At 41.7% G+C, this 71,709-nt stretch overlaps 5 protein-coding genes across 5 annotated transcripts in view; 1 reads left to right on the top strand and 4 right to left on the bottom strand.

Annotated features, from left to right (window-relative positions):
- The window catches only part of LOC306738702 (NAD-dependent protein deacylase sirtuin-5A, mitochondrial-like), a 6,598-nt gene extending 620 nt beyond the window's left edge, over positions 1–5,978 (bottom strand). The window contains exons 1-9 of the mRNA XM_079220592.1: positions 5,911–5,978; positions 5,137–5,240; positions 4,873–5,006; positions 3,784–4,013; positions 3,051–3,134; positions 1,940–1,993; positions 1,700–1,823; positions 889–1,004; positions 1–772 (exon numbers count right to left, since the gene is read on the bottom strand). The exon at positions 1–772 is cut by the window's left edge and continues 620 nt beyond it. Coding sequence (XP_079076718.1) covers positions 700–772; positions 889–1,004; positions 1,700–1,823; positions 1,940–1,993; positions 3,051–3,134; positions 3,784–4,013; positions 4,873–5,006; positions 5,137–5,227 — 906 coding nt within the window. The 5' untranslated portion in view covers positions 5,228–5,240; positions 5,911–5,978 and the 3' untranslated portion in view covers positions 1–699. The remainder of the gene's footprint in view (positions 773–888; positions 1,005–1,699; positions 1,824–1,939; positions 1,994–3,050; positions 3,135–3,783; positions 4,014–4,872; positions 5,007–5,136; positions 5,241–5,910) is intronic.
- Positions 5,979–23,775: 17,797 nt separating this feature from the next.
- phactr1 (phosphatase and actin regulator 1) lies at positions 23,776–30,713 on the top strand (the record flags this gene model as incomplete). Its single annotated transcript, XM_079220445.1, has 11 exons — positions 23,776–23,929; positions 26,149–26,229; positions 26,903–27,025; positions 27,122–27,295; positions 27,373–27,625; positions 28,214–28,416; positions 28,940–29,096; positions 29,529–29,584; positions 29,673–29,734; positions 30,404–30,544; positions 30,633–30,713. The coding sequence occupies exons 1-11, from the start codon at positions 23,791–23,793 to the stop codon at positions 30,711–30,713; spliced, it is 1,470 nt and encodes a 489-aa protein (XP_079076571.1). The 5' UTR covers positions 23,776–23,790.
- Positions 30,714–32,032: 1,319 nt separating this feature from the next.
- tbc1d7 (TBC1 domain family, member 7) lies at positions 32,033–38,247 on the bottom strand (the record flags this gene model as incomplete). The annotated part of the gene is made up of 7 exons (XM_079221105.1): positions 32,033–32,835; positions 32,925–33,054; positions 33,816–33,961; positions 34,467–34,604; positions 37,578–37,768; positions 37,908–37,988; positions 38,136–38,247. 7 exons carry the CDS (start codon positions 38,245–38,247, stop codon positions 32,749–32,751), a joined length of 885 nt encoding a protein of 294 aa, XP_079077231.1. The 3' UTR covers positions 32,033–32,748.
- A 6,049-nt stretch (positions 38,248–44,296) lies between these two features.
- On the bottom strand, positions 44,297–67,339 carry LOC306739002 (uncharacterized protein). The gene is made up of 24 exons (XM_079220939.1): positions 66,912–67,339; positions 65,818–65,902; positions 64,817–64,938; positions 64,576–64,732; positions 63,330–63,455; positions 62,855–62,914; positions 62,585–62,752; positions 62,135–62,239; positions 61,944–62,039; positions 61,651–61,776; positions 61,170–61,322; positions 60,505–60,659; positions 60,286–60,412; positions 59,987–60,173; positions 58,853–59,367; positions 58,579–58,757; positions 58,150–58,288; positions 57,637–57,830; positions 56,815–56,977; positions 56,627–56,710; positions 56,445–56,552; positions 56,149–56,247; positions 55,410–55,907; positions 44,297–52,746 (listed from the first exon to the last, which is right to left on the bottom strand). Exons 1-24 carry the CDS (start codon positions 67,328–67,330, stop codon positions 44,941–44,943), a joined length of 11,871 nt encoding a protein of 3,956 aa, XP_079077065.1. The 5' UTR covers positions 67,331–67,339; the 3' UTR covers positions 44,297–44,940.
- LOC306739432 (desmoplakin-B-like) lies at positions 53,746–55,268 on the bottom strand (the record flags this gene model as incomplete). Its single annotated transcript, XM_079221450.1, has 2 exons — positions 53,746–53,766; positions 54,081–55,268. 2 exons carry the CDS (start codon positions 55,266–55,268, stop codon positions 53,746–53,748), a joined length of 1,209 nt encoding a protein of 402 aa, XP_079077576.1.
- Positions 67,340–71,709: the final 4,370 nt, after the last annotated feature.

Raw genomic sequence — 71,709 nt, 5'->3', positions numbered from 1 at the left:
CCCGAGCCTTAATATAAACGTAACAAATCCCTCATCTCCTCCTGACTGGCTGGCTGGCTGCGGGAATGCACAGTCACTGGTTTCCCTGGTTTAACTATAGAGCTTACTCATGGCTACTGGAAGGCATCATACACAGTATTCATGACGGCCCATAAATTCCCATAACACTGAATTCAAACACACACTTACAGCACAGATCCCAGGCAGAGCCCAGAGATCCTTTGGAAGGAGTCTTTTTTCCTCTCCCATCTGGAGCAGTAGCTTCCACAGCAGTAGCTAAACACTGCCCCCTAGCGGCGGACAATCAGTTTTCACTCAATGCAAGAGGAGTGATAAAGTCGGCCTATATGTGATCGTACTTTATCCATAGTCAATGCTATGTAATTGTGGCCCTGTCTTTTTCAGCAATACATGTTATAAAGAGCACAGCTGATCATTTTGCAATGGCTTATGGACAAGTGTCACAACTTTAAAATGTGGTGTTCGCAGCAGTCAGTACACAGCACTGGTGGGATTTTGATTATAGCTGCTACATGCTACATAGTCAATGTTCTTCAGAGAAATTAAATCATTAAAATCTTAATTTTCATAAACCCCATTGCCAAACTGTTCATTACATTCAACCCATTATTTGGTGTATTCGCCCCAATGAAGTCCTCCAGCGTGAGAGTCTGGTCTGCGTGCGGCGGATGTCCGGCCTCATGCCGGTTCGGTCTCGTGGCGTCCCAGCGCGGGGGGCAACGTGGTCCCACAGGGGCCGTGGAAGTGGAACCTGAATCACAAAGAGAACAGAAATGTTGTCTGTGCTGTAAAATGCGACACACACACACTCGTGATGATGAAATGTCGCACACCGTACCGAGTGTGTGACAGTAAGATGACACGTACTTGAAGCGCATGGTGGCCGGTGTGTTTTCCATGTTGAATTCGGCCACGGGGACGCCTCTGGCTGCCACCTGAGGAGCAAACATGGCTGCTGGATACACGATGGATGAAGTGCCGACCTGCAGAGGGAGATTTTAATAGAAAATGTAAATAAATGAAAATTAACTTAATGCCAATCTTATTGCATATATTCGTGTTAAATATTAAGCAACCATTCATCTTTAAACAGCTATATTTGACATACTTGTTTTTTCAATTTTCCTTTTTTACATTTAAGACTCTGAACATACTGAATGTACATACTTTGTTCTTCTCTTTCTATGTTTAATGTGACTGTTGTGCACCCAAAAACCTGGCAAATATTTGTATTCTGATATTTAACAGCACAAAAAAAAAAAAGGATGACCAATGAGTGAAGGTAAAAGTACAGGTGATTATTTTAAAGATGCTTTACTTTTAGAAAGCTTTAAAAGAGAATATGTCTATCGTAATAGTACATGATTTATGTATTTGTTTAGTACGATAGTGATGCGGTGAATGCAACATTCTTTATTTTTATATGGTACTAAATTTAACATCCTCTAAATACCATGGAACCTTTCATGTTTTGTGAGAAATATCAGGATGGAAAAAAATGGCCACTTCATTAGTGAATTTGGCAGTAGTATTTTTGTACTTTATGATTTTGTTGTGAAACTGCGCGCACACACACACACACACACACACACACACACACACACACACACACACACACACACACACACACACACACACACACACACACACACACACGCACACGCACACACGCACGCACCACCAGGCAGAGGTCACAGCTGTCCAACACTTTCTCTGCGCGGGTGAGGATGTCTGAGTCCAGGTTCTCTCCAAACCAAACCACAGCTGGTCTCAGGAGACCATGACAACCTTTATGCTCACACCTGAAACACATACAGACAGACACACGTACAGACACACACACACACTTTGTCAAAACAAATAAGCTCAATTGAAAGGAGCAGTGCACTAAAAGAGAACATGAGCGTGCGTGACTCACCTGGGCAGCTGCTGATCAGGGATCTGGGCATCATCTGTGTCCGGGTCCGGAGCTCTGAGGAGGCAGTTTGGTCAAAGACGTTAGGCGACACTAAAGTGGACAATCACACCATAATACACCAAATACTAGTATATTTCTTATTAATCCATACATAATGGCACAGAGTACCTATCTGATGTATATGTTCCTTTAACATTGCACCCTTCAAATAGAATCTAAACCATTTTTAGTAATATGTGGCTGATAATTTAATAGCTTTTTTTTAACATTGCCAGCTTTACATCCGTCTTCAATATGATTAATTAATAATAAAAAGAGAAATAAATGAAGTACAAACATATGTTACAAAAACACTACAACCTCAAATATACTACCGAAAACATTATCGTTAAAAATAAACCGTAGTGATACTTTGGCTATGAATGTGCGTATTCCACTAAATGTTTTGATTTAGCTTTAAGGCAGTGAGACATTTATACAATTTATATCTTCATTCATTCATATATGACTGAAGATGTAATCAGAATTGCTGTTAACAGTCTGGTCAGATCAGTTTTAACATAAATGATTCTGATACTCGTGTTTAATTTTAGCACAGGATGTCCGTCATTTCGTCCACAGCGGAGACGAAATTGATTAGTGAAACATTTCAGCTATTCACAAAACAAATGTCAGATCAGTGACGGGGTGACATTTCAGTTTGGTCACACATTTTGCTCGTCACTGCGTCATCGGGTGTCATCTCGCTGCCGCCATCTGACACACTGAAACTGGCTTTTTTTTTTTTTTCTCTGGCATTTTGTGCCCAAACGAATATGATCAATATCTCTTCTCACACATTCCTATTGTATGTTGTGTTGTTGCTGTGTGTCGTTTGTGTGTACGCTTAAAACATCTTTTGTCGTCATTGCGGCACAGTTCATTTTTGCATTAGTTTACGCAGCATGTGTTCTTTGTGAGCTTCGGCATTTTTGTTACAGTTGTTCAAATTAACCTTTGTTGATTAAAATCCCTTTCTTTTAGTTAATTCCTCGCATGTGCTTCCATCATTTGGCCGTGACGACACATTGTCGAGGTGAAGCAGTCCGATCCACCCACATGAAGCTCTTACCCTTTGCCCTCCAGAGCGGCACAGATGGGGCTCTTGTAATTGTCCGCTTCATGACCACAGCTCATACAGCGTGTTTTAAACAGACTTCCTGGATGAACAGAACCAGAGATAATAGATTAGGGCTGAAACAAATACATTTTTTAAAGAACTATTCCAACACTTGATTCATTGTTTTATTGAACATAGCAAATAAAAATGCCAATTACTGCCAAAATGACATGTCCCAGTTTCTCCAGTCTGGAGATGTACATTATATATATATATTTATTTATTTATTTATTTATTAATCATAATTATATTTATTCCTATATATATTCTATATATAATATATATTATATATAACATGTCCTATATATTCCTTTATAGGACATGTTATAGACGAACCAATTAATCAACTATTTAAAATTGGATCAATCAGTAGTAAAAGTAATAAAGTGTGCAGATGGAAGGACATAATTCATATAATTACTCTCTTACCAATTATTAGGGCCTATAAAATGTCTAAATATAGTCATAAGTGCCCATCACAGTTTCCTGACGTCCAAGGTGACGCCATCAAATGTCCAGTTCTGTCTGACCAACAAGGAAGAGTAGCAACTTTTCAACATGTAGAAGCTGGAGAGAGTGAAAGTTTGGCATTTTTGCTTGAAAACGTACTTTATTTGTCTTTGTTGAGCCTTAGAATAGTTAAGAGTAGATTACTAGATCCATGCTGGTGTTCAGAGTGTTCTACTTGCCGTGGATTTCCAGGATGTTTTTGGATCCGGCGCGGCGGTGGAGCTCGTCGATATTTTGAGTGATGACTGTGACCGTCCGTCCCTGTTTGCTCAGTCGCTCCTCACACTCTGCGATGGCCTGGTGAGCCGGGTTGGGATCTTTTGTGAGCATAACCTCGCGGCGGTGATGGTAAAACTCCCAAACACGCGAGGGATTCCTGGAGAAGGCCTCTGGGGTGGCGAGTTTCTGAAAGATGAAAATGTGAGAAATGGCCATGAATACTGACAAAGAAAACCGTGCTGTTTGAAAAGTTCCCCATGACATTTTTCGCATGAAGCTCCTTTTTGTTGTCGTAAACTGAAGCTAAATAAACTCCAACATTGTTCATAGAAGAAGCGAACAAACTTGTCTGCACAGGACTGTTTCAAGCATCGCTATTTTTGGCCAAAGTAAAATTTTCATGGAAGTTCTTCGGAGTTACTGGGATGCATGAACAGACTCTTCCAGCTTCATGCCTCTTTTAATATGCTTTTTCACACAGTAAAGAGTGATAGATTGATTGACTGAAACTGTGTCATATGCTTACGTGTGCTGTCAGCTGCACTAAGAATGAAAGCATTGGTTTGTCACATATTTGTTTAAATTAAATTACCCCCCCCCAGGGTTTCCTAGTAGTAGGACTAGGATCGGAGACCCCACATTAAACCTAGAATAGGCTGGAGAGATCATATATCATTCATCTCATCTGGCTTAGGAACGAACGCCTTGGGATCCTCCAGGATTGCTGGAGCATGTTGCGTGGGAGAGGGACTTTGCTTAGCTTGCTGCCAGCATGACTCTGCCCCAGATAAGCGGCAGAAACTTAAAATGAAAACACTGTAGAATACACTCAGTTGCCAGTTTATTTGGTCCACTTAGCTTAAACTAATCAGTCTAAAACAACAGTCCAAGGTTAAAGTGTTCCAATCTTGTTGAAACCGTTTTAATTGCATTATACTGTCAGAGGTGTCAACCCTAATTAAATGAACGAGGGAGAGCTAAGTATCAGAAACACCTCTCAGTGTAATACATTACAGTTCAACAATATGACACGATGCCTGCATACCTGTGCTTGCCATTTCCTCCAGTAGCCTCCTGCTCCTCTGAAGGTGGGGACTCCGCTCTCGGCACTGACCCCCGCTCCGGTGACAATGGCTATATTCTTGGCCTTGGAGAAGATCTCCCGGAGTGCTGCCAGGTCTGCAAATAAACATTTACACACACAAAATGACAATAATGAAGACCCGGGAACTTGTGTATGACTAATATAATATGTGATCATCGGGATAAGGAAACTACGGCAGCAGTGACTGTAAAGCATGAAGACTACCTGAGCTGGGTCTGGCCATGTCGTGGCTGCTCTGCAGTCCTTTCAGGTGAGAGTGGATGAAGCCTCTACAGGGGAGCTGCCGCACAATCATTGGGTTTCAGCGACTTGGGAAGAAAAATATGACATTCATCACAATGGTAACAATTCAGTTGTATGCCTCTCATCACTGCTTCTTCTTTTTTTAACTTAAAATTGAGCCATTTGCACACAAAGCTATTTTGCTTCAATTAATTACAAGTCAGGTTCTACCAAAACGAGCGTGTATTTGCGAGTGACGCCTTTAATTTGAAAGGTCACTTCCGGCTGTCATCTTTATTTGGATGAACCCCCCCCAAAAAAAATGGAAAACTTGAGAAAATAAACGTGTTGGTTGTACAGCCTAATGTGAAAATGTGTCTTAATGGTCACGCGAGTAAACGTAAACAAGCTCGAGCTAGCCCGTGTTTCGGTTCGTTTAGCGACCGTGTTCACTGGCGACTTCATTGTAGTCGTTAATGACGACATAAGCAATGTAATACTGTGTGATTAATTTAGTAAAACAGTCATATTACGATGGTGTTCATGCTTCTATTGGTCGTCGTTGGCCCTGACTGAGTCTGTGGTTAGCTAGCTAGCTCATAACAAGTGAGCTAGCAAACAACAACAACAACAACGGCTTCACCAGCGTCCCATCACGTTGTGAGACCAAAACGCGCCCACGGACGTGTGTGTGTGTAGTTGTGGGGTATTTCTAGGTCTGTGGTTCTCTACCGGTCACTAAAGAGGTGACGTTACCTGAAGCCTGGACCTCTGAAGGAAGCAGGAAGTCAGCCGTGTTCATGTCTCACAGCTGCTGGTCGCTGTGGACAGTGAGCCAATGAGGAGGAACAGCGAGGTAAAAAACAACCGGCCAACATCTAGATGTGACCAGCAGGGGGCGCAGTTGTACTACAACGGTATTTGTGTTTACTTTATGCGTATTCATGGAGTGCTGTATTACTGTGGTTAGGAAAGCCAGATTATTGCTCTTTTTAACTTTTTTGTTCATAACAACAAACTACACAACCACACTTTGGATTTGTTTGATGGGCTGTTTTATTTGTTTATATCCATCGTCACAAGTGGTGGAAAAAGCACTCTTTTTTTTGTAAAAGCAGTGCAAGTAAAACATCTGCATTCCAAATGTCCAGAATATTGTTTATATTATTATTTATTAGAATGATTGATGCATTAATAAGTACATTAATGTTGTAGCTGCTAAAGGTGTGGCTTATTAGTAGTCAATATTTTGTATAATTAAACTGAATCAGCAAAAATAAATAAAGTTTATTAAATACATTTACTGGAGTAAAAGTACGATATTACCCTCTGCACCAGAAAAATAGAAATACTCAAAGTAAAGTTCCTAAAATGAAAATTGCAGTGAAGTACAGTAGGTTCACTTAGTACATGTATTTAGTTAATTCACCAATAGTTGCCAATAATTACATATTATTTAATTTACAGTCCCTCTGTTATGCTTTCTTACTGAAATAATAATGCACCATTGAACCCATTGACAATATTTTGTATTGTCCCTCCTCCACCAGAGGGAGCATTGGTTTATTAGAGTATGAAGCACAAAGTTAGCGCCATATATTGTGATGTGTTTACTATAGTAACTCTGTGTAGCCTGAGATAGATTATACTTTATTGTCCTAATGGGGATTTAGGACTATAAATCAAACAAACAATTGAGGCAGTTAAGAATGATATATGATTTAATTGACAAGATACTTTGCTAACACTATTTGCATTTAATTGTTGTAATACTTAACTCAATTTATTATTAGTAATGTATGTGTGGTTTGCTGTTTTTTTTTTATGAATCTGTTAAATCTTCTGTTGATACGTCAAATTGATAAAATGCTCTCACACGTTCAGACCACAAGGTGTCATTTTCAAATTGCTTATTTTGTTGAACAAAAATTCTGAAAACGAAACTAATTGCAATTAAAACAGAAAAAAAATCTTAAAATTTGAGAAGTTTGATTGTGTTTGCCTAATATATGCCATTATAATTCAGCATTGTTGATTAAGTTTCTCTCAGCTCATGAAGTAAATCATTGGCTAATTCTGCCAAAGCTCTCCTAAAACAACAGGAGAGTGTGAATGGTGATTGGTGTGAAATATTGCTTTTCATTGGCCACTTGTCAACGTGCAGTTAGAACTTGAGCAGGTGGAGCTGACTTAGAAAAAGAAAGGAACAGAAGGTAATTCTCTCTCTCTCTCTCTCTCCCTCTCTCTCTCTCTCCCTCCCCCTCCCTCCATCACCATTACAATATCCCCGCCCCCCTCCTACACCGTCTGCCCGGGCCGGTGCACGAGTGGCTGCTGCGGCGCCGAATCTCTCGCAGTCCCGCCGGTCGCCAGTGGACGCTGCCCGGCTGGCCGAACATGGCGGCGGCCCCGGAGGAGCAGGGAGACCGCAGACCGATCCGGAGGGTCCGGTCCAAGAGCGACACGCCTTACATCAACGAGGCGAGGATCTCTCTGCACCTGGAGACAGGTATGGCAGCCAGTGACACGGATGCTACCCACTGCGTGTCTGGGTGTGTTCGCAGCCTCCACGGGGCTCCATCGTTTTAGTTCGCAGTTCCCACGCATCAGCATGACTTTGGGCTTTCATTGTGCAGCTCTGACGGTACCCATGGTGCTCCGCTGCACCTGGGTGCACGGTCACTTCACAGTGACTCACGCGCATGCAGGGAGACAGGAGCGGCCTTTACTCCAAATATGCATGTGATGCACGGTCCGCACGGCACGGCGCGGTGCGGGCAGCTTAATTATCCCAATAAGGCGATTGACTGCCCTCGCTCAGGCCAGACTCCGCCTTGCTGGTCGGCTGCAGTGAAAACGCTCGTGCAAACTTGGCCGCCTCAGGCTAGTCATATAAAAATGCAGTTGTTATGTTGCGTTTGGAGAAGAGGGTGAGGGACACGGATGCTCCGGCTTCATCCCGGTTGTGTGCGCGCACCAAAACAGGGGAGATAAGTTATTGTTTCCTTTGTTGTCATGGTCACGAAGCCTGGATCATCGACAACCGTGGTGTGAATTTGCAGCTTCAACTATGTTGATTTTGTGTCTTCTTTATTTTGGAATGAGCTCGTTCTCCCTCAACATCCCCCTCCTCCTCCTCGCTGCTTTAGCGTCGCATCAGCGCGGAGCTGTCCACTCCCCCTCGGTGCTGAAATGCCACCGAGCAGAATAGGCGGTCAGAGTCCGGAGGATTTGCACAGAATCGGCATTCCTCTATTGGTGGTGATCATCCACGTTACATATATGAGAGGGCTTTCTTGCTTTCTTTTTAATTTGATTGTGTTTTACCATCCCCCAGAATATTTTCCGATGTGACAAATTCCAGTCACATGGTGTGCCTGGCAGTCTAGGCTCGACCCGAGCATATCTTCAATAGACAACTGTAGAAAATTCCCCTTTGTCTTTATTTCACCACTGTGTTCTTGAGCATGCTACCGTGGTCAGTAATTGTCACACATGAAGGCTCGATGCTGATTTAGCATGACTCTGTTATTCTGATGCAAAGGCTGGTGAGTAAAATAACATAGATCTGTTTCTAGTGCATACCCTAGTTTTACCACAAGTAAAGGTGAGAAATGTACGGTAAAAAAAAGAAAACAGCCTTACATAAATCTTAATAAGATAAGGAATGCCCCCCCACCCCCCCTCTCATTTTCTTTAGCCTGCTTAGACCTTTATGACTCATGATGCTCTGACCCACCTTCTCATAATCTCTCTCAGCTGCCCTCTCTGGCCCTCAACAGTCTTCCCTTCCATTTTGTTTCCTGTTAACCGCAGCACCTCTTATTAGCCGAGCCTCGATATGAGTGAGACTATTCTTTCTTGGAGCTTTGTGTCAGGCTTTCCACCAGGCATGGCTTGAATCTGAAGGAGGTGGGGGGTTGCTGCTGGCTATTAGCTGAGAGAACAGAGCGTGCATGACGCTAGTGTGGCATCATCAGGAATCCAGCAGGCATGCCAGCTACAGTGGGATATTTCTCTTCACACCGTCTTCTTGAACCAGCATGAAGCATTCCTGTTCTCTTTCCTGCCTCCCCCCAAAAAATGTTTTGGTCTAATCTCGTATTTTTCATCCATCTGCTCACCCACTCGCCTGCTTCCCATTTACTTCATGTTTGTGTGTTTAGCTGCTGTTAGTTTTGCTTAGATCCAGCCCACTCTTCTCTTTGATGTGTGCCACAATTCATGTGACAAATATACATTCCATCTTCAGTGTGCATGTCTTATGCAATCTCGCCCCGTGTGTGTGTGTGTGTGTGTGTGTGTGTGTGTGTGTGTGTGTGTGTGTGTGTGTGTTTGTGGCTGAATGGATATGAGTATTGGATATAGTAAACAAGAGTTAATCACCAAACGGCTTGCTGTACTCAATGATTTCACTGCAGTTCATTTCTGTGCTTAGTGCAAAATCATCGCTCTGCTTGCTCTTGTTGAACTCTTGGCCTTCATTGACCTGAATGTAGTCTTCACAGTTACCCTGAAGTGGCTTTGTAAAACTACTAGTTTCATTATCCCATTATTATTTGTCTACTTATTCCATCACTGTATTTTGAACATTTCGTTAAGTAAAACATGTATTATTAGTGCTAAAACAATTTCAGAAGGAGGAGGTGTTGATGAATGTATTTTCATGTAGATGATGCATGTAGTTTCCAGGTAAGGGATTGGACAATCCTTTACCCAGACATTTGTATCTGCGGGGATGTTGAGGTTGACGTTGAGGACAGACAGCTGATAGATAATGGCATTTGGACATTCTAGTCTCTAACCTGCTGGGCAGGTAGTGTGTAGCGGGTTTGTCAGAGGCTGTATGCTGAAAACTATGCTGAATGCTACTAAAGCTGCTAAAAACAAGGATGAGGTCTGCTGTAAAACTAAAACAATGAGCTAAAAAACTCTGAAGAGCTCAGAGTTGGGTGAACATATTCTGTAGGTTTGTCACTCCAAGCGACCCCTTTCATATTCTGATGGGTTATTTGACTAAATATTATTATAAAAATACTGATTGATGTAGTGATTGTAAGAATGTACCTTCCATTCAATCATGGTTGAGGAAGTTCATAAGAGTGATCGTTATTTCTATTTTTATTTTCATGCCAATTCATGAGACCAGATCCATTTCAAAGCCTGACATTCCTTCAGCGCTACATTGCTTTGAGCCGGTCCGGATCCCAGGCAGCACCGCTCTGCTCCAGCAATGTAAATCCAGGTCAGCTCAGTTCGAGCTTAGTCCTTCTCACAAAGACCAAGACACAGGCATTACCACGCTCTCATTCAAACGCAGAAATCTTGAATAAAGACCTGAATGAGCGACTGAGATAGAGAGCTCTTAAATGAGAGGAGTGGAGGAGCAGGAAGAGTCTGAGGAGGAGGACAGGGTGGCAGGATGGAGGCTTATGAATTACAACATAAAGACTGGCACAGTGAAAAAGGAACAGAGTTGGCTGTCCTCCATATAATGTGGTGGGAACGGTGCTCACACACACACACACACACACTGCCTCCCACTATTCTAAATGATACTCCTTTGTCTCGCTCTCATGCACTTACATCAACACTGCTATCTTCACACATGAGCCAGGCCTTGAGCAGCAGAATGTAGAACTACCTGGCCACACAGACTATAAAAGGGATACTGGGAGGACGCGTGAGAGCTTTAAATGCAGAGAAGTACTTCCTGCCTCGCTGCCTCCCACAACACCCCACACTCTTCCTCCACTGGCACGCAGGTTCCTCCATTCAGCTCAGACAAGCTAACCTTTGTGCTGAGAGAGAGAACCTCAGCCAGGGAAGGAGACTCAGACTTAAGTTGACAATCAAGATAGTGGGAAGGTCTCTGAGCTGCATGATGTCATAGTATAGGAGCATATATTGAAGCGTGGATTGTTTTTGGTCTGGGCATTAAGCTGATTTCTTGATTGATGTAGATATTTTCAATGAAATTAAATTAGAATTAAAAAGAGCAATGAGAGTATATTTTAGGTCAAGAGGAGATTCACTGGTTCTGTAACTTGTTTGGTTTATCTATAGTTTCTTATTTATGATTTGGTTGTCACCACTTCCCCTCTCCTTCTTCTTCTCTGAACTTGTTTCCACACCTGACACTGCTGCATTTAGTATGTCAATATATGTTAACAATGCACTGGATTTACAGCGGTTATGAAAGAAGTAAGGATACTTTACCGTTTTGTGCAAACAGGAAAGGATACAAAGCATCTGCTTGCAGACTGGTCATCAAATCAATCAAGTGTTCTTGCACACAAAGTTTCTGTTCACATTCAGTGCTACTTGAGCAATAGTGTAACCATTAAATGCACTACATCTGCCCTTGAGGTCTAAGTAAATGTGTTAAATACATTTCCTTCCTAAAACAATATTAGAAAAGCTGATGTGACCATTTAAAAATCTGCCTTGTTTACATACAAGGTTTGTATTTGTCACGGTATACACAATTTAGATAATGTAGTCCTAATTTGCTGCATAGGGAAAAAAACAAAAATATACTACATATGGAGGGTAGAGTATGAATTAAACAGCCTCACAGCCAGAGGACAGAAGCTGTTTTGAATTTGGTGGTTCGCCAGCTGATACTTCTGGATCTCTTTCCAGACGGCAGCAGGGCGAACAGGCCGTGCACATGCCATGCCAGTTTGTATTGGTTGCAGTCAGGATGCTTTCTATTGCTCCTCTGTGAAATATAGTTAACATCCATGTTAATTAGCCAGCAGTCTTCTTCTTCTTCTTCTTCTTCTTCTTCTTGTTCTTGTTCTTGTTCTTCTTCTTCTTCTTCTTCTTCTTCTTCTTCTTCTTCTTCTTCTACTTCTTCTTCTTCTTGGCTTCATCTTGGCTTGACTGCGTGTCACATCACACACACACACACACACTCACACACACACACACATACACACACATGTACACACACACACGTGCACGACCACATGCGTGTGCGTCCTTGTGCATAAGAAACAAAAACAAAATGGGGGTCCACACAGTTAAGATTTTACCAGAGGTGTCTTACCACCTTTTGTTATTTGTTTGAATGTTTTCTGCAGCTCCACTTGTGGGAAAATACCTAAATGATTACAACACTCATAATTCCAGCTCTTTGATATGTGTTGACCTTTTTGAGTATATATTAAATGTTGGAACCACTTAATAAATGGTTAACGTGTTGTATTCAATGGCTGTATTAGTGATTTATAAATCGATACAAATGCTTTATAGATTAGCAATAAGCTGGTGTGGTAATGCAAGAAGATCTTTTGGGCTGCCATTACTTTTGCCTTGACTTTGTTCTTCCCAGCGGTAGTATTTTGAATAGAACTGGGTCACTGTTTCAGTGATTCTTCTTTTCCTGAATGTGTTTTGACAGCCTTTAAACATCATGTCTGGATCTATTGCATTCATCACCCGCATGTCAGAGGGCAACAGTGTTGAGTAACACCAGTCGCATACCAAAAGAGGACATATTTCCAGTTGAGATACAGCAGAAGTTACTCAAAATGCTGTGTCTTCTGGGTGCATTGCATTATGGGTCTCACTGGGGGGAAATGTATCTCACTTCTGTATTCGCTCCCAGGATGAGTGTACGAAGATAGTGGTGTTTTATTATGACGTTTTATTGTTTTCTGTATTATTATTTGAGCTAACTTCTGTTATTTAACCACTGGAGATATATTTAAAAAAGTTAAAGTCAATAATGTAGCCCTGTAAAGGACTTTCTTAGTGGGAGTTTACTCTCCATCATACAAGAGATTCTTTGAAAAAAAGTAATCTGTACTTATGTACAAAACAGATACAAGCCAATATATCTTTTTAAGATAACTCTTTTTTCCAAAGTGTTTATCCTCACAAATGTAGGTCAGGCTCTATTTCTTGTGTAATTGTGCATTCCTGTCGTTTCTGGCTCTTAATCCTTTATTGGTTGCCAACTGTGTTGTGTTCTCTTTGTTTTGCAGCCAGTCTGCGAGCCTCTCTTTGATATGTGCCCCCTGTGGTAGTTTAAGCCTTTGTGGTCCATGGGCGCTTCAGCTGCAGGAGTTGTCCTCAGGCAGAGGAGAAAAACACAAGAACCAAACCGCAAAATGCAGACAGAGACAGAAGACACATCACGGCGTTACAGTGTTTTAGGTTTATTTATTTATTTCCTTAAGTAAGGTGTCTGTATTGGTGAAGGCCACCTATCAAGACAGCATAGCTGCATACAGGAGACAGACAGGGAGAAGAGAGGGGTGAATCATATCCCAGGGATATGCCAAGTTTCTCACACACACACACACACTCTGTCACTTTGTATTAATTCAGCACATAGAGGAGGGAGGGTGAGGCTTTTGAACAGTGAATAGTTTTGAGATAGAGAGGAGAGAACAAGAAACTGAAGAAGAGAAAACATTGAACTTTGTATCCTCTTTGAACTTGTAGACGTCCTTTGTCCTTCTTCCTCCCATCACACCTTATTTCATTCTGTTTCTGTGTGTTTGTGTTATATGTCGACAGTGTTTTAGACGGACAGAGAAAGAAAAGGAGACCAAACCAGACACATGAGATCAGTTTGTCATAAGAAAAGAGATTTTCACATTGAAATCAGACTAATATGTTTTATTCATATAGCGAATCCAAATCAGAAATGTGCCTCAAAAGGCTTTTCTTTTTGTACAATATATGACCCAACTGTCTTTTGAGCTCAATTTGAATCAAAATGTACTCAAGGAAGCGCTATAGAGGAGGGATCCCTCTTTCCATGGCTCTCCTGACTCGGGATAGGCAATTGTTTCCAGCGTGTACACATACAGTTCATGAATTACTCATGTGACTTTACAAAATAAATATGAAGTGCAATAAATTCAATAAATATACCTTTTCTTTTTTCTTTAAAAAGAATAAAAAGATACCTTCTGAACGACAACAGTGACAACACATTGTGTTGCTTAACAAACCACAAGCAAAGTAGCCTAAACTATGTCATGATATTGTGATATTGAATTACATGTACTGTGACAGAGGATATTGTGCATTATGGCGCACTCCCAGTTTAACTGCAAGAACAGCTAATCATTTAAAAAAACATGTGTTGTTCTCCAGTATTTAAAATGCAACAGTCTGAGAGTCAGTCAGCACCATAAGACCTGAAGCAAGCACGGTTTCTATCTTGGAAGCTCACTGGCTCATAATGGGCCAGTGTTGATTATAGCAACTACTTAAATTAACATCAACAAAACGTAATTAATAATTGGTTAACCCATCCATCAATGTTCTGTCACCTATCTGGAGCCAATGATATGTTAATTGATTACAGTATTTATATCACTATGAATTATTGTCATCTACAGCTGCTAACTGCTGACAAAAATGGAATATAGTTGTCAATAAATTCATACACTTAATCAATGATTACAGGCCTCACTGTCCTGACTGGGTTTCTGTCATTCTTTGGCCATGAAAAAGGTATTAAATTGCATTTTATTTGAATTCAATGAAAAAGTTCTTTAAAAGTCACTCAGTTTGGCGAACTCTGCAAATACCCTAATAACGATAACATATTGTATGACAGTTTGACTGTCCCGGAATGATCATGATGATAATTGTGTCGGTTTAGTCGGTTTATTCACTGGAAGCCAGAGGAAGAAACTTCTCTTTGCCCCATTTGACTTCCTGTTTGTCCCCTGAAGAGCGATACTGTGGCAGTGTCCCTGCTGCGCAGATGATCATCTACATAACACTGCACACTACATTAACTTCTGTCACCCAGGAACGCCCAGATCCTCAGTTTTGACAAGGCGTTTCCTCCGCGGCAATAAATCCAGCCAGCATCTTAATCAGAGATATTGTGGTGGACAGATTAACTGGTGGGAGAATGGAGGTAAAAGCAGCAGAGTGATAAAGATTAAACAGAAGCGGGAGTCTGTTTTAGACTCCAGACAGCAGGTTTCCACCTCTCATGTCTCAGCGGCGGAGCAGCACATTAACTTTGATAAATCTGTCAGGACTGTCGTCTCAGTTCGGGGCCTAAATTAGCAGCAGCATCGTCGAAGGCATGGTGGGATGATTCATATGTTTTGCCTGATGGGATGAAGAGGTGATGGTAATAGATAGTCATCAGAAATAGAGAAAAGGGAAGGGCATGTGGTCGTCCAGTATGACATCAATCATGAAGACGGTAATGGTCATGAAGTTTAACTTCTGATCATGAGAGGAGGATAGTTAGAGTTTTATTTGCTTGAGAATTCAGTTTCTGCAAAAATTCACTGCTGTGACTTTTTCATACTACTTCGCTGGTAGGAAGTTGTTTCAATAAACTGTGAAGTCTATGGCGTAACTGGGACGTTGCTTTGGGGAAGATACAAGTCACAGTTTTGTCACAATTTCTACAGAATACACAAAACGTGTTTGTTCCTTTTTACATTTTCATTTGAATTAGGAAAAGCTGAGGAAACCCTCAGAAAGAGAAACAGGAAAGGGAGTAAAAGGTGCTGCATGTACATAGCAGATCATATCTTCAGTGGTGGAATTATAATCAGTAGACACAGAGTTAAAATGGAGAGAATAATAACGCCCAAACAGTTAGTGAATTAATAAATCAGTGGATCAGGACAAAAGTAATCTGTAACAGTTTCGACATTTGATTTTCATTGAATTTCCATTGATACTCTCTGAATTCAACTTCTCACTTGTGAACACGTGTTGCTTATGTGCTTTGTTTTATTTGAAATAGAACGTAATACCAATTTGGACTGTTGTGACATCCGAAGCTACCAGTTGGGCTCTCGGACCTTGTGATGGGCCTTTTTCACACCATATTTAATAGATTTAAAAGATTAATGATGCTAAAATCCTAACAGCCGAATGAAACTGCAGTCTGGTAATAATTATCTGTGGCTTTTTCATGATGAGTAAAACCTTTTAAATTACACATTTGATCCATTGTTCATATTATATGAAACATATATACATTTCGAGCAGTAATATCAGCAGTATATCAAACGTCTTATGTACAGATATCGTGTAACGTCTTCCTGAAGTCGCTCTCCCTCTCTGTGTGTCGCCATGTGGAGGCAATAGATATGCTCAATACCGTTTTGAGCACCTTTAATTAGTGCAGCTAAGTGTAAATGTAAGTTAAAAAGATTCAAGGAAAGCGTCTCAAAACTTCTGCACATACAGTAATAGTGTCACTTTGGTGAACTTCTACCCATTAAAGACCAGAACAGCAGGCGTGATGTTTTTCCTCTCGGAGTGGAGCAGCAGTGCATTAATAACAGCTACGTGTTTGTTGAAGTCAGCAGCGTTTATCTTCAAGGTTTAGCTTAAAGGCACGCTTTAAAAGCAAGTTTGACCTGTGAATAGTGAGCCAACATCAGTCAGGGCCTCAGCGGTAGTGCTGCTATTGATCGTGGTATTTTCATTTGGTACTTAGAGACCACAGTTCCTTTTTTTTATTATTCACTTCACATTGCAAACTCTACTCGTATCAATTTTCCAAACACAAGTTAACAAGTGTTTTTAAAAGAAGAAGAAGAAAAGGGGCAAGAGGGCACTAAAAGCATCAAAAGACAACATATAAAATGAGGCACATTAAAGTGTGCAACCTACACAGCAAAAGGTATAAAATACAAAAGGGTCGAAACAGCGAAGACAAAGAGGTTTAGGATGGTTCACAGATTAAGCTTCTCTGAGACGTTGCAGCTGTTCGGAGCACAATCCCTTTTAGTTCTCAGCCTAAACATTCAAAAGGAAGGTAACAACAAAAACAGCAGTGAGAGGACAAACAGCCACATAGAAAGTGTCTATGCAGAGGAACCCTTTATTCTACCTGCAGGTCCCTAAGGTCGGTTGACTTGGGGCTCCTGGCTGTGCCTCGATCTGAATTTAAACTCAGGGATGAGCTGTTGCAGCCCCACTCAGGCCATCATCAGATATGCCACCACCTCCCCCCATTGACTCTCTTTCAGGCTCAAAACATACTTTGATTCTACTGTGTTTGAATCTTCCTGAAGTGGCAGATTTTTTAACTTGTGCCTGTCTATTGCTGTTTATTTGTGCCTGGTGTTTATTTGTGAGCTACATTATCTGGTGGACAGCACTTTATCAACATGGGTTGTTCTTTTAAATGTGATGTATAGTTACATTTGCTTGTTTGATTAATTGAACACCTATAGCCATCCTGAGCAACACTATGCATGTGCTGTGTGAAAGTTCATCTCTGTGATCTATTTTTACATCCTTCTAATACAAGAAGAGTCGGCTAACGAGCTCTGGAGACGGCTGGAAGCTCGTTAGAGTTGTCGGGCAGACTTGACTTGGCACCACAGAGATTTGTGGCTCACTGCTCAGGCAGGTCAGAGTAAGATTGATTCAGCCGAGGCTTCTCCATGCCAGTACAAAGGCACGGAGATAAGAAACCCTCCAGGCTCACTGTGTGCTGATGAGGCAACACGTCTGAGCTGAGCAGTGGACGGTTCACGAGAGAGACATGCTCAGACTGCTGGTGCCGGAATACAGACGCCGTTGGACAGGATGGTTTACCGTGAGACAGATGTGAAGAGCTGTGTCTCGCAGATCAGAAATAATCTGACAGCTGTGCACACCACAGGCAGAGGATGTGACAGGCACACCTGTGGTCTCATGTGTGTGCATGTGTGTGTGCGTGTGAGCGCGTAAGAGTGAGGTGGTATGATTCAGAGTCATATATCTGGAAGTGTGCTGCCTTGCCAGACACATGGAGTCCATTACTGTCAGCAACACATTGAGCTGTAACCTGCCAAACCTTTGAGCCCCTGGTCATGTGTGCAGGGAACAGGCCTTTCTGAGGAATGAAACTAAATGACTCTTCTGTTGCTTGTGGTTATGAGGGTTGAAATGCAGGTTAACAAGACAGAGGATGCAACAAAATGAGAAATAGCATTAAAACAATATGACAAAGAAAAATATCTTCCTACTAATTAGACTTCACTGTGAGCATTTGTATTTCAATTAAGGGAATACTGGTGTATTGATTTTCTCAGGATACAAGTGGGACTTTACCTCAGTGCAGCTGCAGCATTTAAATGAATCATATTGTGTGCTACTTTTATACCAACTATTTCAAAAGACATGCAGTAACACTTGTGTGCTTAAAAGTAAAGAAGCCCACTGTAGTTCTGAGTTGTCATTCGGGCCCTGGCTCCTCCTGTCCACGTGTCAAAATGACACTAAACCCCAAATCCTGATGGTTGTAGTTAAACCACCATCTGTGTGTGTGTGTGTGTGTGTGTGTGTGTGTGTACGTTAATGAGAGGAAAAGCTCTACAACGATCTCTGGATGACGGCGCTATTTAAATGCAGTCCATATACCCGTCTTAAGGACTTGCAGATTAAAGGACAAGTCCACTGATAAATAACGGTCAGTTTAATCATCACGGGGAGCACTTCTCTGTCTGTGAGAACAATTGTGTGATGTCTTCTGAGGCTTTGAAAGGAGTGTTTTTTTTATCTGACCGCTTACTATTTCATCAAGGATATCTCAGCCTGGCCTTCAAAATCAATAAGAGATGGTGTTTTCAAAAGGTACGTGGTTTGGTTTTATTTTTTAATTAGCAGTTAACACAAAGCCCAGCTGAAGCTGATAGAAAAGTTTAGATCGGGTCATGAATATAAAGTACTGGACAAGGTCAAGCGTTGACCTGCTGCTGGTGCTAGAGGAAGAGGCAGAAAATCACCAAAGTCTTTAGGATTCATCCTCAGTGCACCATGAATATCTGTCCCGAATTAAATGACTAGTTAAGTAAAAGTAGAAATGCATATAGATGTTATCGGCAAGATGTGTTTTTTAGTCAAATATCTAAATACTTCATGTGAGTTAAGTGTAGAGCCGTCAATGCCTTCCTGGGTCCCTTCTGTGTGTAAAATGAGTCATACCTCTAAATCCATATCTCACTCTCTCTCACACACACACACACACACACACACACACACACACACACACACACACACACACACACACACAGGTCTCAGCCTGTGTGTGTGTGTGTGTGTGTGAGAGTGAGATATGGATTTACTGATGAGCCCCACACCACCAGTATTAGTCTCAATCCGCCCTCCTCATTGGAGAAAGCAACAACAGTGAGAGGCTGATATGACTCAGGCCAGTTATCAGAAGATGACGATAGAGTAGAGAATATGTGATAAGGAGCAAATATTGTCCTTTTACTTGTTCCTCGTGTAGCAGTTGTGTACTCTATATCTTGCGTTGTGTAATTTCTTAGTAACGTAAAGCACACTTGGAATTGTATTGGCGTCACCAGCCGTTTATTCTCCAGTAGAGATGTGACACGGAGATGTGTCAATGGCCACAGGGAAAACGTGTTGCAGACTGGACAGAGCACACGGGGTGCACCGCTCAAGTACGCAGGGGCGCAGAAGGGGCGGGGCTCTAATGTCTCACAGCACGCTAATTCCTGTGGCTGACTGACAGCATATTGTAGTAAAGGACAGTGATGACAAGTGGAATCATTAACTCCGTTACACTTGTTTGCTCTTCAACGAGCATTGTTTCGTATTTTAACTCTTCTTCGTGAAGCGGTTGTGCGTCTATGTGAGGGAAATGTTATACTTTTAACTTCACTGCGTTTATTTGACAGCATAAGTAGCTAATTGTATTACAAATTAAGAATCCTTTGCACAAAGGGCGTATTAAAGTGTATGAGGAGCTTTTGAAATAGGTTGTTTTGTGATAAATTACATCCATTTTTCTTGTGTGGGTTTGTGGTACTGGTTGGACAAAGCAAATCATCATGCTTTTAAGTTCATGTAAAGTAATAATAATCTAATGACAACAGACACAGGGGGCACTCCTCTGCTTTGAGTACTTTTTATTTGAATCCCTTCAGTGCATTTTGCTGATTATATTCACTTTCACTCAAGTAATATGTTCAATGCAGGACTTTAAGAATGTGGTATTTGTACTTTTAGTTAATTTGAGGATCTGAAGGCTTCCTCCACCACTGAACTGGAGCTGGTAGTTATTAAAGGAGGAGGGCTCGTTCCAGACAGGAGGCTTGTTCACTAAACGGTTCCTCTTTCATCTCATGATACAAAAGCTTGTACTTGGTTTGAATTTGATAGCCTCCGTGACTCATCGTTTGCAGCGAGGAAAATGCAGCTTACGCGTTTGATCTTAGCGTTGCATAAAAGACATCAACATCACACATGAGTGAAATGATTAAAGTGACATTCCCTCAAACACACAAGTCCCCGGCTCTGTATGCCCTCAGCTCACTGTTGTGACACGAAGGAGATGACGGACTCGGTTCTGATAAATCATCTGCACCTCGGAGCCCAGTCTGTTACTGTTTGAGGGCGGCTGTAGCCCGGGGGGATGAGTGGTCGTCCCACAACCACAAGGTAGCCGGCTCGATCCCCAGTCCCCCCATAGCTCACATGTCAAAGTGTCCCTGACCAAGACACTGAACCCTTAACTGCTCCCCGGGCGCCTCACAGGGCTGCCTACTGGCCCCTATCCCCAGGGATGGGCCAAATGCAGAGAAGAATTTGCCCAAGGGGATTATTAAAGGATACTTTCTTCTTTTGAGACAGAGGCAAATTAATTTCAGCCTCATTGTTTGCGAGTGAGCTCCACCTGCTGGTAAAGATTTGTAATAACAACCTGTGACCCTTTGTTGGCCTCCACAGAACACAACAAACTGTATAGTGACTTCTGTCGCTTCCTTTTTTTAAAGACTTCACAAATTTGACTTGCATTTGTCTCTCAAGAATTTTGAAACTATTATCCATGCCTTTTTTTTCAAATGTTTATTTTTATAGCATTTTAGATTTAGCAGAGAACAGGAGATGCTCCACAAAACATTTCATTACATGGGAATCTGAGCCTTTGTTGTCCCTTTGTATAGTTAAGACAATGATGGTAAACGAAATGCAATATTCAGTCTTTAATGAATTAACTCAGAATAAGAACCCGGTTTCATATGTTTCACTCTGAACTTCCTCTATTTTCTACAGTGATATTTGTGTATTTCAGCTTCTGTTTATACCAGAGCCAGCCAGTAACGCAACCTTTTTCTTATTTTCTTCTCTTTGCGAATGTAAAGGCGTATTGGTATGCGCATGGTCTTTCCAGCCATGGTCAGTGCTCGAGTTCAATTACATTTATTTTGCATAGGCCAAAATCACAAATGACAAATTTGCCTCAGAGGGCTTTACAATCTAGTCACGTGATCCATTCAACCCACATCGCTTCATTTTAGTAGAAGTATGATGCTTGCAAACCTACTGAGAAATTATGTGCATTTTACCTTGGTGGACAAAACGTTATTGTCTACCTTTTATTGTAGTTCATGACTACTCAGTGCTTGTTTAAATGTTTATTCGGCATGCCATGCAACCAAAAAGCAGACAGTAAACAGGTAAATTCCTGTGGACTCTTAATGGTGGACAAAAAGAAAAGATATCAACTACATTTCTACTTAAATGCATTGCAGTGCGTATTTCCAGTACTTACAAGTATTGCTCGCTCAACGTGCTTTTATTTTGTAAGATAAGGCCGGAAGTAGTAGTAGTAGTATTTATGACGGCTGACTTGTTAGTAGTGGACAGAGCGACAACCCAGTTGAATGCTCCTCCACCGGGTCCAGCCCATGCCAGGACGAGGTCTTAAGTCAGATATGTCGGTCCGCGAAGGCGACGTGATGCGTTCATGGTCCGGGTCCGCCACCGACCACCCATCTTTAGCAGTGCCCGTGTCCGAGGAGCAGAAACCGAGGAAGAGGAGTGGAGCCTTCAGCCTGACCGGGATGAAGTCCCGCGGCTGCTCCGTCAAACAGCATCAGCGTCAGCCCGCCAACAACAACAACAACAACAACAACAACAACAACAACAACAACAACAGCCCTGAAGGTCCTTGAATTAACTTCCATTTAGTAGTTTGTGATGTTATTGAGATCTTTTCTAGTGTGTGTCATTTAGTTTTGAATGTACAATTTCCTCCCAAAACAAATATGTTTACTTTACTATTATATACAACGTAAATATTCGCAATTTAAAAAGGCTGAAATGGGATATTTTGTGTTCCTGTAAATTGAAAAACGTATTAGTTTATCAATATTGCTGTTTTCCGTCAATCGAAAAAATAATAATTAATAGACTTAATGTTGCAGCACTAGTCTAGTCCGCCCTGACCAGCTGCTTGTAAAATGTGTCCACTCAATCAGCTACTTGATTTAATTTGAAAATCTCTCTCTGGCATTATCGTTGGTCGATACAATCGTAAAGAAGATTGCTTTAAAATGCACCGAGTTCAGACCCACAGATGAGACTAATATAAACTTGTTTCCCAGGTAAGAGTGACATACCCCCCGAGGGCGTGACTTAAGACCGAAATGAGTGACAGTCACGCTCAATGCGTGACACTTAAGAGCCCTGTAAATACAACCGCTCGATTGTTAAAGGTCTATTTGATCAAGACCTTAATTGGGTCTGCAACTAATTGTTGTTGCTAGTATTTAGTCCATAAATTGAGTTCTGTGAAACTGTCCAGTTCCCAAGACGTCTACAACTGGCTCGTTACGCCTGAAAACCCAAAGATTTCACCCTTTACACTTGTTTTATTTAGCTAATCAATGAATTGAGTAATTGTTTTGGCGCTAGTATCGTCACACTCTAGACCACAGAATGTCTCAGTCGACCAATAAACACTGCATTTATTTGATTAGTTCCCAATAACAAGACCATGTGTCATGTCCTGAGCTTGTCGTTGAGCCAGTCGGGGTCTCAGCAAGAGAATGTCACCCTGCAGGGCGAGTCTGAGCTCTGAGTCCCTGCAGCTCTCCTTGTTTTGGTGGTGGCTGTTGACAGAGTTGAGCTGACATCCATCTTGTACCAAGGCCCTCAAGGCTGACATCTCCTGTCTGCACCTGTTTACCTGTTTCTCCCCTATCACTGACATACTGCTCAGCTTGTATTGGTGGTCAGGATTTGAACATCCAGCGCCAGCTTTCAGTACTTGACAGTTGTTTATCCACATTTTGGTCTGTAGCAAAAGAAGTATTGATATATTTTCCATATTCCATATATTCATCGCCTCTGGGTCCGGCCTCATGTCCTCATTCCGTAGAGCAGGATGCCGTGTGTAATGGAAAAATATGTAAAATTGAATGGAACAACTTGAATGACTTCTTTCAAACAACTCCCTGTTGGGCCAAGAACTACAGTTCAGAGTCAGGGAGTGAACTTTAGTGAGCTGGCTATTTACTTTATTCCCGACTTAGAAGTTTAGAAGCAAACTTGTCTCCCTTTTTATCAAAGTATGTTTAACAACAACATTGTATTATTTAACGATCACTAACCTTTAGAAATGTTGACTGACTAAACATCTAGAACTGCTAAAAAACTACCTCTGTCATTAAGGGTGTTTGGTAGGTGTGCTTCGATTTATTTCATGGGACAAATGAGGAGTCATTGTTGCCATTTGTTGAATTTTAGCCAATTCATTTCATCGGCTAATCCTTTTATCGTAAGTAACAGACACATTGCAATGGAGCACCTGCCCGTTGATGACCTTTTTGTTCCCGTTCTTGTTTTCCAGCCGAGGAAGTGGAGAGGTTGACAGCGATGCGCTCCGATTCGCTGGTTCCCGGCACACACACGCCTCCCATTCGGCGGCGGAGCAAGTTCGCCACCCTGGGACGTCTGTTTAAACCCTGGAAATGGAGGAAGAAGAAGAGTGAAAAGTTCAAGCAGACCTCTGCCGGTGAGAAGCGAAACACTGCGTCATCACTCAGCTCCGGCTCCCTGTTCTCATCAGCTACAGGGAGGGGAGATTCATGTCTCCCTGTGGCTCCTAGCAACAGCAGCATTGATGAATGGGGCTGCAGGGCAGTGGGTGATATAGGGGCTGCCTCAGAGATATACGACCTGTGATTATGGTTATGTAAGGCTGGTGAAGCACAAGGAGACTTTGGCATCAGCAACCGGACCATTACAGACCAGGACTGGTTTTAACAAGTTATTGATCCCAAGATAGATGGATGTCATGCATGAACATCACATGGTGAGATTTGCTAAATTAATGTAAAAGCTCTATGTTAAAAAAGAGGAAAGTCCAGTAAGACCTCCACGGCCTCCCAGTACACCAGTGGGACAAAGCGATCTCCTGGGCTGCTTGTGGAACATCTTTGGGCTGCAAAGTGGAATAATTTGACTCCAATAAAAAAGGGTATAATATTTCTCAAAAGACAGTAGACTACTAAACACACTAATAATGAATGATGTAGTAAATAGTAAAAGACGTTGGACTTTGCAGCTGTAATGTTTGATTGAGGGAACACAGCCCACACTTGGCTAAGCTCCTTTCCAGACTGCAAGCGCATCAGACGTGTTTCTCACTTGCGTGTCTCTCATAACAGATCCAGATAAATCTTGTTTTAACCTATGCAGGCTCGTTGCATGCAAGTGTCTCAGCTAAAGTCTCACCGGTGTAACATTGACATGAAGAGTTCCAAAGTCTATTTCAACAATACACGTGTATACATGAGGTTGACATTTTTGTTCCTACCAACACATGTTGACAAATGCCTTTACAGAGAAGTCAGGAATAAAGTTGGATTAAAAAAAGAAAATATTACTAAAAACTCATTCAAAAACTAAGAAATTCAAATGTTGAATGCAGGACTTTTAATTGTTGCAGGTTATTTATTACTCACTGTGGAAATACTACTTTTACTTAAGTAAATGATCCTCTCAGAAAAGGAAGAATCTACAGTCTGGAAAAATCAAGCAAATGGCTCGTAGTAGTTAATTTCCACAGTTTACGTTTTATTTACTCACTTCAGAGATGATTACTAAAAGCTGTTAATTACAGTATTTATCGGAGATGCAAACCCAACAGCTGTGGAAGTGAAGTTAAACGTGTACTGCAGCAACAACATAGCTGTAAATGCTTAATTGTCTTTTTTCCAAATAATAACTGTTAGCCCCAGTATCTGAGGAAAGGTGTGTGTTGGTACACAACATTTCACAATACTACAACAACAAGAACTGTGAAATGAAGAAAGCGTTTCATTTTGACGGAGAAATGTGAGCTGTTGTTGTGTCTCAGCTGGCTGAATGCTGTTCCCTCTTGTTGTGACTGGGACCCGGCAGAGGGGTGAAGAGACTTCCTCCAGCCGAGCTCTTCTCCCAGCAGGTTGCTTCCCTTTGCTCTGTATGCAAATAAACACAACACGTTTAATTCTGCAGCGCACAGGTAGAACCGCACTGGGAGCAGTGTGTGTTGCTGCTGGACTCTCACCACCACGTGGGGATTCATGGGTACAGAGAAAGTTACCATGCTGTCTTGAAACGCAGTGCATTTTTTATTTTATTTTTGGCTTGGGAAGAAAATCTAAACATTCACAAACATGTTATTCATTTAAAAACATTAAAGTAACCAGTTGTCTTTCTAGGTATCTGTGTACTAATTACAACCAAGGAAGTAAAGGCATGAATGATGCAAGAGAAGTTATATTAAGTAAATAAACACCTATCTTTTTTCTTTTCTTTTCCCGTTCCTACACTTATTGTGAGTATAAAGCAATCATTTTGATAACAAACATCAGCTATAATTCTCCAGCCCACAGAATGTATCACATCTGTGTGATACAGTTTTCCTAAAAATAAAGAAGAAAACTCTAACAGGTTTTCTTCTCTTGAGAGTTGCATCTTATTATGAGCTCATAATTCAATTCATAATTTGCTTATTCAGCTAATTTGCTGCCTAAATCATTTCACTCGCTCTGTGGAACTCGCTGGTGGTGAAACCTTTGTGTCGCTCAGAGCTTCAGTCACATATTATTCCTGAGCAGCAACAACTGGTCTTTATATATGTTGTTGTTTATTTACCTTCATGTCTTTCTATTTGTTGTTGTTTATTTACCTTCATGTCTTTCTATTTGTTGTTGTTTATTTAACTTCATGTCTTTCCTCCCTCAGTGTTGGAGAGGAAGATGTCCACTCGCCAGAGCAGAGAGGAGCTCATCAAGAAAGGAGTGCTGAAGGAGGTTTATGAGAAAGGTGATCAATACAATGTGGGACTCTAATGTAAAATGTTGAAACGATTCATAATCGAATGTGTTAGTTGATTTATTAAAAAAAAGTTCTTGACAATTTAAATATTTTCCTTTTTCTCAAGTAAAACGTGCTCTCAACTGATTGATTGTTTGCTTGTCTTTCTCCATCTCATGTCATTTTTGGAATAACTGGTGCTTTCAGTTTGTTACTATGGCCGACAATAAGTAATAACTGTTATGTATGTCGGAATCTTGATGACTCAATCGAGTATCAAAAATGATTGATTAATGGTTCCATTATATTTCTGTTTTAAGTTACTTGGTCATTGAAGCTTTTGTATTTCACACATGCAAAACAGGGAAACATTGAGCATTAGTTGGTTTATTTTACACGTCATTTTGCATAAATGAACCATATCATATTATAAATAAGGTATAAATCATTATATTGATTTCAACCATTTTCAAACAAGATTAGCAGTTTTTTCACCTCTATGTAGCTGTGGTAACTTAACTTGATCTGCATGTTATTTTTGTATTACATTTTATAGGTAAAATTAGTTATTTATTTGTTATTTTTTTAACTGGCTCGTGGCTTCAACACTGCCTCAAAAATGTAATTTCCCTGTTTTTGACTTCCTTCCTCCTGTTGCCACCTCTTCCCTCTCTGTGTGCAGACGGCTCTTCCTCGGCGGTACTCCAGGAGGAGAAGATGGAGAACGGGCGTTCTCCGGCGCTCGGCTCCGGCCTGTCAGAGTCTGAAGGTACTGAGCTGATGGAGGGAGCCTCTGCAGCTGTAGGTAGGCAGCAGAGCCTTCGCACCATCGCTGCCTCGTCGCTCGCCTCACATTTCAGCATCTGACTGTTTTTTTTATTTCTGTGTTTCTGATCCTCAGGCCCTCTGGAGTTTCAGATGGGAAAAGAGGACCATGGCCAAAAGCCCATGAAGAAGTCCTCTGTGTATCCGGCCAATTGCGCTGAATCGACGCTCTCCAGGCCGCCTACGCTACACAAACAACCTCCTGTGCCGCCACCCAAGCCCTTCAACAGGCTACCTAATCACTTCGCAGGTAAATATGCCTTTGAGCACGCTTATGAATGCTGGTGGGCACACGTCTAATCTTTTCTCCCTTCCTGCTCCATGCAGACGGTGCCCCTGTGAAGCTGCCGTGCGTGTCTGCGAAGTTGTCTCCTCCTCTACCTCCAAAGAAGCTCATGATCTCCATCCCGGCAGGGAGCATGGAGCCCTCTTCGCTCGCCTTCCAGAAGTGCCCCGCTCCCAGCCACGCCCCGATGGGCGGGCACTCGCTGCAGTACGGGGTGCTGCCGCTCAACACGCCCAGCCGGATCATAGAGGAGCTCAACAAGACGCTGGCCCTCACTATGCAGAGGTTTGAGAGGTGTGGCTCAAATCCCATAGTGTGTACTCTGCCCCCTCATCTTGGAATATGTTGCAGAATGTTTTAAAGCTCAAAGAACTGATACCACTGACTGCTTTTAAATCTAGAATAAAAGAGAATTAGAGGTAGGTTCCCAAAAATGTAAATGTTTCTTAAGTTGACGTCACTGTCTCTTAGCTTTTAGTTTCTTTTAACTTGTCTTGTTCTGTGTCTGTAACTGTGTGTTTTTTATGCTGCTGCCTGTCTTGGCCAGGTCTCCCTCCAAAAAGAGATTTTTAATCTCAATGGGACTCTCCTGGTTAAATAAAGGTTTAAAAAAATATATATAATATAAAAACAATATAGTGGGATAGCATTTCAGGAGGAGAGGGAGACGCACCTGACCTTCTCCGACTGAGTGACCCGGCTGTTATTATCCTGGTTTGTTTTGTGAGTTTAAGGCCAATGACGGATGAGCAAACACAAATTATTCAGAAAACCGGAGGCTTTTCACCCATATTCGCATCTCATACAGCTGCTGTTGTTTCACAACGTCATGCGACCTTGGGCATACACGTCTGACCTCTGCCCTTTCCCGCCAACCTGCAGCTCCATGATGCACACGGTTCCCACGGTGATGATCGATTGTGACGACAATAAAGAGAACCTCCCCAATGAGGCGGACTACGAGGACCTGCCTGAGGAGGAAGAGGAAGAGGAGGAGGAAGAGGAGGAGGAAGAGGAAGAGGAAGAAGAGGAAGACGACGACGACGATGATGATGAGGAAGACGATGACGATACATTGTTTACAAGTAGCCGTTTTTTTCTTTTCTCTGTGTGTAGTGTTTTTATTATATGAAGTCATTATTAAGGCATTCCCCTGCTCATCGTCTTTCCTCTCAAATCATTCAGGGTCATCACACTGAACTTTGAACAATTAATACTAAAACCAGAAATGGCTCCCCAGTGTCAATCTGTATCATTTAAATTCATTAGTACAAAACCATTTTCATCAGTGGATCATTACCAGAGGAGTTGAACTCGCCTGCAATGTGCCTCCGCTAACATCATATTACAATGTTATGATGAATATTAAGCTTCAGGGAAAACAAACACTCACAAGAGTGTGCAAACTGTTGGATCATTATCTGGAATCTAAATGGATCACAACACGGAGATACTCCTCTGCCTCGCAGCCTTTGGGGGAAACCTTGAAATATCAATAATAAAATGATGTTCGCAGTGGAAAGACATTAATAAAAGCTCCTTCCAAACAGCGTGTGAAGTGAGTATTATTATTAATGCAACATCTATTGTGCTTCTTGTGCATTGTAGGCACACTGGCGATGAAGATTTTACGAAAGGACTCTCTGGCCATCAAGCTGAATAACCGTCCTTCGAAGAGTGATCTGGAGGACAAGAACATCCTGCCAATGCAGTCGGACCGAGAGAAATCTGACTCTCGGCAACAAACGGCGACCAAACTGACCAGGTGAGTCTCTCACGCACGCAGAGCTTCTACAGCCACTGAGCTACGAGATAAGTGGGTTTTATTCAATTTTTATAACTGTTCTAATGATGTGTATATCTTACAAATAGTCACATTGGGGCCATTTTGCAACACAAAACACGTACTGTATATCTGAAAACTTGATCCGGCTTCTCTTCTCCCGGTCTTGGCATGTTTTTAGTTCTTCCCTCATTTTGTTCTCCCTCACTATCAAACATCCGACCAACTGTATGAATCGCTGCACCGACTCAGTCGGTGCCCATAAACTCTCAAAATACAGCCTCTGAAAGAAAGATAACATCACTTAGTCTGTCCACAAGGGGTAACAATGGAATAATTATTTATGGAAAAAGTACACACACACAAAAATTCTAAAAGTGATTCCGGAACTAAATGTTTTTTGTTTTTTTTCAGGCGATTGAGTCAACGGCCGTCAGTGGAGGAACTGGAGCAGAGGAACATACTCAAACGTCAGTAACTTACATACGGTAAGAGAAAAAACCCCAATGTGTATTAATAATCCCCGTGTTTGATCGCGCTCTTTCTCCTTCCTTCCAGCTCGAAACGATCAGGAGGAGCAGAAGGAGAAGAGCGAGATCAAAAAACATTTGTCCAAAAAGGTAAGACAGTCTTCACATCAGGGTTCACGTTGATGGTTAGATCCATGGAAAACTCCCCCTGTACAAATGTACATGGTTGCAGTGCTGACTGAACTGCCACTCTTCAGAATGCAGCCTTTTGAAAGCATGATAGTATCATCTGTTCAGCGAATAATCTCTTTTTAAATTAATTAATATACATTTTATTTTTTGATGTCATGTTGCTCTCTTAAAAACTACTTAACAGATATGAATGGAATTTCGTGAGGAAAGGGGATGAGCCAAGGAACAAATTATTGATGTACAAATCAAATTATTATCAAGAGATTTAATAACATTGAAAGACAATCATAATACAAATGTGTATTTTAATGCAGTTCTGAGGCTATAGACAATAAAGCTTAGTTGTCCGTTTTCATTCTTGGCAGAGGTTCTGATTGCTTTCTAGTATAATGCATATTCATATGTATTTGTTCTTCACTCACTTTTTAATGATTTCGAACCATTATATTATATTGCACACCGAAATTAATTAGTTTGCCAGCCAAGACCAATGAAGCAGCTACTTTCCAGTCCCAAACATAACGCTGTACCGTTAGCCGTCCTGTCAGCAGACGCATGCTCCTCCGCGTCCACGCTGCAGGCGTTGAGCTGCTGTCGGTGACGCGTCTCCTCTCTTGCGCCCTCCAGCTCAGCCAGAGGCCCACCGTGGAGGAGCTGAGGGAGGCCAAGATCCTCATTCGCTTCAGTGACTATGTGGAGGTCGCCGAGGCTCAGGACTACGACCGGAGAGCAGACAAGCCGTGGACTCGGCTCACGGCTGCTGATAAGGTTAGCGAACACATGACAACAAACACAAACAATGCTTCCAGAACTCTGGATTAATGTAGTTTGCACTGTATGTATGCGTGTTGTTCAGGCCGCCATCAGGAAGGAGTTGAATGAGTTTAAGAGCACAGAGATGGAGGTGCATGAGTCGAGCCGTCATTTTACCAGGTAAGACAAATTCCAACATATTAAAGTATTACTTTTTTTTCTGCATACTATGACTTATGCATACTGTAGTATTTTTTTATCAGACATACTAATGACTTTCTTCGCCATTCTCATGTGGCGGAGTAATGAGTCTTAAAAGGGCTATAAGAGCACTACTATACTACTACTTTTTTTATTACACCTTTTTATGGAATCATCATACACTCAAACAATTTATAGTATGTCAAACAAAGTCATATTATAGTGTGTTGTAAAATAATTTTAAAGTCATAGTATACCATTTTATATTAAAGTCATTACAAATGTTATACTATGTCAAATAAGTTAATGAAAGTCATTGCATAATGTGTAAAAAAAAAAAAAAAAAAAATTCAACTGGCCTTTCCATAAAGTTACTCCGATTTCTCCCTGCAGGTTTCATCGGCCATAAGATGGATCAGTGACACAATCGGCGGCCATGCTGTTATACTCCCACAACGAGCCTCAAGTGGTCCGACTGCTACCTGCTGCCCTCAAACGGCTACTCTTCCAGCGTCGACTTCGAACTGGACACAAACACAACCTGTGTGCTGCGGCATTACAGGAAACACAAGCGCACACTTTTACAAACACAAATGGATTCAACTCTGAACTGCGTCTCCCCTCAGCGGAGATTTCACTGACTTTTCTTTGAGCTGAAGAGGCGGCCATTTGTTTACTTTGCAGCACTTTGTTTATGAACACCGCTTTAGTCAAACAGAATCTGTGCCAATTTGGAGGATGGGAACCAAAGGCGGTAAAGATGGGACTTCATTTTACACACAGATTGTTTTCTTGCCTTTTTTATAATGTTCTTGCTGTCCTCTCTCAACTGGACTTTCTTTCCTGAGGGGGTTTCTTGTGTTGGCACAGTTGTATTCCATAGATGACATCTCAATGATCGTTTCTCAATTCGCCAGAGAAATCAAGATGGCAGCTGAATCTTAAGCCAAAATGACCGAAAATCCTGACGTCCCAAAATGCTCACTGCGAGCCAGTGACGGTGAGAATTTAGATCTCCTAACACATGCACACCAATCAAATGAGCAATAATTTCAGATTTTCATTTGCATACCTGTATCTGGGCTGCATTCAAGAGCTCAAAACACTTTTCAGACTTCAGATCCCCATTTTAAACCAAAGCAACTTGACGTGTTGTGAAGTCTCCATCTTGAATCCCAGCTGTGGAGAGTTCAGTAACCCGCGGTGTCACTGTGCCTACGCTATTGTTTACAGGGATTTCAAAGTTGCCAAATGATCTGGTTTGAGACAGAAAATGACCTGTAGACACGGCAAGAAGTTACCGAACTCTCTGCAAAACTACAAGGTAGACTTTCTTTTTTGCATTTCATTTTTTTTATTGTCCGAGATTCATCTTTGGTAGTACAAAATATGAAATCCATGCCACTTTACTTTTTTTCTTATCGTTTACAGTCCTTTTTTAGGTTCCTAAGTCACAGGTTTGACCATACTATTGGGAGAACTGGTTGATCTGTTGTGTGTGTGTTATGACTGTCTGACTAAGCGTGTGTTTGTACAAGCGTCGGTATTATTACCGTCTCTTGTATGTTGAAAAATGTTTTTGAAAGAAATGTTCTCAAAATTATAAGACTTGTACATAGTAAAGAAGGTAGGCAAGACTTTTCAAATGTTTTTTGTAAAGCAGAAAACTGCATGTGGGTATTAATTTATTGTGAGTCTTCTATGATGTATGAAGTTTCTTAAAGAAGGAAACAAAAACTAAAAGTGTATGCTTCCTTGCCTTTTTGCATCCACTCTGCATAGCAGCTGGTTTCAGTGTTTTTCACGTACAGTTCATCACATTCTTTGGGGAAGGCTGAGCGTCGTCAAAAAGAACAATGGCTCCAAAGTCCTCTGACTTATTGAAAGTAGCTCATGAAGATTTTTCCGTTCAGTCCTGCAGAGACTCATTCATTCTGTAAGAGCCAATCCTGATGCATCCTGGGAAAGCATCTCACCTCTGGGCCCAGGTTTCCATTGTGTGGGGGAGCACCATGTGACTACACAGCATGCATTGGAGTGCCACAGTATTTGTGCCACAAGTCGATCGCTTTAGTCACAATGGCGTCTGTGTTTTCCTGTGGAATCTGGAAAGGAAACGTTATGGTGAGGTTTCACATAGGGGAACAAAATGTTTGACGGACAACAACGTAACGATGTGCTGTCGTTTGCTCACATTGCAGAGAAACTGGACCACGCCTTCAGGCCGGGTGATTCCCAGCAACATGATCTTGTAGCTGAGCAGAATCTCCAGGGCCACAAACACCAGGATTTTACAGGAGCCACTGATGACCTTGTCCCACACCCTAAAAATAAATAAAAAGGCATCAGTTAATTTGACCAGTTTGAAGAATTTAAGGTCAAGATATAAAAATAAATAAATATCTTGTCATTTGTAAAGAACAAACCGGCTTAAGGACAGCTTGTATGTATTCAGACATGAAAACAAAGTCAGTCTACCTCTCACTCAATCTGCTGCTTTCAAGCTAAGCAACAAATGTAAACACTCAACGTTGACTGGGCAGTTTTAAGACAAATGGTATAGCTTTGTCTTGTGGCCCATAAATATGGTTGTTAAAGTCTCAACAAATGTCAAATTACGACACTCGTAAAACACAATTAAATGCAGAGTGATTCTGTACATCTGCATGATCCTTTCTACATCAACGTAACAGTTATCTCTTTCTTTTGATACTGTTAAACTGTTTCTTAAGTAGCAGGTTTCCACTGAAAAACAGACATCCCGTTGTTTCTTATCTCTTTGTAGCAGCGAGTCTGAACGCAACAGTACACAATATCAGCCTGATGACACATGGGAAGTCCAAAACAAAAATGTCCAAATGTTGGTGTAAAGACGAGTGTATTTTAGTTATGTCGTGGGAACACACCCAGAAGCCACATCACATGGTAGTAGGTTGGATTACATAATGTTGCTTTCTTACCTGCAAAAAGTGAATTTGATATCATGTTTGGTTCAGACTTGATCTGCCGAGGGTGAACAAAGAATGAATGAATCCTCACTGTGCCAACATAGTGGTCAGGCCTGTGCCATGACCAGTAAACTGACCTTTGCAGGCTGGATTCGGGCAGGCAACCAGCGAAGCAGCGTCTGAACCAGAGGCTGTAGGGCAGCTGGGATAGCGCTCCCGTGTTCTTCAGATGTTTCAGCAGTCGAGAGTCCTCCTGACTCAGATAATGCTCCAGGCTCTTCGGCTACACGAAACGAAAAGACAGAGCCGGCGGAGACAACGAGTCTTTATAAACACAGACGTACATAAAAAAAAAAAAAATGTGATCCAGATTCCCGAGTTGGTCTTATCAATTATGGCCTTTTATAAACTAAATGTATACCTCATGATTTTTACATTTTTCATCATCACAGAGTGCCATGATGCATGTTCAAAACTACACCAGGAATAATTAAAAAATATATATATATATATTTTTTTTTTTAAATGGCGAGTAAGCCCTGAAAACTTGACTTGCCATACAAAGAGAGCCCATGTCAAACATGCACTTTTGATGCTGTTGCACTGGAAAACAATATAACAATTGAGGGAAGCAGAGATATGCTATATGTTGTTTTTTCTATTCATGATGAATTCAGATTTTTTTTGTTTTACAAAGGGTGTACCCTGAGTCAAGCCATACAACAATGATAGCAATCGTATCACATCCACACAGACTAAAACTAGGTTAATAATTGTGTCACACTTACAAGGTGGGGCATCGAGTCTCCAAACTTTGTGTGGAACTGACTGTCGAAACACTTGATCAGCCAATAGCAGTCGATCGGATCATCTACGATCTCCTCCATGGCACGACAGATGGAGAGGAAGTCCTCGTTCTCTTCATCCTGAAAAAACAACAACAACTATACATTAATATCAAGCTCACTGGATTTTACTGCAGCACCTTGATCTAAAATGCTAAGGATGGGTTAAAATGCAGAGATATAATTTCACTACGCTGTGTACAATTGTATGTGATGCAAGTTTTTCATTTTCCACTTAGGTGACAGACTTCTTTTAATTCATAATGAAAAGTTTGGTGCTTATGGTTTGGCATTTAAATGAGGCTTTAGTCATTTTGATGGCACCAGAAACATGAACTTACAGGCATGTGTGCATGTTGAACAAAAAATAAAAATATATATATATATATATATATATATATATATATATATATATATATATATATATATATATATATTGTTGATCAAACTCACACTGTTATAATGTAATCCTCAAATGCATTTAAAGAGATGGAAACCAGGGGAAATATACAGGTGCAGATTTGAATAAATCTAGCCACAGGACACATCAACACACAATCCTCTACATCCAAGTTCACTCACATTTCTAGATCACATTTGGGATTGCACCAGTATCACAAATCCCACTGTATTGCCCATTTCAATCTGCATTAGACCATCAGTTGAGTCATGTGAAATGGTTCAGCACTATCTAAACCAGGGGTGTCAAACTCATTTTAGTTAAGGGGCCACATGCTGCCCATTTTGATCTCAAGTGGGCCAGACCAGTAAAATCATAGCATAATAACTCATACATAATGTCAATATTTCTCTATGTTTAAATCATTGGTGAAGGCTTTTGGATGATAACCCCTATTTTAAGGTCTTTCTACAATAAACTAGAAACATAAAGACTAAAAACAGGCATGAAAACGGGTCAGGGGTGAAAAAGGTGAGAAGGATATTACCCCTCTAGGGGGGTCCGGGGGCATGCTCCCCCGTAAGAAAAATGTAAATATTCCATATTTTGAGATGCATCAGATTGAGACTGGTGAGAGCTGGAGAAACTTAACTTCAGCCATGAGTCAAAAATTATTATGGCCTCCTTACTAAGTATTATGCAAGCCATTTCATGCCAGCCTGTCACTGGGTCTAACATTTACAGTCAGACCTGCAAACTCATGAGGGGTGAAAAAGGTGACACCAGCGGGGCGGTGACGGGTGAGTCAGTGCCGAACAGCGTCACTCGTGGAGAAGCTGACAAACTATGATCATTATGGGTTTTAATTCTTCTTTTGTCAATACCCAAGTGTACACAGATATACATACATACATACATACATGTTCAAAAGTTTGGGGTCACCCAGACAAATGTTCAGTTTCTTCGCAATTTCTGGCATAGAATAGCCTTCATTTCTAAGAACAAGAATAGACTGGCGAGTTTCACATGAAAGTTCTCTTTTTCTGGCCATTTTGAGAATATAATGGAACCCACACATGTGATGCTATGCATAGGAAAGCCAGTTGTAAAGCTTCTCTCACCAGCATAACTGTTTTAAGTTGTGCAAACATTATTGCACAAGGGTTTTCTAATCATCCATTAGTCTTCATATGCGATTAGCAAACACAATGTACCATTAGAACACTGAGTGATAGTTGCTGGAAATGGGCCTCTATACGCCTATGTAGATATTTCATTAAAAACCAGACGTTTCCACCTAGAATAGTCATTTACCACATTAACAATGTATAGTGTATTACTGATTAATTTAATGTTATCTTCATTGAAAAAAACAGTGCTTTTCTTTGAAAAATAAGAACATTTTTAAGTGACCCCAAACTTTTGAACGGTAGTGTGTGTATATATATTTTGTAGACTTAATACTTACAATTTGCAATACTATACTGAATATTGTTTTGCTACTACTACATTTTACTTCATAATATTACACTTATATGCCATAATATGTATAATGTACAAGCCTTTTTATTTAATTTGACCATATTATGTCATACTGTTATACCACTTTACTTTGAGGAGACGTCACTGTTAGTCTAGAACACTGAATAATGTTTCCACCAGGTAAACCTGAACATGCACACCTCTCTCTGTGTGACATCATTATAACTGCATAACTATATAGATTATAATTAACTGGAGGATACACTTTTTCCTACACGTAGATCTTAAACCCTTAAATATAAACAGTAGCCCGGCCACCCTACGGAGGAAACTCATTTTGTTTTTTTTATTAAAATAAAAGTTGGATAAAATCTCCATTGTCCTCTCCTTATATGTAGTCAGGTGTCGGTAGGCAGAACTGCAGCGCCGCTGACTTGCCGCTCTCCTGTCTGACGTCACGCGCTGCCACGGACTCTCCGCTGCCAGTAATCTCACTCGCTGTCTCTCTCCAACAACGTTAGCTAACGTGTTAGCTAGCTGACTAGCTTGCCATTAAAAAACTGGTGGGAGGGAAATGAAGCCGCTGTAGACATCTTAACGCTGATTGGCCAAGACTCGACACTCAAAGATCTTCTATTGCTGATGATCACGACCTCAGTTTTGTTTCCGTGTCCCACTCCAATCTCAGAAACGGCGGACAGTTGACACCCCCCCCTCCCAAAAACAAAAACTCTTCGGATCTACACAATTCACGTAGGTTACCTATTTTGGTTTCAAAACGGTGAATTTCGCCGAAAGGTGAGGGATTTTCTTTTCATGTCTGTAAAAATTCAGACATCAGCCCACTGTTTATCTGCCTGGGCTCTCCTCTGCAGATTCCCTCGCAGTTGGGCAATATGTTAAGTAATGTCAGTGCTGAAATCAATTGTAACTGTGGCTCAATGGTTAACATGCCCATCTTACAATCAGGATCAGTGGTTCGAGCCCCAGCTCAGCTAGTTATTTTCTTCTTCTTCTTTATTTTTTCCCCCTGAAATTTTAACAATTATCCCACGGTCCGGACTGGTGCCCATGGCAGGCCATATGTTTGACACCCCTGATCTAGAACATGTTTACTATGTACAAGCTAATGTTTTCTGATGCTTTATCAGTCTCGAACAGGACTATCTTACCGGGGCTGAGGTCTCAGAGCACCGTGGGAGCACCTGGCTCTCCAGCTGGAACATGCGCAGGTAGATGTGGGTGGAGGGAGTGGAAGAGTCGACGTATCTCATCACCTCCAGAGCCTCCAGGATGTCCTGGTACTGCTCTTTCCTGTAGCCTCCCACCATAGTGTGAGAGTCACTGTGGGGAGGTAGGATTCCTGAAGGAACACAATCATTTGTAATTTGTTTGCTTGGCAACACCCATTTATGTACAGATCACATTTGATTCTTTTACATGCACTTTTGGAAATGCAAGCCATTACTGTAATATGTGCAATATCTGTGCGTGCGTCTCACCCAACAATACCTTCCACACATGGATCCTGTACATCGAGGGGAGGGGGAACCTCTGACTGAAGGTGCTCAGCTTTTCTAGATCTGTTGAGAACAGTGTAAACATTAGTACCAGGACAAGAACTGATGCATACTCTTGCGACAACCACAATACTGTTCCTAAACTCAATTTAATTCTGTATGTAAGCTGTGTTTAGATAGAAATGCTGATAAATATTAATTGTTACCTACCCAGAGGATTATCCTTGAGCAGTATTTCCAGAGACTTCTTCTCCTCCACTCCTCTAAAGCCCACTTTCTCATAATATGCAGAGCGAAAATTTCTTTGAGGGTCTTCAGCCATACCTGGTCAAAAAACATTAGTGTGTAGTTAATCACGGCAATAGCTGAGGCATACGGAGGCAAAACAAAGGTCAACAAGACTAAAACAACATTTAATCTTGTTCTTAATGTTATTCATATTGAGAGTCAGTGGGAGAAAATAACAAAGTACTAATGTGAGGTACTTGAACTCAACTCCATGCGACTTTATACTTCTACTCCACTATATTTCAGAAGAAAAATACTAGACTTTTTACAGCACTGCATGTACATCCATGTATGTATGCATGTCAGCTTTAGTAACTAGTTGCTTTACAAAATAAGATATAGTGCATACAAAGCAAAAACATTTCATGGTTCCAGTTTTACAAAAGTTAAGTTTCTTTCCTTTTCCTTGAAATTATTATCTTGACTTGTGGACCATTGATCGGCAAAACCAAGTGATGAAGGTGTCACTTTGGTTGGGCTCTGGGTCATTTCTCACCATTTAGAGAAGTTTTAGATATCAAACAATCTACTTATTAATCAAGAAAACAGCAAGTAGATTAACCCATAATTACAATAATAATTAGTAGCAAAAACAAGCAAGTAGCTCCACCAACTACAAATCTAAATTCCAGATTTTACATAAACGCATGAATAATTCAACTTAATTATATATACTAGTAAACGAGTCACATGTGGGACGTCTTTTTACAGTGTGCCTTTACTTTTAGTACAATTTCCTGATTAGATTTAGTGAAGGTTACACTAAATTTGATTTAAAATGCAGGACATTTACTTTTAACTGCATGTCAAAACTAATAAAACAAAACTAATAAAATAAAATAAATCTGATTACTTCCTCCAACACTGTTCAGAGAAGATACTGGTTTTATTTAACGATACATCTCACGTTGCATTAACGTTACAGTAACGAATTTGCAGCCAGCTAAAGTTCATTTGTGTAGAATAACGTGTTCGACAAATAATCTGAGACAAATCCTTCGTCAAGTGACGTTAAATGATGAGTGCGAGGTGCAGTGCGGCATTTCGTGTTAGTACATTTTAAAGCTTTTGGTTGATACACGTTTGTTTAATTGAATGAGCACTCCTACCTTGTGCAGGTGTGTTTCACGCCAGCTGAATCACATGAACTGTAAGCTAGCTAGCTAACTTCATAACTTCAGTCAACGTGAGCTACAGAGCCCAGCACGTGCGAGGCGTTTCTAAATAGCGTTATAACATTAACCACACGACCACTCGATTATTTGGCATTTAGGTGGACGTTGTCGTAGCACTGCAGATAAGAAACAAAACAATTAACATGTCAGTTCGCTACCGTGTTTGTTATCGAAACACTTCCGGGTAGCGTTTAGGGTCTTCGATGGGGTATCGCACATGCGCAGTGCGGACTGCGGTCAAGTGAGCCCACATCCGCCGAGTGAGCCGCAGTTGCAATTCTAAATGCACCTCTATTCAAGGTGTTACGGTACGGGGGCCAGCTCAATGTCACAATATTCAAACAGCTACAAAAACAGATCCATAGACTTGTACATAAATATTCCACTACAGGCTTGTTCAGGGGGACCTCTGCTATGCCCATGTGCATGGCCTCAAAATATTACTGTACAGTTTTTGAGAAAATTGAATTCAAAGTCTGCTTGAATTTCATAATGATATTCAAAGTTTCACAATATCACAATATTCAAACAGCTATAAAAACAGATCCTAAGGTTTGTATATCGATATTCCACAACAGTCTTGTTCAGAGGGACCTCTGCTATGTCCATGTGCATGACCTTTAGATATTACTGTACAGTTTTGGAGAAAGGTGAATTCAAAGTCTGCTTAAATTCCATAATGTTATTCGAAATTTCACAATATTCAAACAGCTAGAGAAACAGATCCTTAGATTTGTAAATTGAAATCCTACTGCAGTCTTGTTCAGAGGGACCTCTGCTATGTCCATGTGCATGGCCTTTGGGACACAATTGGACAACATTGTTGAGGAACGACAAAACATGGCACTTGAATTACTCCGCGCATCAGGTGTGTGACAGCTTTTCTTCATATTAATTTATATTGTGATATTGTACTACAAAAGATGTAACATTTCTATAATACTTTTCATTAGTTTTTGACATCGAAACACAGTGTGCCATGTGTTCGGCAAAAAAGCCACCCACTCCGAGGCCTCCAGCCACTGAATGGGTAATGTGTTGTTTTAATTCATTTGATTTGTGGACCTAAGTTTTAGTTTTGGCATTTTGAAGATTTAATTGACAGTGGACAGGAAATGAGGGGGTAGAGAGAGAATTGGAACGTTATGTAACAAAAGTCACCATCCAGAGCCATATAAATAATCGCGGTTCACCCCTCCGCCATTGGGACACCCCTTGTTTTAATCTTGGAAATGCAAACAAAATGGTTTATTTTGTTAAAAAATTCGAGGAATGTGTGTATTAAAAAATGTTGAGTGTCCGAGGAAAAATATGAAAGTAAAAAGGTCTAACTATTATAACCGTATAATCATTTTCTTTTTCTATATAACCATTTGAATATATATATATACTGTTTGGTTTTTATTTTCATTATTGTTTGTGATTAGACCACATAAAATTCATAGGACGCTATAAGTTGCTATGTTATATACTCTTTTTGAATGAGACGTGTTAAATGTTCTCTCCTTTGTTAAAGAGCGTGCATTGGCAGTATTACCAAATAAGGTAGTGAAACCTCCTCTGTCCAACTCTGGTGACAGGATGATTTATGTATTCTGGTGTATAAAAGAGGGGGTAGGAATGTATGTTTTTGGGGAGGGGTGCCTGACAATTCTGTACAGGAGTAGAGAAGAGGTGTTTATTCACCAGCTCTAAACTTAACCCTTCCTCTTAGTTACTTAATATGCATCTTTACTAGAAAAGGAGAAAAATCAGATCAGAAGTTAAGATAAACTTTGAATAAAAACTCAGCCTTACCCTTTGGAAGGGACTGAAACCAAACCAAAGGTTCTGTTTTTTTAAAACAATTTAAACCCTCTTTCCCTGTCCATCCACCGTGAGATACAGAGGTGATGACTGAATCTACCAAAGAGACTTAAGGTAAGTATCTTTGGGTGAAGACTTTTGCAGTGTTTGTCATAATAATGAGATGGTGTCAAAATAGGTAGAGAGAAGGTATAGACGATATACTTACTCGCTTGATAAGGGTTGAGAGAAGCTACAGCCTACCGCAGGGGACCTAGAGCGCAAGCTGTAAAACACCCTCGACAAAACCTATAACTTAATTCGAAAATAACACAAAAACCTAACGATATAGCATGGGGTGAGATAAAAGACCGAAGGCGTTATGCCAATATCGGATGAGGATTATCATTTCCTCCGGGATCACTAGGATAATTAGCCTTAAAAAAAAAAAAAAACATTGGACAAATTTATTGTCCATCCGAGCCACTCGGATATGTCCATGTACTCTGCCTTGCTATTTTATTTGCATTCGTACCATGGCAGCTGTAAAATTAAAATAGTACCTGTGCTATAGTTGATTGTCAGTCAATCAAAATAACATTTTACAAGCGATGAACATGACAATAAAATTAAATATTTGTTTAGAAAATGAAAAATTGCAAATAGATGCTATTTGCGTTTGGGGTGAATTCATGTTTTAATGAAATTCTCAAATTCAATTGTTTCATTTTTTCTTTTTCAGATTCAGTGTGATGCATGTAACAGGTGGTTTCATGCCGACTGCCTGCAGATAAACAAAACAAAACTGAACTGATCAAAAAATGTTATTGGAAATGCATTTTGTGCAAATAAATCAACAAACATTGTTTCTTGTGGTTTTGGGGCTCTTTTTAGATATAGTCGGGTCCTTTTGGGGGTTTTTCCATGTGTCTCGTGTCTCCTGTTGGTCTCTGTTACGTGTGTGTTTGTGCGTGCCGTGGGCGTGGCTTACAGCACCTGGGCTCATCTCCACACCTGCACATCATCTTCAGCACCTGTCATCTCATCAAGTCCTTCCTGTTAAATACCCCTGGCTTCCAGCTCTCCAGTTGCCAGATTATTTCACCATTTCAATTAGCATGTTGACTCTGGGCCTCTTTTAGTCCTCTCAATGATTTAGACTACTCTTATGCTATACATTGTTTTTGACTGTTACTAACTCCTGTTCCCTGTGCCCAGGATTCCATGCCTGCATTCCTGCCCAGCCGCCCCGTCACTTCACCGCTCAACATGCATTCAACTCCTGCTATACCCAAATCACCTGTGTTTAGTAAAAGAAGTCCATTCCGTCACCCTACCTTGACGTCCCTGTGTCTGCGCTTGGGCCCTACCCTAACAATATAACTATTAATATTAATGTATTTTTATACAAAATGACTAAAAAGACAAATGCTTCCATTAAGTGTCGATTCTCAATTTCGACGATCAATTCGATAATGTCTACGTAATATTATATGATGTCTTAATGGGCATAGCAGAGGTCCCCCTGAACAGTACTGCAGTGGAATTTCAATATGCAATCTAAGGATCAGTTTCTATAGCTGTTTGAATATTGGGGAATTATGAATATCATTATGAAATTTAAGCAGGCTTTGAATTCAATTTTCTCCAAAACTGTACAGTAATATTTTGAGGCCATGCACATGGGCATAGCAGATCAGGTCCCCCTGAACAAGACTGCAGTGGGATATTTATGTACAAGTCTATGGATCTGATTTTATAGCTGTTTGAATATAGTGAAATTATGAATATCATTATGAAATTTAAGCTGACTTTGAATGCAATTTTCTCCAAAACTATACAGTAATATTTTGAGGCCATGCACATGGGCATAGCAGAGGTCCCCCTGAACAAGCCTGCAGTGGAATATTTATGTACAAGTCTATGGATCTGATTTCATAGCTGTTTGAATATTGTGATATTGTGAAATTATGAATATCATTATGAAATTCAAGCAGACTTTGAATTCAATTTTCTCAAAGACTGTACAGTAATATTTTGAGGCCATGCACATGGGCATAGCAGAGGTCCCCCTGAACAAGACTGCAGTGGGATATTTATATACAAGTCTATGGATCTGTTTTATAGCTGTTTGAATATTGTGACATTGAGCTGGCCCCCGTACCGTAACACCTTGAATAGAGGTGCATTTAGAATTGCAACTGCGGCTCACTCGGCGGATGTGGGCTCACTTGACCGCAGTCAGTACGGTGAAGCTGCGACGTTGAGGTTTAAATTGTATACTCCAATGACATGGCGCGTGCCATCTCTTTTAAACTGTGCATTGAACTCTCCTTGTTCGCACTGTTGTCATTTTATATTGACGGTTGGTAAAAGATGATTTAGTTCTCTACCGCCACCTACTGGTATGGAGGGTGAATCAGAATGCTATTATAATATATACAAAAAAAACCTCACATGCTCTCAATCATATTATTTATTCATATTTGTCTAAAATATTGAAATAGATATATACAACATTCATTTAGTGAGTTGTTTTTAGAATAGCTGTTCTTCTGAGATTTTGTATCAAATGCCTATACTTTCTTGCGCATATTTTTGATTATATATATCATGCTCTACTGTTTCTCCCGCCTACAGTAATTAATCTGCCTTGTACAAATTACTATATTGAAAAAAAAGCACAAGCATTTGTGACCTATTTCAATTGTTTACTTAAATATACTTCTGTGTTAAGGCATAGCTAGAAAGATAAATCATTTAACAAAAGAAAGCATGATGCAATTATAACTATTAGTTCTGACTTGATCAAACTGAAAAAAAAAATGTTCAGCATTTTTCATATGCTATTTTATGATGATAAGAGTTTAACATTTTATCAGTACCATACACTATAACAAGTATACCTAAAAACTTCTTTGGTTATACTTTTGCACATTATTTTGATAATATTTAGCACATTCCTGCCCAAAACCGTACAGCTCTTTGATTTCAAATTCATACATTTTTCATTTTTTTCTCTCCCACCAAAACATTGTGAAAACCTGTATAATCAACATAATTCTGATGTAAATATCAAACGTGTGCATGAAAACTGAACATGAATAACAACAGTCATCAATCTATATGAGAAAAAGACTGAATCTTTTTTATTTTGAGATATTGATTATTAAACTGTTACAAAACCGGATGCGCGAAAGAGCAAAAAACAACATCAATGGTTAACAACTGATTCAGCAAATTAAAAAAATGTCCTTTAGCCAATCTATGCAACCAAACCCTGCATCCCTCCCCTCACAAAACAAGCATTTCAGATGACATATAAATGTAAACATAAAACCATTTTGTTACCAAAGCAAAGCTAAAATATAGGACATAAGAAAGATTTGGAAAAATATATTTGTAATATGTCAATAAGATATAAGCCAACTAAAGGGAACCAACAATTATATTAATATCCACTTTATTTTCAATAATACCATGAAATGGCTGCCATTAATACCTTAGTCCAGTTTAAAAAAAATATCTTGGTGATGTTTATGGTCACAATCATTTGAACTATAGCGTTGTAAAAGCATAGCATCACCAAAGCTCAAATCTAAAACTATGTAAAAAAGCCTGAAGAGCATTATGTTTGAAGAGCATTATCTTTGAATTTTTCTCCTCATAATCAACACATAAATTCTTTTCTCAACAATCACTGTACGATTGACAGATTCTGATGCATTTGTGAGAAAAGAGTGTGATTGTGCAGGATCTTTCTTGATTTATTTGGTGGAGAAGGAGGAGTAGGTGGTGAGGCTAGTGCGACTGTGAGAAGTTGATGAAGAGTTGGGGGAGCCTAGGTCCACACTGCTCCTGCGGGAGCTCTGTCTTGAGCCACTCCTGGAGCTGGTGGTGGATCCTGGGGCAGAGGAGAAGTTGTAGGGACTGCTGATCCCTCTGGAAGACACGGATGATGCCTGGAGCATTTTCAACCCACTGCTTTCCTCCACCAGACAATTATCAAGAGCCTGCTTGTAGGAAATCTTAAGTTTGCTCTTGGGGCAAGTTAGGTTCTTTGTGTGGTTCCTGATGTCTTGGAGTTTCTGGCCTGTTCTCACATCCAACCAGCCCCTGTTCACAGCATCTCCTATGGTTCTTCTGCAGCCCATTTCTGGGTCATAAATCCCCCCTGTTACAACTTGGAACTCCAGGAACCTCTGCCCAGCCTCATATGGCAGCCACATCTCCTTCATGGCTTGAGCAACAGACATCTTCTTCCTGGTTTTGACATCTTCAAAGCCAAAGAAGGCTTTCTGGGCAGGCTTAAGCTTAGCGGCCATGTCGTCAGTTATTATGCCAAGGCGGGTGGCCTCTTGGATGCTATGCCTATGGCCATTTGTGGGATCAATAATTCCCCCTGTGCAAGCCTGAGCCTCCAGCAGTCTTTGAGCAGTGATGGAATCCACCAGACCACGATTCAGAGCTTCAGTGATGGTTATTTTCTCAATAGTGTCTGTGTCAAAGATGGCACCTACAGGTTCCTGGTCACCTACTGCTTCAAGAGGAGAGTCCAGAGTGATTGATACGCTGGATATACCCCTGAGGGAGCCAGGTGAGTCTTGATCTACACTGCTGGATGAGGAGCTTCGCTCTGTGACAGTTGTCATTCTTGTTGTTGTCATCTTGGCAAGAGTAGGTGATAAGGGTCTTGACAGGACTGATGATGATGATGATGAGAATGAAGATGTCACTGACGATGGAACTGAGGCTGCTGAAGTTCTTAAAGTGGATGATGATGATGATGAAACTGAAGATGTACCAGTGGATGGTGATGTTTTTGAAATCATTGATGATGATTTTACTGAAGTTGTACCTGCAGCTGTTGATGATCTTGAAGTTGATGAAGATGATGATGATGATGCATATTTGCTCTTGTTGCCAATGATATCTGCAAATTGAGTTAGGGTGATGGTACGGGATCGGTAATTATCTAGATCTGATTGATCAATTACTCGCTTTTCAAGCAGCTCGGTAATATCATACTGTCTTCCAGTCTTCCTGTCAATGATAAGAAATTGTGTGGAACCATCTGGATCAGTGATAGTGATCTCTTCCCATTCACACTCCTGCTCGGACAGTTCCAGGAAGGTGTCGTGGTCAATATATCCCTTGTTGTACGCTTCACGTACTGTCATCTCTTTATTTGTCTCTGGGTCTACAATTATCACTCTCCTCTTTCTCAGAGTGTTCTTCAGAGTCGACTCTAGATCTTTCTTGATAGGCAAAAGTATGAGGCCAGTCTTCTTATCTGTGATACAGCGTTTCTTAAGCTCGAGATAAGTTAAGTTTTCCTCTGTGTTGGGATCAAAGAAACCCTGGATATCAACATTCTGATCAGTCAGGATCTTGTTCATTTCCTTGTCAAAGTAACCTCTCTTGTAGGCTACGCTCACGTCAATACGATGGTTGTGTTCAGGATCAATTATGCCACCGCTGGCAATCTGGGCCTCTAGAAGACGGATGCCATAACCTTTCTCCACCAAACCTCTCTCTATGGCCTGAAAGAGGGAGATAACCTTGTCTGTACCAGGCAGTTTGTAGCCAGTCACTGCCTTCTCTGCTGATAGCAGTTTGTCTTTAAACTCTGGCCCAAACAGTCTTTTATTGTAGGCATCACTAACAGTCAGGTAATGGTTGTTGACAGGATCAATAATAAAACCTGAGGCAGCCTGGGCCTCCAGCAGTTTCAGAGTGTTCCCAGGTTGCAACAGTTCATCTTTCATGGCCTGATAGATTGGCATCACCTTATCACTGGCCTCATCATAAACCCCTGCTATGCAGGTGGAGCCTCTCAGGTAGGAGTGCAGACGGTCTTCAATGTCGCGGCTCGTCAATCTGCCCTCCCTAAGTTGGTCCATATCCGACCGGTTTAAAAGGTTTGCATCCACTAGATCTATGACTGACACCTGGCCCCTGAGCCCCTGGACAGTTAATGACTTTTTAGGTTCAGGGAGAAGCAAAAGACCGGTTTTTGAATCTACTTTGCATTTTTTCTTCAGATATACATAGGTGGTTGGTTGTTGGGTGTCTGGGTCCAGATAACACTCAGGATACTGATTAAGGCTCTGATATAGGTCCTCATCTATGAGATCCCTATCCATAGCAATATCTTTGGGTAGAAATATACTGAGGGCAGGGTCTAAAATACCCCCTACAGACTCTTGAGCCTGAAGTATACGTAGAGCTGTGTCCTTGTCAATTAATCCCTTCTTCATGGCCTGGCCTGCTGACAGGAGCTTGCCAGTATTTGGGTCTCTGTAACCAATAACAGCAGCTTCAGCAGCATACAACTTTGATTCGTCCTCCTTATCCACAACTCCTCTGGCACATGCTTCCTTTACAGTCATTTTATGATTAGTTTTGGGGTCAATGATGTTGCCAGTGGCTGCCTGAGCTTCCAGTAGCATATCAGCGCTGTCAGGGGACATCATTTTCAGTTTTTTGGCTTCTGTAAAAGACATTTTCCCTAAAGGTCCAGCTGCCACACCAGCAATTGACCCTGTCCCTATCAGAAAAACCTTCATATCCACAGACACCTCTGAGACAGTTTTCTCTCCCTTCAATAGCTGGTTAAATGTTGGTTTGTCCAGGACCCCACAGTCAAGCAATTGTTGTGCTGTGACAGTCTTACGGACACCATCAAAGACTAGTTTGGAGGGGTCAAACTTCTCAGAGATTGGCAAAAGTTGTAGGGTTGCTTGAGGCTCTGTCTTGCATCTTTCCTGCAAAGCGCCATAGCTGGCAACACGTTCAGTTTCTGGATCACGGTAACAATCAGGACTCTGGTTCAGAGCGTGACGGAGGTTTTCATCCAAAAGGTTGCGCTTGATGGCTGTATCTTTGGGGAGAAACACGCTGAGAGTAGGATCTATAATTCCTCCCACAGACTCCTGGGCCTGAAGCAGCCGTAGCCCAGTCTTCCTGTCAATCAATCCCTTCTCCATTGCCTCAAACACTGAGAGAAGCTTGGCTGAGCTAGGATCCTTGAAACCCACAGCAGCAGCCTCTGCTGCCAATAATCTGTCTCGATCCCTAATGTCCACCACTCCTCTTGCACATGCCTCCTCCACTGTCAGCTTCTGATTCGTTTTAGGGTCAATGATGTATCCTGTGGCAGCCTGGGCTTCGAGTAACAAATATGCACTCTCTGAGGGCAGGAGCAACTGTTTCTTGGCTTCTGAGAAAGACATCTTTCCTTCACGTTCAGCTAACACCCCACCAATGGCTCCAGTTCCCTTAAGATAGACTGTCTTTTCCATAGAAACTGCTAGAACGGTTTTCTCCCCTTTAACTAGTTGGTCTAATGTTGGCTTGTCAATGACTCCACATTCAAACAACTGCTGAGCTGAGACTGACTTGCGGATTCCATCAAACATCAGTTTGGAAGGGTCTTTTCTCTCTTTGATTGGTAGAAGTATCAGGCCTGTGTGAGACTCTGTTTTACTTCTCTTCTTTAAAGTCCCATAGCTGGTCTCATGCTGAGTGTCTGGGTCAATGTAATACGTCGGACTCTGGTTTAGAGCACGACAGAGATCGTCATCCAAAAGGTTACGCTTGATAGCTGTATCTTTGGGGAGGAACACGCTGAGATTGGGATCTAGAATGCCTCCAGCAGACTCCTGGGCCTGAAGCAGGCGTAGCCCAGTCTTCCTGTCAATCAATCCCTTCTTTATTGCCTCAAACACTGAGAGGGGCTTAGCTGTGTTAGGATCACGAAATCCCACAGCAGCGGCTTCTGCTGCCAAGAGTCTATCTCGATCCCTATTGTCCACCACTCTTCTTGCACATGCTTCCTCTACTGTCAGCTTCTGATTGGTTGTGGGGTCAATGATGTGGCCTGTGGCAGCCTGAGCGTCCAGTAGTAAATCTGCACTTTCTGGGGGCATAAGCATCTGTTTCTTGGCCTCTGATAAAGACATTTTCCCTAAAGGTCCAGCTGCCACACCAGCAATTGATCCTGTCCCTTTTAGAAAGACCTTATTATCCACAGACACCTCTGGGACAGTTTTCTCTCCCTTCATTAGTTGGTTAAATGTTGCTTTGTCCAGGATCCCACAATCAAGCAACTGCTTTGCTGTTACTTGCTTACGAACACCATCAAAGATCAATTTGGAAGGGTCTAGCTTCTCTGTGATTGGCAAAATAAGCAGACCTGTATGAGGCTCCGTCTTGCATCTTTTCTTCAATGTGTCATAGCTGGCATCACGCTCAGTTTCTGGATCACAGTAACACTCAGGACTTTGGTTTAGAGCGTGACGGAGGTTTTCATCCAAAAGGTTGCGCTTGATGGCTGTATCTTTGGGGAGAAACACGCTGAGAGTAGGATCTATAATTCCTCCCACAGACTCCTGGGCCTGAAGCAGGCGTAGCCCAGTATTCCTGTCAATCAATCCCTTCTTCATTGCCTCAAACACTGAGAGAAGCTTGGCTGAGCTAGGATCCTTGAAACCCACAGCCGCAGCCTCTGCTGCCAATAATCTGTCTCGATCCCTAATATCCACCACTCCTCTGGCACATGCCTCCTCTACTGTCAGCTTCTGATTGGTTTTAGGGTCAATGATGTATCCTGTAGCAGCCTGGGCTTCAAGTAGCAAATATGCACTCTCTGATGGCAGGAGCAACTGTTTCTTGGCTTCTGAGAAAGACATCTTTCCTTCACGTTCAGCTAACGCCCCACCAATAGCTCCAGTTCCCTTAAGATAGACTGTTTTTTCCATAGAAACTGCTGGAACAGTTTTCTCTCCTTTAACTAGTTGGTCTAATGTTGGCTTGTCAATGACTCCACATTCAAACAACTGCTGAGCTGAGACTGACTTGCGGATTCCATCAAACATCACTTTGGAAGGGTCTTTTCTCTCTTCGATTGGTAGAAGTATCAGGCCTGTGTGAGACTCTGTTTTACTTCTCTTCTTTAAAGTCCCATAGCTGGTCTCATGCTGAGTGTCTGGGTCAATGTAACACGTCGGACTCTGGTTTAGAGCACGACAGAGATCGTCATCCAAAAGGTTACGCTTGATAGCTGTATCTTTGGGGAGGAACACGCTGAGATTGGGATCTAGAATGCCTCCAGCAGACTCCTGGGCCTGAAGCAGGCGTAGCCCAGTCTTCCTGTCAATCAATCCCTTCTTTATTGCCTCAAACACTGAGAGGGGCTTAGCTGTGTTAGGATCCCGAAATCCCACAGCAGCGGCTTCTGCTGCCAAGAGTCTATCTCGATCCCTATTGTCCACCACTCTTCTTGCACATGCTTCCTCTACTGTCAGCTTCTGATTGGTTGTGGGGTCAATGATGTGGCCTGTGGCAGCCTGAGCGTCCAGTAGTAAATCTGCACTTTCTGGGGGCATAAGCATCTGTTTCTTGGCCTCTGATAAAGACATTTTCCCTAAAGGTCCAGCTGCCACACCAGCAATTGATCCTGTCCCTTTTAGAAAGACCTTATTATCCACAGACACCTCTGGGACAGTTTTCTCTCCCTTCATTAGTTGGTTAAATGTTGCTTTGTCCAGTACCCCACAATCAAGCAACTGCTTTGCTGTTACTTGCTTACGAACACCATCAAAGATCAATTTGGAAGGGTCTAGCTTCTCTGTGATTGGCAAAAGAAGCAGACCTGTGTGAGGCTCTGTCTTGCATCTTTTTTTCAATGCGTCATAGCTGGCATCACGCTCAGTTTCTGGATCACGATAACACTCTGGACTTTGGTGTAGAGCGTGACGGAGGTTTTCATCCAAAATGTTGCGCTTGATGGCTGTATCTTTGGGGAGGAACACACTGAGATTGGGATCTAGAATGCCCCCCACTGACTCCTGGGCCTGCAGCATGCGTAGCCCAGTCTTCCTATCAATTAGTCCCTTTCTCATTGCCTCAAACACTGAGAGAGGCTTAACTGAGCTAGAATCCTTGTATCCCACAGCAGCAGCTTCAGCTGCCAATAATCTGTCTCTATCACTAATGTCCACCACTCCTCTGGCACACGCCTCCTCTACGGTCAGCTTCTGATTGTTTCTGGGATCAATGATGTGACCTGTGGCAGCCTGGGCTTCCAGTAGCAAATTGGCACTATCCTCAGGCAGGAGCAACTGTTTCTTGGCTTCTGACAAAGACAATTTGCCATGACTCCCAGCTATAACCCCAGCAATTGGCCCAGTCCCCTTCAGATTAACCTTTTTATCAAGAGACACTTCTGGGACATTTTGCTTCCCTTTTTCTAGATCTATAAATGTTGGCTTGTCCAGGACACCACAATCAAGCAGCTGCTTGGCTGTGACAGGTTTCCTAACTCCATCAAAGACAAGTTTGGAGGGGTCTACCTTCTCAGGGATAGGAAGAAGCAGAAGGCCTGTGTGTAGCTCTACCTTACATCTCCTCTTCATTGAGATATAGGTTACACCATCCTCACTTTCTGGGTCCAGGTAGAGCTCAGGGCTTCGATTCAGAGCACTATATATTTCATCATTAATTAGGTTACGCTCAATGGCTGTGTCTTTGGGAAGGAACACACTGAGTACAGGATCTATAATTCCTCCCACAGACTCCTGGGCTTGTAGCAGACGCAGAGTTGTGTTCTTGTCAATCAGTCCTTTCTTCATGGCCTGAAATACTGAAAGGGGTTTGCTTGTGCTAGGATCACCATATCCTACAGCTGCAGCTTCTGCTGCTAGCAACCTCTCTCTGTCGTCTTTATCAACCAGACCTTGATCACATGCCTCTTCAACTGTCAACTTCTGATTAGTTCTGGGGTCAATGATGTGGCCTGTGGCAGCCTGAGCATCCAGTAGCAGGTCAACGCTATCTGGAGGTAGCAGATTATTTTTTTTTGCTTCAGTGAAAGTCATTTTGAATATAGGTCCTATAATAGACCCTGGACCTTTCAGACCTCCAATAACCACCCCAGCTATTGGGCCTGTCCCTTTGAGACTGACTTTTTTGTCGATAGACACATCAGGGACAGTCTTGTGCCCCTTCACAAGCTGGCTGAATGTTGGTTTGTCCAAAACACCACAGTCCAGCAACTGGTTTGCTGTGACAGGCTTACGGACTCCGTCAAATATCAGAGTGGAGGTATCCAAGGTCGGGGGCAGCCTAACTCTCATCAACTCTGTTTCCTCGGATTTTCTAACAACAGTTACCTCTCGCAGTTCTTTCTGCAAGGTGGACAGCCTACTTTTATATGTCTCATCAAGCTCCCTGAGTTCCCTCATCAGCCTCTCTATCTCACTTTTCAAAGTGTTCTTTTCCCTCTCCAGACGTTCCTTGTCCGTGTCATATTGCCTTATCAAGCCCTGCTTACTATCAAACTGCTCCTTCCAGTAATCTAAATCTCTCTTAACCCTCTCGTTCTCCTCCTGCATACGCTGCTTATTGCGAAGGTCAGAGTCTTGGGACAATTTAATGCGACTGAGTTCCTCCTCTAGCCTTTGGTAGCGATCTTTGTCCTTTTCTGACAATTGCAGTTTCAGCAAGAGAGCATCTCTCTCATTCACAATCTCACTGTACTGGGACTGAATGGATAGCATCGAGGCTGTTGTCTGCAGAAAAAAGAAGGACAAAAGCAGAGAGACAAAAGGTTAGTCAACTCAGAAAAACATTGATAAATGTACTCTATATTTCAATAACCATACATTGGTTTTCTGCAATTTTTTCTACGTTTACCATCACTATTTTTCTACGTTTACCATCACTGTATACAAGCATACAAATCAAGGATAGACTAGGATAGAATAGGTTTTGGCTAAAAAAAAATAATTTATTCAGAAATCATCATGCTACTAATAAAATGAACTGCACCTACATTTGTACTCGTGCTGGTAAACCTTAATGGTAAACGTAAATGCTATCAAGGAGGACAGCACACATACTTGCTCTATTATCTTTTTCTAGAAGCAGAACACTAAACAACCGTTTGGCTTTAGGGAAACGGGAGATGTCGTAAATGAAATGTTTTTTGTCCTACATTGATTTGAAATGTGGAAAAATAGACTTAACCTAAAAATGCCCCAGTGTTAAATGCATGACAATGTAACCAAAATCTGTTTTGGATTATAAAGAGCAAGTCTGTGTGCGTTCTACCAAAATAGGACTTCATTAACTTTGCAATACATCATGCAGACTAATTCCCTTCAGAAAAACATGAAAATGTCTTGCAAGACTGGGAAGTATGGGATTACAGTAGTCGATAATTTAAAAAAAGTTATCCAGTAGGAAAAAAACATAATTTAAAAAATCAATAGGTTTTCATTGTGAAATCAACCTTCCCAATCCTGAAGCAGATCCACTATTTTGACTAATACTTTTTACAGATTGGAATAGTTACTTTCTACATTCTGTAAATTGCCAAAACAACAAAAATAAATAATGCCAATATCTGAGTGCTAATACTAATACTAAGATTGACTGTCTAAAATGGCATGAATAGTTGCTTCCAATACTGTAAAATTATTTGGAAATGTTACGTGTTATTTTTACAAGTTTGGAAAATGTAAAAAACAAACAAACTATATTAGACCAGAGGACCAGCGGTAATGATGTCATTGGTGATGTTGATCACTCTGGGAAAGAAGGAAAGGCAAAAGAGCATGCAGATTGCACATCTTTGCACAGTGTGGGCAGGGAGGCAGTTGGTTCGGGGGTCGGCAGGCAGAGAGGCACAGATTATATTTGCATGCAAGTGATTGACATGCAAGTTCATTCAAACACATACAGCAATATGTGTTCAAATCAGAGTTACCAAGAGGGAGGCATCTACAGAGCATCTAGCAAAAGTTTGGCTACAGACACTAATAGCTACTTGATTGATCCAAATTAGGATTCTGATTTGAAAAGACGAGAGCAGTCCAGGACTTAGTGCCAAACTTCCATGTACCTCGGTGACCTGCTTTTGTATTTTCTCAGCCTCCAGCTTGAGTTTCTGTCTCTCCGATGAAAGCTCTGAGACCAGGTTGCGGTAATCTACATTGCTGCTCTCACTGGTATGCAGCTGCAGCTCCAGGCCAGAAATGTGGGAGGAGAGCTCGTCGTCCTTTCCCTGTTTGGATCTCAGGAGTTCCTCGTTATCATGTTGTGTTGACCTTAGTTCCTCCTCCAGCCTCAGCCTCTCTTTTGTCTGGGTTTCTGTCAGCTCCTTCAGCCTTTGAAGCTCAACAGAGTTCTCATTCAGTGCCTTACTCTTCTCCTCAATTGTTCTGTAAAGGCCTTTATTCCTGAGATTTGCTTCATTGCCTCTGGCCTGCTCCTGGAGGAGCTGTTGCTGCAGGGCCTTCAGCTCGGCGCTCAGCTGGCTCATGTGCTCTGCGGAGGTCTTGTTTTGTCTGGAGCTTCTCTCCAGCTCCTCCTGCAACCTAAGATGCTCTTCCTCCCCTCTCTTTTCTGACATGCTAGCATGTTCTTGGCTCTGGCGTAGAGTATTAATAGTGCTGATGTAGTCTGTCATGGCCATGGTGGTATTTTTCAGCTCTGTTTCTACCTGCCTTCTTCTGGACACTTCTTCTTGGTTAGCCTTTTTTAGACTCTCCACTTGGCTCTCTAGCTCATCTCTCACAGACTGAATGTCCTTCATACGTCCCTGTAACCTGCTCATGTTCTGTTCCACTCTGCTTCGCTCCCTGCTCTCCCTCTCCAGCTCCAAACGCATCTTCTGAAGCTCCTCCTCGCACTCCCCTAGCTGCTTAGCGGCCATTGATGAACTGGTTAGCTTCACCTGCAGCTGAGCCAAAGTCTGTTCAAGCACACTCTGCCCTTCCTCTATAGTTCTCCTCCTGCGTGTCTCCTCATCCAGACTATGTGTAATGTAGGCCAGCTCGTCACTCTTGTCCTGCAGACTCTTCATGACTTGAGCCAGCTCCGCTGTATATTGGCTGCTTTCCTCATCTATCTGCCTCAACAGCACCTCGACCTGACTTTCCAGTTCTCTCCTCCTGCGCCCTTCCTCTGTGATGACAGCACGCTGACTGTGAGCTTCTTCCTCTGCCCTCATCCTATGTTCTTCAGCCAGGCTCATAGACATCCTTAACCTCCTCAGCTCCTCCTCCAGATTCCTTCTCTCTGCCTCCATCCTGTCCTTCTGCATCTGGAGATCAGCTGTATCCTCCTCCCTCAGGGATGACAGCCTCTGGATATCTGTGCGGCTGACGTGGATCTGTGATTCATAGCTGAGCTTTAAGTTATTGATCTCCGTAGTGAATTGGCTCCTTACCTTTGACATCTCCCTTTGTAGCTCCTTGAACCTCGCTGCCTCCTCAGCCAGCTGCCGCTGCAGCTTTACAATCTCGTGGTCCTTACTTGACACACTCTTCTCCATCTCCGTCTTGGACCGGCTGACCGTCTCCAGCTCGTTCTGCCTCCTCCTCAGCACCAACTCGTACTCCTCCTGTTGCGTCACGTAGCGTTCCTCTGCCAGTCTCTTCTTCCTCTTTTCTCCTTCAAGCAAGTAGTTGAGACGTGTCACCTCATCATTGAGGTCTGCCAGCTGGCTCTGACTGGAGTCAAGACTGTCCTTGGTGGCATTGCACTGCAGCGTAGAGGTCTGCTTCACCTCCTCCATTGATAGCAGCATGTCCTGTGAGTTGGACAACTCCAGCCGGTAACGGGAAACAGCATCTTCCAGAGATTTGTTCTTGGCGTTGCGGTCTTGCATGTTCTCCCTCAACAGGCGAAGTTCTTCCTCTAACAGGTCAATCCTGGTGTTACGAATCTGAAAGCAAGATGAAGCAAAGGTAAATGCAAAGGTAATTTTAAGAACTTTATTCAAGTACATTTCAATGTATAAAAACACTTCACCACTGTGCACTTGGATGATTGATTAGAATGGGTTCAATTGATTTAAAAAAAAGCAAAAAGCAAAAACTTATAGAAAGACAGAGCACAAACAAAAATGTGAAATCATACAAAGCAAGCACAAATATTCAAAGAACTACAAAATACAACATCAGTACCTTGAGCTCCTCCATGTTTTTGAGCAGCTCTCCCAAGAATTTGTAGTAGTCACCAGAATGGGTGAGCAACTCCATGTAACGGGTTTGTAGTTGTGTAGCCTGAGACGAAGACAAGCGAAGATAAAAGATGCATTTAGATAACACGTCGCTTAACTTCACAGATTCATTGAAATGTAATTTATCCTATACCTTAAGATACAAGAATAAACAGAAAAACATTTTCAGATACTGGGTCACCATATACCGAAAGCAGCTTTAGTTTTAATGAGACAACTGTTCCAATTTGGTTTTATTACTTCGAGATTAAGATCCATCGACGGCGACTTCAACATTGTCCTTTTGATGGGGATGTTGAGCAAAGTCTCTAAACCAGAGGTGTAAGAGGCCAGGTCTGTTTCATAGTCCTGTAGAACAGACATAGTCATGAAATTAATTATTTGAATGAGTTTGAAGGCAGTATATATGTAGGCCTCCTTACCTTGACAGCATTCACACAGGCTCCATTGTCCTTCAGCACACTCTCTACAGTCTCCCTCTTTGCTTGGATTTCGGAGTTCAGGGCCTTGAGAATACAATAATATAAAGATGTCGGATGAATTAGAAACACATAGACTCTCAATGTCGTAAGCAAATGAATCAATAGCAATGAAGTGCTGAGCAGGAAACCTTCTGATTGTTAATATGATCGGTCAGTCCTTGGATGCTCTCTATCTTGGTGGCCTGCAGGGCGTCTTGCTTTTTTTTTGTGGCATCAATCCAATCAATAAGGGAGGTGCTGGTTTGCTTGTAGTGCTGCAGCTGAGGCTGATACAGCTGCAAATCCTGGACTCTGAGCAGGAAAGAGAACAAATTCATAATAAAGCAACATATCATCAGCATTGTTTACAGTATAAACTGTTAAATTCTACAAAGAGAAAGACTGAGAGAGTTGCAGGTGCATGCAGGTGTAAAAGGGTTGAGCTGTGTTGAGGGCTGTAATACATATTTTTTCCTTTCATAATAGATCAACCGTCCACTTTTTTCAATGAATCAATTAATTATTGAAAATGCCCATCACAAGTTCCCAGCGCACAAAATGCAACCTTAAAATAGTTTTACTCAATCAGCAGTCCTTTTTCCTCTTACATTACAACCATCCATTCAACCCATGCATGATGAGAATTGGAGAGCCTTGTAGGACTCACAAATCTGTGTTAAATTGGCAAGCACCAATCCCTTGTGAAACATGACACTTCCACAATCTGTAAGTAGTGCTCGCAAATCACTTCTGTAAAACAGGCCTCAGATTCATACATGTAGCCTGACAGTAAATAGGTTTTGGCGTGGGAAGAGTGATGAACTGGCTGACCATAGATTCAGTATCTTGTTTAAACGGTTTGACAAAGAGATATTCCAGGTACTCAGATTTGGTGTAACAGTAAATTGTCAGGTTAGGTTTAACATGGGTCCCACGTGTAAAATACATATCAGAAAGAGAGGAAGACATACCTTGTGTCAATCTGCCCGTGGATTCGTCTCCAGCGGTCTGACAGCAGGTTCACCTGCTCAGTGAATTTGGATAGCATCATGTCACACCTGTGGAAGGGCCCGCCCACCTGGCTGTTCCAGTGGCTGGCCTTGGCCAGCTCCGCCTCCATGGAGGCCAGAATATCCTTCTTTTGATCCAGCTCTGCTTTAATATTCTACACATCAACAAAACACAAGAGACACCATTCAAATGTGACAAGCCGGACAAGTTAGCAATATGTTTTTAAAGAATCGTGGCATACAGAAATGCTCTTCAGCTTTTTCACATACTTTTCTAATTTAAACTGATGGATGACCACTCAGCCAAGCACTTACATGCACTGGTTGTCTGTCCTAGCAGTGATAATTTCTTACTTGTGCAATACATGTAAAAAAAATTAAATAAACTGAAACATAGCAATATCTTCCTGAAAACTGTAGCAATGTTAGCAAACAAATGATGTCTGTGAAAATGTGATATGTCCTATAAAATACCTTCAGGGCCAACATGTAATCCCCCACTTCACTGTGCGATAGAGAGGTGGTCTCTTTCTCTGTCAGTCTTGCCTCATGAACTTTCACTATGTCTTCAGCTCGTGCCACACTCTCCAGCATGTCCCTTAGAGCCTGCAGCCTGAGAGAGAGGAAGACATGATAGAAAACCTTTATTTTTTTTGATAATGTGTGAAATTAATGTCAGAGTTCTTTCCAGTTGTTGGCTTAGTAATGTGTGAGAAAGACGAGGGCACTTTTAATACACTAACTAACATGAGAACATCTGCTGGAGAAGACAGTTTAGATCTATGACCTTCTTAGTTGTGATCTTGTGTATGTTAATTTAATCTCAGGTCAATCTTGCTAATTTCAAAAAAACTTCCTGAATAATCAAAGCTAAAAAAACACAGTTTGTTTGCATAGGCTTACCGCTGCATGTAAGCGGACGAGCTGCTCTCCAGACTGCCCAGTCTTTGGTCAATGACTCCAATCTCACTGCGGAGGAACTGAGCTTTATCAGAATCATTCATGCCCTCCAGCTCCATCAAGATACGCTCCCTCAGACGCAAGTACTCTGCGTGCAGCGATTGGACATCATACTGCACCGTCTGCAGGGAAGCGCACAAGTACAGTTATAGCAATGAATATGTATTTAGAATAACATTTGCTTTCAATACTGAATGCTTCGAATGTTCGTGTCTACCTCTAACTGAGAGATCTTGAGGCCACAGTCGTGCATCCCGTCGTCTCCCAAGCAGATGTGAACGTGCTGACTCAGCGTGTCCTCTGCGCCCTCCAGCCTGAGTCTGAGCGCATGCAGCTCAGATAAGCTGCGAGAGGACGAGGAGGCGGAGGAGGAGGTGTTGATATGAGAGGCCGAATGAGAGGCCGAATAAGAGGGCGCCTTCTGCTTCTTCACCACCTTGCTCTCTTTATTCTCCGCCTTCATTTCACTTTTCCTCACTTTTTTCAGCTCCGCTCTTCGTCTTTCTTCTTCGAGCCTCCTGGCCTCCTCTTCGCGCCTCCTGGTCTCCTCTTCGCGCATCCTGGCCTCCTCTTCGCGCCTCCTGGCCTCCTCTTCGCGCCTCCTGGTCTCCTCTTGGCGCATCCTGGCCTCCTCTTCCAGCCTCCAGGCCTCCTCTTGGCGCATCCTGGCCTCCTCTTCCAGCCTCCTGGACTCAGCTGCTTGCTGTACTTCTATATTTCCCTGATTTACAACTGTGAGTAGAGACAATATACATTTTACTTATAAAAGTTGGAAGAAAAGATGAATCTACGGGGATACATGTGTAGTTTTGTATAAGCACAACATGCTTTGCAGTCTCGCACACTTAAACTAGTAAAAAATATTTTTTTGTGTCAAAACAACTTGGTTTTACTAGAGGACTTTATTTTGAAAGATTGAGTCCAGAACATGGAGTGAGTTTCCTAATCAAAATCCTAAAAAACTTGTTTATCACATACATTAGGGGATTTTAAAGGGCTTCTTAAGAATGAGCAATTTGGCATTTTTTTACATTTTAGATCTTCTCCTCAATATAGACATTTAAGTTTCTAAACAATTGTCAATAACAATATAAATGGAGAAATTCGGCCACATTGGTTGTAACGGTGAAGAACAAAATATTTGAATTTCTGTATTATCAATGCAGTTACTGCAACATTTTTGTTTCACTGATAAAGTAAAAGAAAAACATGCACACAAAATTATAATTCTAGTCACCAAAAAATTATAACATTCTCAGGAACACAGTCCTTTTTATTACATCATTATAATTACACATCGTCACCTTTTAAATCAAAAATCAAAATGGTATATATTTTTGGTAATACGGACCGTAAGTAGGCAGCTGCACCACGATCTGTTCATAGTGGGTCTGAGCTCCGGTGAACTGGTTCTCAATGCCTCTCTTGTCCTCGTCAGCAAACATCTGGGAGCCGTGGCTGTTCAGTTTAAACTCCTCGTAGTGAGTCTCCAGACTCTTGATGAGCTGACGGTATTCCTCAGGGCGCATGCGGGACAGCTGAAAAACACACACACACACACACACACATTACGTTTGACTCTAACCAACATCAGAAACGTAAGTAAATGGACATTATTTAAAACACTCACAGAGCTTACTCATCACTTACCATGGACACGGTGAGGGAGTTGATTGTTTTGATATCCATGAGGCAGTACTGCCAGGAGATGAGACTCTTAACGTTGATGTACAGCTGATTCCAGATGGACAGGATGGCCTCGTAGTACTGCTCGTTCCTTTGGAAAACACAGGGACAACATTTAAAACTTAACCTCACAACAACATGGTTATTGTATCTTCTTCTCAGCCAAAACAAATGGCATCTTACTTGTTGGCCAGACTGATGCCGAGTGGGTTGGGAGGTGGTACGATCAGGCACACAGAGGGCACCAACATGTCGAGTCCTCCGGGGCCCGTGACGTCCCACTTACTGCGCTGACTGTTGTCCTTTAGGATGGCCTTATTGTCCTTACAGATCACCTTCTGTGGAGTCCAATACAAATATATGGTATCACCAAATAAATAAACAGAATCAAATATGACTCCACAAGACAAGTCTTAGAAAATTTCATAGATTTAAAAAAATAAATATGTGCATGCAAATAGGTGTGTGCCAGGACGAGGACACTAGTGGTAAGTGTTTCCAGCAGGTCAGTGGCACATATTGATGATGACTCCCTACACAAAGAGTGAAGATGGCATCTGATTTGGAATAGGCTGCAAGTATGTTAATCCAAATCAGTAAATTAACTAAAGTATTTAGTTTTCTGTGATCCGTATTCATGGCTGCTTGGGAAATGTGAAAGCTAGGCTTGAATTATGTTATGTTTTGGTCACCCCTAAACCGGGCATGACAATATGAATGTATTACCAATGGTGTGTGTGTGTGTGTGTGTGTGTGTGTGTGTGTGTGTGTGTGTGTGTGTGTGTGTGTGTGTGTGTGTGTGTGTGTGTGTGTGTGTGTGTGTGTGGCGTGAGCCTTAGAAAACGGACCTGGTCTTGTTTGAAGTCACACAGGGCTTTCACGAAGATGGGGGTGCTGCTCTTCTCCTCCGGGTTTCTGGGTTTCAGTCTCACGATGCTCTTGGACTTGTTGACCAGATGTTGAACCTGCCTCTTGTTTTCCATAATCTTCTCCTTCTCCCTCTGGAAATAATTATACAAATCAAGATCCTAACCCAAGAATAATAATGACAGATACATTTAAATAATTATAAACTGTGGTGGTTCTGTAGCTTATTCAAACTGAAGACAATGATGAAACTAAATAAAATCCCTTTAAACATAAAAAGACCAAAGGTTGAAAATTTAACCGACATAATTAGAAAAAAAATAGAAGGTGGACACAATTGCAACAGGACAAAACATCTTACGACAATTAAAAAACCAATAATAATAACCATAATAGTAAGTGGTGAGTTTTGACCATCTACAGACATTATTGAAGAAATAATGAAAAAAGAAGCTGTTGTACCTCCAGTCCCGTGAGGAGCTCCATTAGGTTCTCCAGTGAAGTGTTCTTGTCACAGGTGAACTTCTTACGGACCGTCTCATGTTCCTTTTGCAGACCGCTGTACGTCTCATTGGCCTCTTTGAAGAACTGAGATACATAGAAGACTTCATTAGGAAGACATGATGTGTTTTTTTTTACGTTGTTATTTGGACATTAGGTCTGTTTAAAGTGTTTTTACACATAGTCATTTCACCAATTGTTAATATACAAATGTTTATCAAGAGTGGCTTTGAGTTTTTCGTTTTTCATGTAACCTGGTTGTAAGCTGCGTTCTCCTTCAGATGAACATCAATGCACTTGGTTATTTGAAGGAGCCAACTCCACTGAGTCTGCAGAGTGTCCTTGTATGCCTGAAATACACAGACAAAGAAAATAGAAACAATAAAGATAAAGCTCTCATTTATGCATGTAAACACTGTCTGATGATGGAGGGGTCGGCCCGCACCTCGATCTTGTCTGAAGCTGGATGGTTGCTCTTCAGGAGGGCATCCACTCTGGATTTCACCTTGTTCAGGTCCTTCTCTTTGTCCTCCAGGGCACTCATCAGTTTCTGTTACATAAGAGGAGGCTTAGCAATCACAGGGGACGCAGAAAACATCAGGATGCAGTTGGAGGAACACTGTGGCTTCGCTCTAAGTGGATGACTGACTGCAGCTGCCTAAAAATCTAATACATCACGGATGATTGCTCCCTTGTAAGAGGCAGATTAACCTCATAGAAAGGCATTAGTGTATTTTAGGCCCACAGGATTACCAAGAATGTTCAGCAACTAGAAAGAAGCTCTTCAAAAAACTTTGAATTAATCAAGGATTTCTGTCGCGTCTCTGCATTAAAATAAACCCAACTCTCCCTTTTTTTCCAATTGAACTTTTGATCTTTTAGTTGCATTACTTACCGAGTAGCTCTCCTGCTTGCGGGGGATGTACTGGTCGATGTTCTTGTCTCCCCAGTCAAACATCAGCTCCTCCTCTTCCCTGTCGTTCACCCACATGATCTCTTTGGACATATCCTGAATGATCTGCTTGAGCTCCTGCAGCTGCTCGGTCCGTCCGAACGACATTTGCTAGCAATGGAGTAGAGATTATGTTTAAATACAACAATTCACCTGAAAATGCACAACACAAATGGTGATTAGCGAACAAGAGTGTTGTTTTTTTGCTTTCACCTGCAGAGTGTCCCATTCCTGGTCCAGAGCGTGAAGGTTACCCTTGTCTCCTTTCTTAAGCTGTGGGAAGAGAATCAACCTCAGTTAGTGAAAGAAACTCTTAAGAAGTTATCTAAAAATAGCCTGAGGAGTTTGAAACACGGGAGCATTTACCAGTCAGGGGGATCTCACAAAATTATGCTACTGAGGTACAAGTGGGATCCAGTCATTTTGGAGTTTGAATCATACTAGGGCCTAAAAGGAAGGATAACCTGGCCATTGCTGCTTCAATTATATGTTCTCAAATCTGTCTTTTGTTCGTCTCCAAGCTTTATAATAAACAGTAAACCACTGAAGTGCCAATACTATATCAACTAATACCCATTTAAGTGTTTTCTCTGCAATATATAGAAGTCAAATTCTTTGACTAATGAATTTGACTTCTGTTGCCACCCTGATAACTCTGTTCTGTGATAAATGTGCAGACTGAACCCACCAGGTCGTCTTTGGCTCGGTCCACCTCGCTGCTCCTCTGGATGGAGCTGTGGAAGTTCTGGTGGCTTTTGAGCTGCTGATCGATGGCGGCAGCATCGTCTCCCCAAGAAGAAGTTTCAATCAGACGCTGAAAAGCAAAAATGATATTTGATCAGCAGACACAAACATTGAACAAACCTGGGCAGCTAAAAACGCTTACTTTAAGTTTATTTTGTGGCGTAGAGTCAAAAACCTTCTGAAGCCCTTCTCGCAGCCCAGATAGAGAGTTTGACGTGTTTCTCCAACGTTTCTTTCATTTCCACTTAATGTCGCCAGCAGGTGGTGGCAGAGAAACAAGATAGATTTTGCTTTTGTGAATTCATGAGCCTCTTCACCAAAAACATCTCAGGAATCTACCAGATTAAAATTGGTCTGAGAGTTGATGACAAGACAAAGCCTTCTTTTAATGTCTATCTCCCTGCAGTAGATTCCCAACATGTGTGAATTACCTGACCATGTGTCTGTTCTTTTTTTCCTTTCTATTGCTTATTAATAAATAAATGCTACCTAATGGTATACATAATTGGCACATGCATTACCACCTCAATCCAGTGTCTCTGACAACTCACAGCAGAAGAAAGCTTTCATGTCTAAACTCTGTGTGCGCGGTACTCTGGTTTCAAGAGGTCTGTCAGTCAATGTCAACACGGCTTATTCCTTTGTCTTTAAATGACGCAACATTTAAAACATAGCTTTTGAGTACGGATGAACTTAAAAAGACAATAGAATCCACAATAGAAATGTGAACAAAAGGGGTATCATAATGATACCGAACTCGTTCATGGGGCAGTCAGTCACTGGCTATTAATCATGTTCAGGATCATTTTAGTTCTTGAATTTAGAACTTCCTGCCAAATATATCAGCGATGGTCCAGGGATGTTTTTATTGGTCCTGCCGGTTTTATTATCTGATATCAAATGGAATGTCAGCAGTAATTCTACACTGTGAGCGTTTGTGTGTTTGTGTGTGTGTGTGTGTGTGTGTGTGTGTGTGTGTGTGTCGTAAATTATTTGCTTAATGGAAAGCTGACACTGTAAAGCGGTGTCAAGTGGATTCACTGACAGCTGAACAATGGCTCAAGGGGGTTTGGCTTTAAAAACTAAGCGTGTGTGTGTATGAATGTGTGTTTGTGTGTGTGTGTGTGTGTGTGTGTGTGTGTGTGTGTGTGTGTTTGTGTGTGTGTGTGTGTGTGTGTGTGTGTGCGCACTTTTTGCTGTGCAATCCAGGCCATAGCATCTTGGAAGCTCCTCCCAGGCTCCTCCCAGCCTCCTCCTCCGGAGCTCCCTCGGGTGCTCCTCCTCCTGTGCATGGAGCCGGTCATGGACATGTGGACCCCCTTCAGCTGGTCTTTACAGATCTCCATACTATGGATCAGGATAAGATAAATCCTTTCAGTTACAGGGAAACAGAAATCAGAAGAAGCGGAGAAAGGGATAAGTGTTCCTTACGTCCTGATTACGTTGTCAGGGGCCTGTCCCATGTCGCTCAGGTCCATCGCCAAGTTCTTCAGCTGTGCAATGGTCTCTTTAGCCATCATCATGTAGCGCTCTGCATCACCCATGGAACCGCCCTGCAAGGCATGGACAAAGCATTCATGGAGGTGTACAAAGTGCAGAAAGACAATTGCAAAGTATGCATCCACTCATTTGACTGTGAAAAGGTTCTGTCTGATAAAAGTACACTTTTATTCAATGTATTCAGTGTCTACCAATCAAAAATATTCAACAGTGTGTTACTCTTTATTTCCTTTCGTATTACATGTTATTAAAAACTTTATGTTGGGAAAAAGCTTTGTTAATGTTATTTTTTGGATATGACATGAGCCAAACATGTTTGCTTTACACTGACACAATAATGTGTATTAACATACACACAAATGTCAGATTCCTGGGAAAAGCTCCATGAGAAAAATGTTCATTTTAAATGTAAAATTAAAGGAAACATTCACAACGGTATTTGACACATTTCATTCAACTAAGAGCCAGCGATATTAGCTAATATATCACACAACCACTTAATTAAAGCATACAACAAATGGGATTTGCACTTCTAGTAAACTTTGCAGAAAACACACAAAAATTCACAAAAAGTTGCTCAGCAAGGAGCTGAGGTAGAGAGTGTTTCTGCGTGTGTGTGTGTGCACGTGTGTGTGTGTGTGTGTTTGCAAAATGTAAAGCTGACTGTAAAGCGGTGTCAAGTGGATTCACTGACAGTTGAAATATGGCCTAAGGGGGTCCAACAGAGAAATACACAAAGTGCTTCCATTATGTGTCGATGAGTGTCACATTAAAGGCTCACTCATCCAGTCACTCAATTTACAACCAAACATCAATTCTTTCATTCTTTCGGCATCAAGTAAAGCTGCAACACAATCCTTTTTCTTTTGAAACAAAGACTAGAAGACTGAGCTTATATTTGCTCTAGTGAAGGAAAACAAAGCATGACTCACAGACTGAAGGGCGTATTCAGCTTTCTTCAGGTACTCCTGGCACTGGGCCTGCAGGCTCATGGTTTGTTGGATGGAACTCGAGCCACTGCAGGGAGCAGCGGAGCAGAACTCATTAGCACCAAGCTATCATAATCACTATAATAAAGGCATGGCTACAACAATATCACAGTGCTTCCCTAGTTATCTACTATGTAATCAGTTGTGAATGAATGCATATGCACATTACTAACTCTGCTAACTCTGCAAAACTAATGCACACTTCCACAAAGCAAAACATTGCTAGATAAAAAATGGCAATGAACATCTGCACACATATTTCCTTTGCACCAAAATTATTATGTAAGCTTTCGGTAGGCTGATATATCAGGCCAGTCGGTTTATTGGTCTAGTTCTAGTCGTTACTGAATGTAAAAGTGTCTTTTTCTTTGAAAAACACCACTGACACTACCTTTCTATTCAAATGGCACACACAAATATCAGAAAGTCTGAAAATGGAACAAGCGTACTAAGTGTACTAAGCAGTTCAATGTGAGCTATAAATCAAACTCAGTGATTCTCTCCAGATAGGGAAGCTGCTCTGCAGCAAAGATCTGCAAAACATCAGCTTGAGTCCTCATTAAGACATAAAGACGGTTGCACTTGAATACACGTCTTTATGGCTTATCTTATCGTCTTTATAACTGTATGCTATCAATGCAATCAGTCAGGCGGTAACTCCCTAAAACAAACAAACTATGAATGCACACCAGACAACTTATTTGTTAAATGTGTCGTGAAGTATGCAACCTTCTTTCAATTTGTATGGAGACTGAAGAAAATAACTCCAAAGTAACAAATATATGATTGCTGTAAATATTGTGATGCACTTGTTTGGTATGAGCTTTTTTTTTTATCTTAAGGACAATTATGTCTACACAGGTTGTGCAGGGGCGAAATGAATACTGTGATAAAACACGCTGTCATGATTAATGTTTGATAGCAAACAGCAGCTCTCCAGGCAGCAGAGAGGGCCCACAGGCTCACAGGCAACAGGTGTCTGTGAGGAGAGCGCGGATTAGATAGTTGTAAAGTTAACCATGAAAATGAAGTCACACCTCATTCCGCCGGCCAATCCGTCTCCCATGCTGCCCATCATTCCGCCTCCCCTGGTGTTCATCATTCCGCCTCCCATGCTGCTCATCATTGCGCCTCCAGTGCTCATCCTTCCGCCTCCAGTGCTCATCATTGCGCCTCCAGTGCTCATCCTTCCGCCTCCAGTGCTCATCATTCCGCCTCCAGTGCTCATCATTCCGCCTCCAGTGCTCATCATTCTGGTCGACATTCCGCCTCCCATTCCGCTCATCATTCCGCCTGACATACCGCCTGCCATTCCGCCTCCAGAGGACTTTGAAAAGCTGTAGGTGTTGTATCCGTCCAAGTAGGGCTCGTATCCATTACCGCCTCCGTGCACGACCTCGCTGCGTGCGTATCGGGTGGTCCCCCCTCCGGTCAGGTCGCCTTTGGACCCGACCATGTTCAGGCCCTTCTGGGACCCGTACATGCTCTTTCTGACACGGACACGGCCGCCAAAGCGACTCTGTGGAATCTACTGTGCGAAGCTCAGCAGCCAGGTAGTCTATCTGTCCACCTGCCAGCCCAGTTCCCTCAGTCCGACTGCAGCTGAGGAGCAGGGGAGGGTAGTTTATGGAGGCTGGTAACCGCACCTCTTTGACACTCCCCAACCTGCTGAGCCAAAGGAACTCCCCGTGCCACTCCTTCAAACTCAGCTGGAAGCAGAGAGCGTCTTTGTGCTGTTATATCTTTGTGGGGACCAAGTTAACTTTCAAAGGTTACGCCATCTTTAAAAAGTTCATGACATTTGTTTTTTATTATTTGAAAAGGTTAAGACATTTTTCAAGTTTGGACAACATTAGTAGGGGAGTTACCTACATTCTGGAAATTGAGCACAGTTTGGAAAAGTCGAGAGAGTTTTGAAAGATAGACATATTTTTGGAACTTTTTTTTCTTCTTTTTTGTAGACTTTTGGTTATTTTGGAAAGTGTTGCAAAGTAAGGACATCTAGCCTGCATGGTCCTGACTGCTTCAAACTGCTGTTTGAGGGTTAAGAATCGGTTTCAAGTTAAAGGTTAGCATGAGGTTCACATTCACATCTAGGGTGGGGTCAGACAGGTAGTGGTGATGGTTACGGTTTGGGTAAGGACCTATAATGCATTATGTCACAAGTATCACACTGGGACATGTGTGTGTGTGCCCTTCAACTTGTATTTGCTAGTAAAGCTAAAATAAATGCATTGATCATTCACACAATTTAAATGAAATAAATGAAGACGACAACATGAACTGGGAACATTTTGATTCACAAATGTATATTTGTATACATCTTAAAACACCTTGTAATATATGCATTGAGCAGGGGAGGAGGGGCCAACTTTAAATGTTGTGTTATCAAGCAATGCATTGCCAAACTAACAACTCCTTCTCCTTGTGCCTTTAAGTGACTGCTGAAAGGGTCTGCCTTGTCATGTGATGCATCCATCTGGTCAGGTGATGCTTCCATTGGAACTTTAATTAAAAACAACAACCAAGGTGCAACGCTCTCCTCCCCTCCTCAGGGCTTATCTAACGTGTATCTCTACTCTGCGCACCCTCCTCATTCACTGTCTCTCTGTCTCACTCAAACGTCTCACTCAAACACACACACACACACACACACACACACACACACACACACACACACACACACACACACACACACACACACACACACACACACACACACACACACTTAAACACTTGCCCCCAGCCAAAGGGTGGAACTCACAGGAAAAACAAGTTTGACAGCTGCTCTTAAATGACAGCAATGATGGTTAAATGTTATTAACACTGCCTGACAACTGTTCAAATATAATTAATGGATAAAGATGAATTTATGAACACTGTTCTGCCCCCATCACCATGAAATAACAGCATCAAGAGTATGTCTTATATGTCAAGGAATACAAATGTTTCTTTGCACACAGTGATGTGCTGATCAAGTTCAATCGAGCTCGATCAACACATTGTGTTTACTTTTGTGTGTTTTGTTGTTTTTTAGATCACGACATTGTTTGTATAGACCGTATAGACTTTAGAGTGATACCACACAAGTATGAACAGGGCTCTCAAGTGTCACGCATTGAGCGTGACTGTCACGCATTTCGGTCTTAAGTCGCGCCCTCCCGCCACACATCGTATTTCTCACGCTGAAAAAAACCTCTAGGCTATTTAATGTGCCGCAGCGCACAAACATGACCTGGTCGCGCTGCCCTCACCATGGAGGAATCAAGCACGTCTCCCCCGAATCCCCTGGACTCATCAGCCAATCAAAAAAAAGATATGTCACTCTTACCTGTCTTAAAAACTTGAGAGCCCTGTATGAAGTATGAAGCAAACACACACACACACACACACACACACACACACCTACACACACACACACACACACACACACACACACACACACACACACACACACACACACACACACACACACACATACCTCCAGATGGCATAATGAGGCGTGGTTGCTGAAACATGCCGACCTAGCCTGAAGCTACTAAGGCTAACGAGCTAGTAAGACGCTATATGCAATTTGCAGCTCTGTGTTGCAAGCCAGTTTACGACCAAAACCGTTTCTTGGTACCATCCTGTAAACAGGTTTATTTCTGCTAAAGTGTGGAATGTCAGCGTGGGGATCTTAGCGGATTGACTCACTTTTTAGAGCCATTTGCAGTTTTTGGCAATTCCGCGTCGGCTTCATTCGGAGGTTGCCGCTTGAGCACACACACCTCACATGCACTTGTGGTCGGCCTGACTATGTACACATAGCACAGAGGTGTTTGAATTACAGCACACACAGAGGGAGAGCTACTTCATTCTCTGCTCCGGTAGACAATACTCTACAATAACTGTTCATAGCAAATAGTTGTTCGCTGCAATATTATCTCTGAATTTGGAATTTAGCAGCTTCACTGACCAAATACTTACAAAACTAATGACCTTTCGTCATTGCAAGCTGATTAGAATATCAGCAACAAGCTAAGGGTTAGCATGGTTAGCATTGTCATTATGACTATGTTAGCATGCAGAGGTTAGCATTTAGCTCAAAGTGTTGCCAGGGTGTTGCTGCCTCACAAAGTTGCTAGTTTCTTTTTCTTATCATGAGATCAATACCTCTTTTTATGATGATTAGTTTTTTGCCTAAAACACCAGCATAAATTGCACAGAATTAACAATTTACAGAAGGAAGAAAAGCAAAAAGAGAGAGGAAAGTCAGGCTGCACAAAGTAAGTTGATGAAGACAAATACAAATGGTGTTTTTGCAGATTTGGAACAAGACCGATCATGTCTTACATGATGTCTATACGAGTGCGTCTTGGCGCAGTAACTCACCTGCAGGCCTGAATTTCCTTTACCCTGCAGTTCAAGGACAGTATAGGGCTATCCTCTCTCTCACCCAATAAACTCAGCAGCTATTGAGGAATGTAACATGTGTGTGTTGGTGTGTAAGACTGTGGGATTGCGATTTATGTGTACGAGCATGCAAGAGTGAGCGTACAAAAGAGAAGCAGGAACGGGTTTGTTATAGCGTTAGTTTGCTGTTCATGATTTATTGCAAACAGTTGTTTTGCATTCGCATAATTGCAGACTTGGTTTGGATGACTAAGGGAAGAAGAATTTTTACCGATCATAGTCTGGGACATGACAATAACACTTTCATTACCACCGACTTAGTGTTGGAGCTCTTGCATGCTCGCTGTGAGTGATTCATCAAGGTAATAAACTGATTGAATATTTTTCTCAAGGGAAAAAAAGGTCCCACCTTACCGGAGTCTTATTTCCCGAATGAGATTCAAGAACACGCCTTTGCCTGTACATAAACTCACACAGATACACACCTTTTGCCAAAACAACATTCCAGCGCCGGTCTTCCTTTTTTTCTAAAGCTACACTTTGTTTTCTAATTTGCCACTCTGAAAGTTTTGGTGTCATTTAAAATGACCAGCATGGAATTTTTTATTGTGACCTTGCGTGTGCATGATGTAGTTGGTTAACTCAGGCCACAAACTAAATTAAGAGATTTCTATCGTCTAATGCATGTTTAATATGATGCATGCATCCTTTTAAAGACTGCAAAACCAATCACTGAATTTAACACATTTACTGTATATGTATTAGTCTTTTGTATCCTCTGGTTTAATTTATTTAAGGGCGTGTTTCTGAGGCGTAGTCCCAGCGGCCTCACCCTCTCCCATCTCCTTTCATTCCTGATTACTAGAGACAAGATAAGGCTTGCACACTTTAACAGGTTTTCTAAAAGTTGCCTGATTTTTTGGAGTTCTCATTCCAAGGGAAATATTGTAATGCATGGTCCTTAGAAATCTAAAATTGTTATTAAATCCAGCACTAAAATTCAACAAACAGGGATATTAAGTTCTCCCCGTGGTTTGGTAGGTTCCCTCCGGGTTCTCCGGCTTCATCCCACAGTCCCTGCCTTCGCTCAATGTCAGTTGAGATCAGCTCCAGCGCCCCTGCGCCCTTATATGATAAGTGGTTTGGATAATGGACTGGATTGGAAATACTCTAGGAAAGTACAAGTACATCAAAACTGTACTGAACTACATGAGTAACTGGACTTAGTTCAGCCTCAGAGTTGTGTGCGTATACTTTTGATCAATATAAATATATATATATAAATTATAACCTTTCAGATTACCGCCCAAAACTACCCCACGGGCAAATACAGCCTCCACACCCATGAACACACCCATGATCGACTGGAATCAAGGGAGGAGTGCTATTATATTAATACTATTATCAAATTAAACCCCTTATTCCAGGACACACACACAC

Source organism: Taurulus bubalis (assembly GCF_910589615.1).
Source record: "Taurulus bubalis genome assembly, chromosome: 7".
Lineage (NCBI taxonomy): Eukaryota > Metazoa > Chordata > Actinopteri > Perciformes > Cottidae > Taurulus > Taurulus bubalis.
This window is presented reverse-complemented; position numbering and strand designations above follow the sequence as displayed.

Coding starts and splice junctions, on each gene's coding strand:
- LOC306739002 (XM_079220939.1), bottom strand. CDS start 67,330: ATGGTCGGGTCCAAAGGCGACCTGACCGGAGGGGGGACCACCCGATAC. Junction 59,368..59,986: donor GGTGCAGCTGCCTACTTACG/GTCCGTATTACC, acceptor CTCTACTCACAG/TTGTAAATCAGGGAAATATA. Junction 55,908..56,148: donor AAAACATGGAGGAGCTCAAG/GTACTGATGTTG, acceptor TCTTGCTTTCAG/ATTCGTAACACCAGGATTGA.